The sequence below is a fragment of the Corvus hawaiiensis genome, chromosome 1 (genome assembly GCF_020740725.1).
Source record: "Corvus hawaiiensis isolate bCorHaw1 chromosome 1, bCorHaw1.pri.cur, whole genome shotgun sequence".
Taxonomy (NCBI): domain Eukaryota; kingdom Metazoa; phylum Chordata; class Aves; order Passeriformes; family Corvidae; genus Corvus; species Corvus hawaiiensis.
In genome coordinates, this window is record NC_063213.1 from 35,791,239 (window position 1) to 35,852,186 (window position 60,948).

The 60,948-nt window shown below is 40.7% G+C and overlaps 3 protein-coding genes across 6 annotated transcripts; 2 read left to right on the forward strand and 1 right to left on the reverse strand.

Annotated features, from left to right (window-relative positions):
* The first annotated feature begins 8,913 nt into the window (after window positions 1-8,913).
* On the forward strand, window positions 8,914-16,517 carry LOC125324438 (C-C chemokine receptor type 5-like). The gene is made up of 2 exons (XM_048300286.1): window positions 8,914-9,232; window positions 12,907-16,517. Exon 2 carries the CDS (start codon window positions 12,918-12,920, stop codon window positions 13,986-13,988), a length of 1,071 nt encoding a protein of 356 aa, XP_048156243.1. The 5' UTR covers window positions 8,914-9,232; window positions 12,907-12,917; the 3' UTR covers window positions 13,989-16,517.
* Window positions 16,518-18,142: 1,625 nt separating this feature from the next.
* On the forward strand, window positions 18,143-41,939 carry TOPBP1 (DNA topoisomerase II binding protein 1). 2 transcript variants are annotated; one of them, XM_048300300.1, is made up of 28 exons: window positions 18,143-18,175; window positions 18,466-18,553; window positions 19,127-19,261; window positions 19,812-19,955; window positions 20,474-20,655; window positions 20,772-20,965; window positions 21,785-21,964; window positions 22,867-23,036; window positions 23,555-23,718; window positions 24,694-24,941; window positions 25,230-25,549; window positions 26,319-26,491; window positions 27,526-27,737; window positions 28,305-28,585; window positions 29,864-30,037; window positions 30,990-31,099; window positions 32,150-32,273; window positions 32,653-32,805; window positions 33,293-33,401; window positions 34,012-34,204; window positions 35,017-35,243; window positions 36,322-36,485; window positions 37,426-37,540; window positions 38,101-38,264; window positions 39,160-39,300; window positions 40,244-40,333; window positions 40,786-40,947; window positions 41,302-41,939. In XM_048300300.1, exons 2-28 carry the CDS (start codon window positions 18,473-18,475, stop codon window positions 41,443-41,445), a joined length of 4,554 nt encoding a protein of 1,517 aa, XP_048156257.1. In that variant the 5' UTR covers window positions 18,143-18,175; window positions 18,466-18,472; the 3' UTR covers window positions 41,446-41,939. The 2 variants fall into 2 exon arrangements, with proteins under 2 accessions (XP_048156257.1, XP_048156268.1); XM_048300311.1 differs by lacking the exon at window positions 18,143-18,175 and having other exon boundaries at window positions 18,200-18,553; window positions 35,017-35,237.
* A 1,602-nt stretch (window positions 41,940-43,541) lies between these two features.
* Window positions 43,542-60,529, reverse strand: CDV3 (CDV3 homolog). 3 transcript variants are annotated; one of them, XM_048300334.1, is made up of 5 exons: window positions 60,161-60,529; window positions 57,661-57,740; window positions 55,329-55,477; window positions 54,101-54,263; window positions 43,542-46,255 (listed from the first exon to the last, which is right to left on the reverse strand). In XM_048300334.1, the coding sequence occupies exons 1-5, from the start codon at window positions 60,395-60,397 to the stop codon at window positions 46,231-46,233; spliced, it is 654 nt and encodes a 217-aa protein (XP_048156291.1). In that variant the 5' UTR covers window positions 60,398-60,529; the 3' UTR covers window positions 43,542-46,230. The 3 variants fall into 3 exon arrangements, with proteins under 3 accessions (XP_048156291.1, XP_048156280.1, XP_048156301.1); XM_048300323.1 differs by lacking the exon at window positions 43,542-46,255 and adding an exon at window positions 47,382-53,069; XM_048300344.1 differs by lacking the exon at window positions 43,542-46,255 and adding an exon at window positions 47,382-52,637 and having other exon boundaries at window positions 60,161-60,522.
* Between the last annotated feature and the right edge of the window lie 419 nt (window positions 60,530-60,948).

A 60,948-nucleotide genomic window follows, 5' to 3' on the forward strand; every position in this document is an offset into this window, starting at 1 on the left:
GCAAACAGAGAACTGTGTGTCCAGTCCAGAAGCTACTGCAGCTGGCACAGCTTTTATCCACCATCAAGCTTGAGAAGAGTGACCTACAATAGCTTTGGAAAAATCTGTGGCCACAGATTTTAAATGAGCGAGATTTGGAGAAACAGGGTTGCGTGTGTTATAAATAGGGAAAGAGAGGGAATAAAAGAGGGCAATAAAAGATATCACTGTATTAATATTGGGATAAAAACAGGATCCTCCATAGACTTTCTGCAGCAAATTTCAGATCTCCTTGCACCATACAGAGTGGTGCAAGCCAAGCAGTGTGCCTGGTGTCCCAAGTTTTATGTGTAAGCCCTCAAAGTTAATATGGAAATGTGCTTCTGCTTCACCATGTCATTCTCCCTGCTCCATTGTGCCCATTCCTTTTTTCAGCCTATGATCCACAGCTCCTTCTCTCCCCTGCACACTCTTCTCGTCTGTCCACCATGGGATAGGCTAAATTCTATAACCACTCTCTTTTGTTTCTGATTTTGATTTTCTATGTTATGCTGCAGGAACACAAATAAACTAAACTTAAACATTATCCTATTGTTATGTGCCCAAGCAGGATAATCAAGATAATCCTTAGTTCTTCATTGCAGCTTTGCACTGAGACATGCAGGGCTCTAGACAGTTTTGTGGCAGTTTTTGAGTCTTTATCAGTCTGTTGTGGCTGCACCATGGTATAGCTACAGGCCAGCTAGCCTCAAATCAGGCTAGCAGGATTTCAGGCAGTCTGGTCACAGTGGGATGGAGATACTCTTGGGGAAGATTTAACAAGATGCACAGTCGCCATGAAAAGAGAACACAAGTCGCCTCAGCAGAGAAGTGGTAGAAATTTTACATACAGGAGACAAATATTCTGTAACTCAAGGTCTGCAGGGGAAAAACATTGAGCTGAAGATGCAGTGTGTATGTAAGAGTTAGAGACACAGGCAGATGCACCCAAACTGTGTGATGAGCTAGAGGTATGTGAAGAAAATGGCAAGGATTTACCAATATGCCAGGATTGCAATTACAGCAGAAAAAAAACTAACAAAAGGAAAAACCACTGCAGTGTTTGGGAGGCATCTGAGCTGCTCTGGTGAGGAATTGAGGAGACAAAAGCAAGCATTTAAGACAGCATACAAGTCTCACCAGAATATCAAACAGATTCAAGACAAGACCTTTCTGGACACCACAAATAAGTTGTTGCTTTACAACAAATGTTGAACAGCTAAGTGAAAATTTTTGCAAGTTCAAAACTTCTGGCATGGAACTCCTGAGGAGATAGTGTGATGCCTGGGCTTTCAGCATGCTTATGAAAAGAATGGTCACGTGCCATGGACAAGTATCTGCACACAGCTCCAAAACCAATTACACAGTCTAGTTTATGCGCCAAACAGGACAGAGTCCAGCTTTCCTGTTAGGAGATGCTACTGCCACGTGTTCAGAAATATGTAGGGAAGAATGTCCCACATAGCAGAAGAGAACTCTGCCAGCTGTCAGACAGAATAAGGGGCAAGAGGAAATGTAGCAAAAGTGCACATATGGTACTGCTGAGTGCTGAACAGCACTCACAAGCAACCACCAGATTTATAGTTACTGCCATTGGTTTGTCTGTATGTGTATGACTGACAAACAGAAACAGTGAACTTTAGGTAACCAGTATATAGGCATGTTCCTGTCACAAGACTTTCTTGTTTGTTAACCCAACTTTATGTGCACAACCTTATGTGCACATATTTTATATAAGAAAATGAAAATGGAGTATAAAGGGAGTAGATGGAAATGGATAAATAGAAAAAAGTGGTCACAAACATGAGAGAATGACTTTATTAGCCCTAGCAGACACTAAAAAAATAATAGCCAAACTAACGGGAAGGCCAGAGGTAAATAATTTAAGCAGAACCTTAAAAGGTTTAGATAAGAGATACTTCCAGTTATGAAGCTCCAAATAAACATCTCTCCTTCCAGTGAAAATTAGAGAAGGAATAAATACAAAGAACATGAGGACAAATTTACATGGTATCTTGTGGAAGGTAATCTTTTCAGCTTTATACCGGCTAGCGCTTGTATTTCAATGCCTTAGAAAGCCTCGAGCAGCCTTGAGAGGTAGCACGGGCGATCTAGCACTTTAGTAGCTCTAAAATCGGTACCTGAATCAGCTGCAGAGCAAATACCATCAGCAGAAGCAAAGAGGGAGAAATATAGCTCCCTGCTCGCTCAATTCCCTGCAGTTAGAAGCCTTCAAATGAGACAGACGACCAGAGGCGTTTACAGGAAGGTAGCTGAGCTGAGAGAGAGCCTTTGCCTCCCCTCGACCATCTTTTTATTCGGAGAAGGGGAAAGGGGATGACTGGGGGCGGACCCGGGGTGAGCGGCCAATCAGACACTGCTGAAGAGTCTGAGTTACATTTGGCTTTGCCCGCGCTTGGAACAAAGGAACTCGGAGCACATGTCTTTGGGAGGGGGGATGGGAAGCTCAAAACAGGCAGCAACAGTATCTTGTTGCAGTTAATGAGAAACAAAGAAAGTGCCGCGAGTATAACATGATGCTGACCAGGTAAATGGCACAACAGGCAGCTACTGCTCATTTTGAAATTTAATTTTGCTGCTGTTTTCAACTGCTGATGCCTACTGGCCTTCACTAGGAAGTGTTTAGTGTGGTTACTGTGGCTTCAGAATCATTACTCAATATAGAAATAAAAAAAATTTAGTGAACAGAAGAAAAAAACCAGACTGGAAAATTCTGGTGCGTGTAGAATCTCAATAGCAACCAGACCAGAACAAAGGGGTGCAGGCATTGCTTTGTACTCATGTTCTGTTGGCACTTGCCTACTAGGAGCTGTACGCCACTCAAAAAATTGAATGGGAGGATATAGAAAAGGTTGTCTAGGTTTGTATAACTGTGAAGATATTTTGTATGTCTGGTGACAGCGAGAGCAATCTCAGTTTGAATGTTTGAAGTCTGGAATGACTGATCTTGAGAAGGTGGGACCCCAACACTAAGATGGAGGAGGGCAAAATTTTTAGAAACATAGGCCAATATGCAAAAATGCACAAACCTCCAAGTGAGGCTCAACTCTGCAGAACTGTCTACAGGGTTGTGCCAGTAGGATGCATGCAACATGAACAACACAGCCTATCCTGATACCAGACTTCTTGAATGGAATGGAAACCAAATGGGTGGAAGTAAAAGAGCCATCTGGACATAACTTGTAGGGACACTAATATAAGGCATGAACTATTACAGACTCTATCTAACCTTTGGCTCCTGAAACCTTCTGGCTTCTAGGTGCTGGTGTCCCAAACATGGGTTCTTTTACCTGGTGTGCAAGAAGCTGGTTCACACACACAGAGTTATTTGTTTCTTTTATATCTACGCAGAGACGGGTGCTAGGTCATGAATCCACAAAGCTGGCACACCTCCAAAATGCCAGGTGCTCATTTTTATATGCTTTGAACAATAAAAATTAGACATTTCTCACATATGTACCAACCTAAAGCTGAAGTCCTTGAGTTTGCATTCTCTGATCTCTGTTTAAGGGTGGAGTGCACACTTCCTTTACCCTGCATGATCTGTGAAGAAGGGGGTTTTGTGGGTAAGAGGCAATCATAGTCTATAAGCAGGTATTTAACTCTGTTAATGACTAAGCAAACTTCTTTGGCTTTATCAACAGTTTCATTTTCTTTGTAGTTAGATTTATAGTGTCAACCTGTTCTTACTTCTCAGGTCAATAGATTTTGGTTCCTGCATGTCTGGTTCTTCCTTCATTTTTCCTAAGTTCTTTTATTTATCCTGTACTATACTTCGGTGAATTTTTAACTCTCTCAAGGTACTTTATTGCATTACTGGCATATACTTTGTCATATAACAGACTCTGTTCACCCTTTGTGTGACCTAGTTTTCACTGGGAAAAAATATGGTGTGTGATTTTCCCAGCCTCCCTGATAAAAGGTCCAGGAGTTACATGTACACTGAGGAGCATATCCAATGCACAGATGAGATAGCCCCAAAACACAAATTCTAGACCTAGAATTTATGTACTATAAATGTACCTTAAAAAAAACAAAGTGTGTGAATTAAAGGCCTATGTAAAAATTAGATTCTGAGAGACGAAATTTTGTGAAATGCATAACTGTGGCCCAAAAGGAAAATCTATCTTACTGTGACAACCCTTTGTCTATAAATCAGGAGAGAGTGCATCAGAAACCTGGATAAAAATAGTAGAAGGAAGCAATGTTCTCTTCCTCACTGCATAAGGAAACATAGTTCAGTAAGAGCAGCTTAGAGAAAGCCAAAACAAAAATAATACCATGACAATAGAGATATGTGCTGCAATTTGTAGTGATGTATGTGCCAGATTTACAAGGAAGAAACAAACAGACAGCCTAAGAATAATAAGTGAAAAGGTCCAAAACCTTTGATGTTATTGACAATAAACAATAACGTGAAGAAGTGTTCATCCGCTTTAGAAATGCTTGCATCTTCCAGAGTTTGTTTCTGTAACCCATCTTATTTTACACCTATGTGTGAAGTGTTTTGTTTTTTTTCACTAGTGTCCATGATAGAAATCTTAGGGTGTGGTACATCATGCTTTTCCCTTGTTCTCCCCAAAAGAATACACCTCACAGATGTCAAGATTGGGTGTGATTGTGATGGTGGCTCAAATGATGAGTCACCAGAACTTGAGAGCCTGAAAGAGAACGCCGATAAGAAAAAATAGCCTAAGCAACAAAGTATTTTTAGCTAGATGTCTTTATTCAACTTCTTCAAGACAAAGACACTTGTTACTGATGAAATAAAATACATGACAATACTAACTTAATTTGGACACAGATGTTATGAACCTAACAGGTAACAAGATTCATCTACTTTGTGTTCACTTGTCTTCATTTGACCTCTTCTCCAGATGAAAAGGATTAATTTTAGCTATAGTGATAGACTTTTAACAAGAGTGTTGTGCTCTATCACACTGTGTATACCTAAGAAAGGCATCCATCATTTTGTCCCAGGACTCTTTTTTTCCCCCCAGCCTTTCTTTTTCAGGTGGTGAAGGTTGGAATAGCTTGAATGGAAACTGCTAGTCAAATTTTCAAGTTTCTGTACCCATAATTGATGACATTTGTGTATCACAATGGTACATGAGTTTTTGGTATGTGTCCTAGTAGCCACTTCAGTTCTGGTGTAAACCTCATATAAATAACAGCATCTCCTTGTGGGAGTGCCACGCCACTCAGATACCAGACACTTCAGTGAGATGGGCTGATTACTGTAAAGATGAATCATATTATCAGTCATTGGATAGGAGATATTGACAAACGCAGCTTGACTTGACAGAGTACATGGCTGCACAATTGCTGAGTACATCAACTTGAGCCCCACAGATGAGGAACAAAGCTCACTTCCATTCCAGGAATACCTGTATGGCGGGAAGGAGCATCACACCACTAAACATAACTCCTACTCATCTCTGAATGAAAACCATGATAGGTAAAATTCAAAGCTATATCAACCCACTGAATCATTACTTTTATTATTGAAGAATTGCTTTAATTTCTTGGTAAAATGATGAGGTTCAGCTTAGGTAAAGATTCTTAAAATCCACTGGAGTTCATGACAAGCACCAGTACACTTATTCAAAGCAATGCTTGGCAAGGGATTGCGAAAAACTGAGAAGAATCTGGTTTGCAACCATGGATGTGCTGCTTGGATTGTCCATACCTGTGTCCATACACGCTGGATGAAGGCAGCAAGAAAGAGGAGGTGAGACAGCATTAAGATGGCCAGTCCCAGATTAGCGTGATAAAACTTCAGGCTGGATGGGAGACCAACTCCTGCAAGAAAGATCTTGTCCTAACAGCGTTGATGAATAGCACATCACTCAGTTCCCCACAAACATCACAAGGGGATTTAGCTTGCCTACAGCCACAAGCAAGACCTGATCAAATCTGGCCTCCCAGCAGCTCTGCTTATGTGCAGCTGGGGTAGAGCTAATTGTAGATATCCTGCAGGTGCTGATAATAAAGTCACACAATCCAGTACTTCGGCTGCCAAGTGCCACAGCAATTCACGCTCTCTCTGGGGAGTGTCTCATCCAGCTGTGAGACACAGCTAGTGAGCAGACCAAGTGAATTCCCCCTATTCAGCTGCTATAACCGTGAGTGGCAGAGGCCCTCTGTTGGTAAGCAATACTCTTCATCAGTAAATAACATGTCCTATTGTGCTCGCTGACCAGACTGAGCCATAGGAACCAAAAGCTATAATCAACAAAATCAAACACATTTATAAAGCCAATGAATCAGTGAGAACTAGGGACTGTTTCTTAAGACCAGCTTACCACAGATCTTAGTTTGAAGTAGTAGTGGTAACTGTTGTTGTCATCATTAATTGAAATGTTGTGGGCAAGTTCTGCAGGAGCATATTTCAGAATTAAAAAGCTTGATGAAAACCAGGCAAGTCCAGCAACAGGTTTGAGACTTTCCCCTGTTCCTATAGTGTGAAGTTATGAAAGGGTTTAGAGTCTCCAGTGGGCTAAGTAACATGTAACATACAGTAAACAATGCAGGCTTCATGAAGAAATACTTAAAATGTCTGTTAATTTTAGTATGTAGACTGTTTAGTAATTATATATTGAATAAGTAATTTGACATAATACCTTGTTTCAGAATTATAAGAATTCAGTATAAAAGCAGAATATTTTAGTCAGAAAAGTTATGCAATAATTGTGAATTTGTTTTAGATGTAGTGGAAACAGTATTAGAAGCAGCTATTGCCACTGACTGTGTAGGGGGCCTAACATTGTCAGCCCATCAAGCATGGTGGGGTTAACATACCTTTAGAGTATCCTGCAGGGGATTTTAATTCTGACCCTGGGACTCCAGACTTTAAAGAGCTCATTGGAACAGCAGATTAGGAAAGGAAGAGAAAAATCCATTTGTCCTATTGAATAAAGATTAGTCCCTCATGCAAAGAAGGGTTGACAAGGAAAACAGAGAGAGCTTTTCACTTTTTACTGTCTCCCCCCAGATCTGAGAGGTAACTCAGAAGTTGTGATTCCCTTGACTTCCATTAAGGAACAGCAGCATCCAAACAAAGATACTCCCGTTATGCTTTTAGTGTTTTAAAATCTTTTAAGAATACCAAGGAGTGAGTGCAGAAAAGACATCCGTTTAGTGCCTTCACTGATAGCATGATGTATTGGTTTGGTACAGCCTGGTTTTAGGTAGCTGGGGGGCCACTGAGATGGCTCCTGTGAGGCAGCTGCTGGAAGCTTCCCACCATGTCCAGCAGAGCCAATGGCTGATGGCTCTGAAGACGGACATGCTGCTGGCCAAAACTGGGCCAGTGAGAGAGGCTGGTAACACCTCTGTTATGACATATTTAAGAGGAAAATCAAAACAAAGTCACAAGATTTTGGGATTCTAGTCAGAGAAGAGGAGGAGGTGAGAACATGTGAGGGAAACAACATGGAGACACCAAGGTCAGTGAAGAAGGAGGCGCAGGAGGTGCTCCAGGTGCCAGAGCCGAGGTTCCTCTGCAGGCCGTGGTGCAGCCCATGGTGAAGCAGCTGTGCCCCTGCAGCCCATGGGGATCCACGGGGGATGCAGTGATCCACCCACAGGCCGTGGGGAGGTGTCCATGCCAGAGCAAGTGGATGCCTGGAGGAAGCTGTGATCCAGTGGGAGACCCAGTGGAGAGAGAGGGCCCTGCTTCCAGGCTGGAGCAGCCTGTCCTTGGAGGGCTGCACCCCGTGAAAAGAGAGAGCCCTGGCACAGCAGTTTTGGGAGGGCTGTGTGCCCGTGGGAGGGGCTCAGGCTGCAGCAGGGGCGGTGGGGCTGCTGCTCCTGAGAGTGGACCCACACCAGGGAAGTTCAGGAGAACTGTCCCCCGTGGGAGGGACCCACAGCCTCACAGGGGAAGGACTCCTGTCCTTGAGCAGCGGGAGAAAATCTCGGTGATGGACTGACCAAACCCCCATGCCCTGTCTCCTGTGCTGTCAGTGGGAAGCAGGGAGGGGCTGGGGGGGAGAAGGTGTTCTAAGGGCTTATTTTACTTCTCATTATCCTCCTCTGATTCTGTTAGTAAAAAATTCACTTTGCAACCTAAAGTTGAGCCTGTTTCGGCCTTGAAGTGTTTCTCCTAGTCCTAATCTCACTCATGAAGCCTTTGTTAACTTTTTTTTTTACCTTTTCCCTCCTCTGCCCATCTGTGGCAGGGGAGGGTGAGTGAGCAGCTCTCGTGGGTGCCTGGCATTGGGCCAGGGTCAAACCACTACACACGAGATCCTCCAGAACCCTACCAAGAGATGTCAAGTGGGTTGTACTTTATCAGGTATCTTCTCAGGGGTTCTCTGGCATCTGGTAAGGCACCATCCCTTTCTTGCTTTCAGTATTTTTCCTACCTCCTGTGTCATTTCTTTGATGTCCAAGAAGGATATAGAAATCTGCTCACAATGCAGCTTCAGTTTAACTCTAAAAAGGCATCAACTACAAGGAAGGAAATTGATAAGAAATCAGATTTTATCAGGCTTTTCTAAAGTTTAATACCAAAACGTAACTATCAGTCCTGTTTTAAAAGGTCAGACTCACTACACAGACTAAGTCATAGTCTTATGAGAGTGATTAAAATAAAAAAACACAGTCCAGAAGACCAGGTTAAAGAAAAATAGGATCGATCAACTCTCCTGAAATATAAGGACTGCAACTCAGAGCAAGACAACAGAAAGTCCAGGTAGTTCTGAATAGAAGCATAAACTTTATTCACTGGCTCCACTTTTAGTTAAAGGACAGAAAAACATAAAAGAAATTTAATGACTGAAAAATATAAAGGGATAAACCACGTGTAAACTGTTCTTGATTCAAACAGGCTAGCTAAAAAAAAAGATAAAATAATTATATAAACCCTTTTTCTGAAACTACAGCTGTGGGTTGTGAAACTTCAACTCCTAGGAGGATCCTCTAGAATTTCAACATATCTGCACGTCTCAAGAGTTAGAAAAGCAACATCTGATGACCCATTTTTAGAAAAAAGAGAACCAGAGAACAGGTCCTTCATTTTTTTTTTTAAGTGAAAACAGATTTTTTTTTTGCCAGAAGTTTTCAAACTGATACATCCTTCTTCACACAGGAAGAGATGTTTTTGACCTTCATCTTGTGACGGACAAGTCATTTTAGCATTACTCATGTTGTAATAATACAAGACATCACCTGCACCATAAGATACATGGTAAGTCATCTTTGGCTCTTTTTTTTTTTTTAACATTTAGTAGCTGCTTAGGTAGTATGATGCCTGAAGTGAAAAATAGTTGTGGAATCCTGCCAGTGTCTTTAAAAATAACCCTGGCAAAATGCATAATACATGTTAAATGGAATACACTAATTTTAAAGGAAAAAATCACTAGAAGACTTAAGCAGAGAATCCAGGTAAGCAAAGAAATAAATCTCTAGAGACTGATCTGAGTAAGAAACATAATGGAGTATGCCTCCCTGATTTTGTCTCTGAAAATGATGTGCAATGACAGAAATATGGATTTTACTTCAAAACAAAGCAATTGTTTGAGTGTTATTTGAGTGAAGAGTACTTATTCTTCTCACAGGATGACCACAGAAAACCTAGTGTTGTATTTTAGACACTGATCTCATTGGATACATGCAGCATACCTTAGCACTTTACCTCTGTTTGCTACAGCTTTATAATTATTACCATTTTATGGGACTATGCATATGAACTGAAGCTCATTTTAATAAAATCTTTGCCTCTTAAAACACAGAAAACTGTGACTTGAAACTCAGAATAAAACAGTGACATGAGTTTACTCATCTTTTCTATGGTGAGCCTTTCTTTTAAAAACTGCATGACTGCTAGTCTCAAGCAGAGCTACAGAATTTGTACAGCAGATTGCAGGTTTCTAGAAATATGTCGTTTATTTAAACGGTATTCAGAATAATATAGAACTTTTTTTGAAATACCCTTTCTTCAGAGATCTTCATTGACTATCTTTCGGGGTTTTTTTAATGATCAGGAAACATAAACCCAGTCAGATCCCTCTAGTTAGGTGAACAACCTACTCTAGTTAGGTGAACTGATTAACCCAGTGAAATATTCTAGCCAGTAGCTAACAGTGTTTCCTAAAACTGCGAGATTATAGGATAGAGCACAAACCTGCTTTCAGTTCCTTTTTCTGGTTTCCAAATTATTTTTCCAAGTATTTTTAGTCTCCACTGTCAGCATGTGCTGGATACTATACACCATTCAGAGTAGTAAATACTTTTGTGGAGAGACTTCTGAAACAAAAGCTGGGCTAGAGGAATGGGGCTCAGTTAGCAGAGGCAACTGCTCAGAGGGGAGGCCGTAATCTAAGCATGCAAAAAGGGTTGAAAGGAAGAAGACAAGATGCAGGGAAGATGTGATTGTCATTCTAGGCAGGCAGAGGGAAAAGAGAGAATGCATTGAGATAGCAGTTAACAGGAAGAAGGGTCTGTCACAAAAAGAATTATCACAGTAATATCAAGGCAGCATTTTGCAATGATATTTGCATGAATCCTATCAATTGCCTACTCATAAAATCCCACTCTGGGTTTATGACTTAGTTGTTTTTCATACTCATATTTATGCATGACCATCCCCCAGGTGCAAAATGAGCAAGGCCGGAAGTGCTGGGTCACTCATCCCCTAATCCCAGTATACAGCATGGTTGACTGACACATTGCAAATGAGGATATTTAGCTACATGCAGTACCAGGAGTGTACTGTCAGGGTATGCAACATGGATCTAGCAGGTCTAGCTGAAAGAAATCTTAAATATTTACTTGGGTAATGCCCAAGTCTCATCATGTTTTGAAGTAAAGAAGTTAATGTTTTAGACCAAAGAGTGTTTTATAAACTTGCTTTTTTTTTTTTTTTAATGTTACTGAAAGTACTTAAGAAATATAAACCCTTAAGTGCTTTAAAATCAAGTTATTTACTGACGGAGCCACTTCCTTTAGCAATAAAACCATTACTGCTGCATTGTAACAACTATGTAATTAGTATGACTAGGGAAAAAAACTGTTTCACAGAGATTTCCAAAGTTTCCTGACAGACAGCCTTTGAAGACAGCACTTATTTCCAAAGTTTCCTGACAGACAGCCTTTGAAGACAGCACTTATTTCTCATCAAGAAATTGTATCTAGGCAAAATTGAGACCCAAACTGTTACAATTTGCTAATATTCTCTTACTCCTCATTCTCCCAAAGAAAACTTTACGCCATACTCAACTTACCGAAGTAACGTCTGAACATGATGTTGTTGTTCTTATTATTCTTAGGCACAGAGCTGGTAGCCAGACTCAAAAACTTGGGGAAACAGCAGTAAAAAAATTTGCAAAAGCAGCATTTCTTTTTGTACAAGGTGCAGATTTTGCTCCAACAAAGCTTTCTCTTTTGGGGCAGATGCATATCTGCACTGTGCAGCATAAGAATCACCATCAGGAGCTGGCAGAGGAACCTCATTTTTAAGGTCACAGACCTGGCAGTTAGCTAAACCTCAGCTGAGGTCTTGGGGAAGGGGCTAAGTCAACCACTTTGACACAGATTAAGGACACTGGCATTTTAAGCAATCTGTTTTTACAGCAGAAAATAGTCCTTTCTCCTGAGAGGTTTTGTCTACAGGCACAAAGATGCTTTGGGGATTTCACATGCTCTAAGTCGGAATGGACCATTATGAGCTTGTACCAAAAAGTAGAGCAGGGGCCTGTCTCTGAGTCACTCCAGACATGGGCTGAGTTTCTTCAGTAACATTTAGACTTGAAGACCTCAAGTGCAGAGAGAATGAAAAGATGGTTTTGAGAGCCTGGTCTCTGCAAAAGATGCCTGTGATCCCACAGGGCAGACCACACCATTGAAAAAAGTGCATTCAGAAAAGGAGCACAACCACGAGCACTCAGAGATCACACAGCAAGCTGGGGCACATGCACTGCCTGAACGCTTCTGCATTGGGAGCACTGTCTCAGCCTTGTCTAAGAACAGGCATGACATTTCCAGGAAGAGGCTAATTTCAAAACCAACACCCTGCCGTGGGCAGCCACCAGTCTGCCATGAAGTGTCTGATAAAAGCAGTCATGGCGGCACAGGAAGACAGAGCAGCCCTTTAACCAGACAGCAAGTAGCTCTCTTTGACTGGCTATCAAAGGCATTGGTTGCACTTCCCCACTGAGTGACCAGGGAGCACTTTTTGTCCCTGTGACACCCATCTTCACAAAATCCTCTGCCCAGCTTCTCATGGGACACAGAGGAGTTCTACCATGTTCTCTGGGGGTCTGTGAGAAGACAGTTGTCCTGAGCTTTTCAGAGACCAAGTTACACAAAGCTGTGCTTCTGCATCTGGCTCACAGTCCTACCAGGGACTTGGGAAAAGGGGAGGCTTTGAAGACTGGAGGGGCTGACGTCACAGTCACAAGCCTTTCTCTGCTACCACTGTAGCAGAACTTGCCTGAGGACTTTCACAGCTCTGCTGCACACTCACCTCCCAGGCCCTGACTCCTTCTTGCAAGGGAAGGCCAGTCCCTCACACAGTCCCTAAATCAAGAATAGCCATGCCTCAGATTCAATCCGCCATTTCTCTGTTTCTGGTTAGGCCAGGCAGCTGACAGGCTCTGCTGAGGAGGAAAAATGCATGTGATAATTTACACGTGGGAAATGACACACAGCACACTTCCAACATGCACCAGTGTGACTCCACAGCTGTGTGGGTGGGTTTCCCAGGAGCTCTGCAATTTCATTCTCTTTCACACCTTGACATAGTAGTGCTTCTGTGCTCATCAGCAAAATGCATTTCAGAAGGGAACATCAGCATGTTTCATTCTCTTCACTGCAAAGCTTGGAGATTCCTCTAGTTTAATGTCTTCTTTTTCTCCTTTCCAGACCAATACACCATGGCAAATGAAACCACAGACTTCACCGACTGGGCAGTGACAACAGAATTTGACTATGGCGATTCGACACCATGCATGGGAATTGAGGAAAAGCACTTTGCAGCAAAATTTTTGCCACCTCTTTATTCTTTAGTGGTGATATTTGGCCTGACAGGCAACATGCTTGTTGTCCTTATCCTGGTAAAATACAAGAGGCTGAAGAGTATGACTGACATCTACCTGCTCAACTTGGCAATTTCTGATCTGCTGTTTGTGTTTTCTCTCCCTTTTTGGGCTTATTACGCAGTTCATGACTGGATTTTTGGGGAGGCACTGTGTCGAATTCTGTCAGGTGTCTACCTTCTTGGCTTCTACAGTGGCATCTTTTTCATAATCCTCTTGACCCTGGACAGGTACCTGGCCATAGTGCACGCGGTGTTTGCTTTGAAAGCCAGGACAGTCACCTATGGCATCCTCGCCAGTGTCGTCACTTGGGCTGTTGCTGTTCTTATTTCTGTTCCTGGGGTAGTATTTCACAAAACTCAGAAGGAAAGTTCAGGCTACACTTGCACTGCTCATTATCCATCAGAGCAGAGAAATACATGGAAGCAATTCCTCACCTTAAAAATGAACATCCTGGGACTTCTTATTCCAATGTTAATTATGATCTGCAGCTACACACAAATTATAAAGACGTTATTGCAATGTAGGAATGAGAAGAAACATAAAGCAGTCAGGCTTATTTTTATCATCATGATTATCTATTTTTTTTTCTGGGCGCCATACAACATTTGCATTCTCTTGCGTGATTTTCAAGGTGCATTTTCCATCTCTACTTGTGAAGGAAATGGTCAACTGCACAAAGCAATCCAAGTGACAGAAACAATCTCAATGATCCATTGTTGTATCAACCCTGTAATTTATGCTTTTGCTGGAGAAAAATTTAGGAAATATCTTCACAGCTTTTTCCGAAAGCAGATTGGGGTCCACTTGTCTAAATACTGTCCTGTTTTCTATGTTGACACAGCTGAACGAGCTAGCTCCACCTACACACAATCTACCGGAGAACAAGAAGTTTCTGCTGCATTGTAAGTTGTGTCTAGTGAAAAAATGGAATTGACTCTTGTGAGATCAACTCTGTGATGAAAGCCTACTGAATCTCTCCTGGATATTCTTTCTAAGGCAGCTGAAAAAAAAAAAAATCACAGAATACATATTTATCAAAGTTTGCTTTTGCTCATAGACTTGGGTATTTGTAAATAAATGAAAAGCATGTAGCAAGTTACCTGATTTGGGGCCTGAGCTAGCAGGCTAACAGATTTTTTGAAGTGAACTAGAGGCTATAAATTTACACTGGTTCTTTGGAAACATCTCTTGACTGTACATTACACAAGATATCTCACTCATTTAAACTCAGTCTCAGTCACATTTTTTACTAGGCTGGTTGTGTATCTCTGTAAATAATGCTAAATTACTGAGGTCTGTGATACTGCATGGAATGGAAAATTTTATACACTTAGAATAGACTCTGATATTTTCCTTTCTGTACGGTTGAACCATACATAAACCACTTAGATCTTTCTCATAATAGTTCTAACTACTAGGGGCTAATACCTGAGTGATTTTAGAGTTTGATATTTCTGAAGGCTCTCTTTTACTCATCTGCTATTATTATATGCTATTCACACTAAAAAGCTAATATAATTGCAGAAAATCAGTGTGGTAACAGTATTTTAAAAATAAAGTATTGCAAATGGAGCTTTAACTAGGTTGGATCAAACATGAACGATGAGCCAACAGTGTTTTAGCTTTTTAGTGCAGTGATTTTGCTTGCCATTTTTGTAGCCTACATAAAACTTAAAAAAAAGAATGTGGGCATAATGGCTGCCAAACCACAGCAGCGTTAGAGGTGTGAAAATGATTTCTGAACAGGATTAACACAGATGTTTTTAAGATAAGTGTATGTTAGAAACATTTAAGTTAACAAAACATCTGAATAAGTAAAAATATTCTCTGTTCTACAGAGTCAAGGGCATAGAGCATCTCTCTTGTTTTAGAAGCTGGTATCATTTGGGGGGCTATGACAATGGGAGTCTTTTGCCATTTAGGAGTTTCACAGAGAGCAAAAGCTTCCGTAATTAGTGAGACTGATGGTTAAATGTGACTGATTCTCTGTGAAGCTCAGAACCTCTAAAGCATGGGAACACATAGAAAACATGGAATAAATATGGGGCTACTCACGTGCTTAAGAACATAACAAAATCACACTATTAATTAATTTGGGCCAAGTTCTCCTTCTAACAGTTCTTATATTTCCCCTAAGACTTATTGTATTGGACAACTTTGGAGACAGGAAATTAAAAATGAATATTTTGTTTGCTGTTCCTATCCAGAAGGGCAATTTCTGTTTCCCAACTTCTCTAGACAGCCTTTTAAATAATATTTTCAAATAAGCAAATGTTTCAAGAAGTCTCAAAGAAATTTTACAGTGGAAAGTTCTTGTGAAAGCAGGAAGTGGAATAGGGAAATCTTTGCTTCTCAAACCACTTGTTTTGAATTATTCATTTTTGTCATATTAAACACCACTTTGGAACTACGTCCACTTGGGAAGTGTAACAGAAGTATACCATACCTTCTCATTTACCAGATTTTCAGCTTCATACTCTTCTTAAGGGCCCTGTACATCAATTATTTTCTGGACTTTGTATATGCTTTTAAAATGGGTGCCTATATCAGCATAATGAGAAATACATGCAGGAACTTCTAGTCAGGCTGCATTTTTATATATATATATATATATATATATATGTGTTGGGTTTGGTTTTTTTTTTACTTATAGAATACATTTATGAAAACAATTTTGTATTTTATTCTGCTCTTGACAATAACTTTCACTTGGCCTTGAAAACACCTTGCCTTTAGAAAACTACTTTCTCTGGAGCGCTTTGATGCCAGACACAGTAATGAATCTTTATCAGCTCTTCAGGAGTAAAGAACAACAACCAAACTTGCATGGACACGCTGACAAACTTTCTGAGAGGCATGTCAAAAAGCTGCCCTGATCCTTCTGCAGCATGGACCTCCAATCATGGCTCTTTCTAAGCAACAAGCAGCTTCTGGAGAAAAGAGGTAGAACTGAGACTGGTGGCCCAGTGGATCAGCAGCTTATCAAGAGTTTCCATCACTTCACTGGAAAGGGATCACACTTCACATGAAAACAAATCGTATTTCAGCTACTGCAGTGAACTGTGATCCACATTCAAGGAGACAATTGAAAACACAGTATTTGGTAGCACTGCTTGTACATTCAATTAAGGACTCTGCCAATAACTATAATAGCATTTTGCATTATACCATCCATTAAAGTTGGTTAACATTTTTGTTAGACCTCTTGATCTTTTCCCACCTCCATCCCCAATTTTTTAGAATAGGCCAGAAGAATGGAAAAGGAGGATAAATTCTTCATAACTCTGAAAGAACAGGCAGGACAAACTCAGGGTTTTACAATTGGACTAAGAACCAGCAAAATCAAATAAAACAGGACCATCAAGATAACTCCAGTGCTCTTAACTGCTTGTCACTAATAATCTAATAATAAATATGCTATTTTGGTTGTCATTACATTTGTTTTTGTTTACATTTACCAGTGGGAAAAACAGTATCTCAGACAATTCATACTGATCCTAGATGGTTGATATTGGTGGTTTTTAAAATAAATAAGCGTACAAAAGAATTCCAGTGACCTAAGTAATTAGGTCACCTAGCAAACAGCTAACAATTACGATGGACTTGTGCACACACTTCAGTTCTAAAGATTACAGTGCCATCATGTGGTCTCACTGTAAAGTTTGATGCCAACAAATATGCACTACTCCAGCAAGGTTTTTGGTGCTTTCCTTCTTCAGAACATTTTTTGGAGGAATTTCTTCACAGAAAGGGTGATTAGGTATTGGAATGGGCATCCCAGGGAGGTATTGGAGTCACTGTCTCTGGAGGTGCTTAAGGACAGACAGGATGTGGCGCTCAGTGCCATGGTGTGGTTGACAGGGTGGTGTTTGGTCACGGAATGGACTCAATGATCTCAGAGGTCTTTTCCAAGCTAACTGATGCTGTGATCTCTTTTCCTAAGGGAATCTTCTAATGGAATGACTCCCCTCACTACAGCCATTATCTCTATTATGGAAAGAGCAGCAAGCCACTGTGGTGACTAAGAACGGAATGGAGGTCCATTGGAAGCATAGGCAGGATCACCCTGTAATGCTGCCGGCAGATGCCAATAGTGCGGTTCAAGATTCCATACCCTGCTCTGGAAGGAGAGCATCTGATGTTCTTTCTCACAGCTTGGAAGCTACAAGCTACAAGAATGAAAGTGAAGTGCAAGTCCTACACCAGGGTCATGGGAACCAGACACATATCCAGGTTGGGTATAGAAGTGACTGAGAGCAGCCCTATGGAGAAAGACTTGGGGGTGATGGTTCATGAAAAACTTGACTCACTTCACTCTTTTCTGGCTGCAATTACCACTGGGCAACAACGTTTTGGTTTTTTCTTCGTGACGATGTTATCACAGAGGTGTTACCACCATTTCTAATTGGCCCAGCCTTGGCCAGTGGCAGGTCCATCTTTGGAGACATCAGGGATTGGCTCTGCTGGACATGGAGCAAGCTTCTGGCAGCTGCTTAAAGAAGCGACCTCTACAACCCTCTGGTTACCAAAAACCTGGCCGTGCAAACCCAATACACAGTATCTGAAGGGGGCCTAGAGGGAAGCCAGAGAGGGACTCATCATCAGGAACTGCAGTGATAGGACGAAGAGTAATGGGCACAAATTAAAAGAGGGTAAATTTATGTTAGATATTAGGAAAACATTTTTTACTATGACGGTGGTGAGGAGCAGGTTGCCCAAGGAGGTTGTGGATGCCTCATCCCTGGCAGAGTTCAAGGCCAGGTTGGATGCGGTATAGAGTAACCTGGTCTAGTGGGACGTATCTGCCATAGCAGGGGAGGCTGGGACCGGATGCTCTTTGAGGTCTCTTCCAGCCCTTTATCCCCCTGTGATTCCGTAAGTATTTTCCCCTCCCGCCTCTCCCGGCGCCCCGCGCTCCCTCAGCAGAGCCTCTGCCGCCCGCCCTGGCACGCGCCTCCCAGCGCCCCCTGCGGGCGGAGCGCGAGCGCGCAGCCCCGCCGAGCCCCTCGGCCCGCCCCGCCCCGGCCCCGCCCCCACCGTGCAGACCCCGCCCCGCGCCTGCGCAGTGCCAGCGCCGGCGCTTTCCCGCGCGGGTGAGCGGCCGGGCGGGTGCGGCTGCGGTGGGGCCGGGTCTGTGGGGACCGGGAGTGCCGGGCGCCCGCTGCCCAGCGGCCACCCTTCCGTGCGGGCCTTGGGCCCCGTGGGGAAGGGGCCTCCTGGTGGGGCCGGCCTGTCCCCGCCCCTCCGTCCCCGTTTGAAGTCGGCGCCACCGAGGCCGGGTGGGGTGCGTCGGGCCCGTGGCTCGGCGGGAAGAGGGACAGGGCGAGAGGATTTCCGGGCTGCGGCGGGAATGTCAGGGCGCTCACTGGGTTTTGCTTCTTAGTTAAAGGATGAGAAGTAGTAAGGAGCCGTTTTTTGTGAAGTTCATAAAGTCTTCCGGGAGCTCGGAGTATTTTTCTAAAGCCCTTGAGGTAAGTGGGTTTGGTCACCTATGTGAGCTTGGTGAATTGCCATGTGATTTCTGTGGCTGAGTTAGCTGCATGTGCCATACAATAGGCTAGCTTACATGTGTACACCTGGAAATAAAGCTGTTTCTATAGCTGGGGTGTTTAGTGTGTAAGAGCAATTTTGCTGAAGAACTTACTTAACGAAATAGCTTCAATTTCAAAACCTGGTGACGTGTAGGGAAGGGACATGTAGCCTGGAAGGCCTATGTGGTGGTCACTCATCTAAACACAAACTTTAGAAGGACACTGTGCATCGTTTTACATCTTGGGAGGTTAGTGTGAGCCAAAGGCACCATGTGGCAGGATCAGGTCCTGAAGGCTTCTGTGCTGAATATTTAAGTCAGAATATTGTGAAGACTCAAGGGAATGAGGGGGACACCCATGAGATGTTTTAGCTCTTTCTTCTGCCAGTATCTGTTTGCATGGTAGCTTTGTTGTGACCTGTTTCAAGGATATGCACTTGTGGAGTTTGCACAGGACTGCCTCTATTAATTACTTGCTAATTAGATAAATGTTGTATGCATCATTTACCTGCAGTCTATAAAAGAATTCCAGTCAGAAGAACATCTTCAGATCCTTGAAGAAGAAACAGTACTCAATATAAAAGAAAATGATAAATCACTTTACATTTGTGATCCTTTCCAAGGCGTGGGTTTCAGTCACCTCAAAAAGGTATGTCACCCAGCAACTTACTTTGAGCTCTATTGTTTTCATTTTTAGAAGCACTTGTGTCCACACTTGCATCCTGTATGTTCTCTCCTGCACTGAGTGTAGCAGTAGGAACTTCACTGCATCCTGTATTTAAGGAAGAAGGTGACCAGCAAACCATAATGATTATTTTCAAACATTTGGAAAAATAAATGGTATGGTTGGTGCTGGTTCTGCTGGAGTCCCTAAGATGGTTCTTACACCTTTTATCTCCTGATAAATGTGATTTGGTTTGACTGCCAGGAGTTGTCTAGTGGACAGCGATAGGCTAGCTGGAATTCTTTGACCATAGCCATAGCATTGGCTGATTTACTGAGGCCAGAAAATCTACAGTGATTGTACAGAAAATCCACAGCTGAAAGTGAAAACTGTCAGCTACCTGGAGATGCTAGAGGAGAGGGAGGACAGACCAAGGACCCTGTCTTCCTCAGAACTCAGGGACAAGGAAAGCCTTCCTAATGCCAGTGTACCCACTGCATATTTTCTTTGTGCTTTTCCTGTTATTTTATTGCAGCTTGGCTGTAGGATTGTTGGACCACAGGTAGTCCTGTACTGCATGCAGTCGCAGCGGTGTGTCCCGAGAGCTGAGTATCCCGTGTACAACATGACCATGGCCGACGTCACGGTGTCCTGTACCAGCCTGGAGAAGGATGTGAGGGTAAGGCCTTCCCAGGGATGGATTGTTCAGCTGGTTGTCGTTGACATTTGCTTTGCATGGCTCATTACTAAGGCAGCAGTCAGAGCATAGAAGTCTCCTTGTGCCTGTGTCTAGATCCATCAAGTCTTCTGTAGCTTGTAGACTATGTGTGGTTTGCTCACATATTAATACACCTCAAATATGATTATATGTGTTTACTTTATATTTATTCCGATATCCTTTTCTCATACTACCTAAAATGTCAACCATCTGCAAAATTTTACTCATACAGCATAGTAGTGATGTTTTTATTTGGAGTATATTATGTTCTGCTTATAGTAAGTGCAAATAAAATGGAAACTACAGTTAGGCTTTTATGGCTTCCATATAGATGTGTTTAGTATTTTTGAACAGTTTTTAGGGGAAATCAGGGACAATTGAAATCCACATTTTGGGGGGGTTTTTTAAGGTGAACATGACTGTCATGTAGGTTCTTTTTTTCCCCTGATAATTTTCTATATTTTTTTTTCCCCATCCAGGAAGAAGTTCACAAGTATGTGCAAATGATGGGTGGATGTATATACAGAGACCTCAACATGTCAGTGACTCATCTGATAGCTGGAGAAGTTGGCAGCAAGAAATACTTGGTAGCTGCTTCCCTGAAGAAACCTGTTTTGCTTCCCTCTTGGGTTAAGACATTGTGGGATAAGTCTCAGCAACGGTATGAAAAAAACAAAACTGATTTTGTTTTGGGGACTGGTAAATCTTATGTACCGACTAATTTCTTTTCCTAGTTGAGTTTACTTGGAAAATAACTACTTTATCTCACTCCTGTAGCATAATGAGGTACACTGATGTTAACATGGAGGACTACGCTTGTCCTGTGTTCCTCGGCTGCACGATTTGTGTAACTGGCTTAAGCAGCTCTGACAGGAAAGAAGTCCAGCGCCTCACTGCTGAGCATGGTGGGCAGTACACGGGGCAGCTCAAGATGAATGAATGCACTCACCTCATAGTTCAAGAGCCAAAAGGTAAAACTAACAGAGTAAATGCTGTTTGCACTTCTGGAGTTGAAGTAGTGTGAATGTGCGTAAGCACAAGAGCTGGAACTGCCTCTGTGTTTGCTTTGGTGTTGTTCTTACTGCTTCTGTTTAGGGAATCACTGTTGATGGCAAGAGTAACACAGGGTGCCTTTGCTTTGCTCTAAAGACATGAGAAAGAGAGCAAAAGAGGAAAAAAAGCTAGAGGCATAGATGGTATTTAAAGAAGGGAAAAGAGAAAATCCTAGAAGGGGCTAAAGGAAAAAAAATCTTCTTTTGGGAGAGCTGGATAGGACTTAATTTGTACTGTGATTGAAACTGGATTGTGGCCTGATGTTTTTTACCTGATTATTCTTTGTGTCTTCCAAACTCCCTACTAAAATAAAATGAAAGCTCCTTTTCCTTCCTCTTGGGAAGATGAAAGGATTTTACTTTTATTGTGAGAAGAAAGGAAGGGTTTTCTTTTTTTTCCCCAATTTCTCTCTCTTTGCCTACAGTGAAATATCCTTGGACTTTTTGATTTTTTTTTTGTGTGTGCTTGAATGCTTTAAAGCCTTTTTCCCTTTTTTGTTTCTTTAATGCCTCGTCATACCATGAGTTAGCCATCCATGAGATTTTTTTTTTACTCTAACTTTATTTAGAGTATAAACAGCATATCAACAGTCCAGTAAAACATAATCTGTCCATTAAAATCAGTTATTTGAATTTATAAATTTCTTAATGTCCAGCCATCTTCCAGTAATCACTGTTTAATGCTTTAGTCTTTTAATGATTGTGATTTTTTTTTTAAATTTTGTTTACATCTGGAAGGTCAAAAGTATGAATGTGCCAGAAAGTGGAATGTGCACTGTGTGTCTGTGCAGTGGTTTTCTGACAGCATCAAGAAAGGCTTCTGTCAGGATGAGACAATGTATAGAATAGAGGCTGGATCAAAACTGCATAATGCACCCAGTACATCAACACCTACAAATGACACCAGCAAGCCTCATAGTAAGTAAGATATTTTAAAATGTGTTCAAATAAGATAGGAAATACTTGTATTAAGGAGGAAGAACTGTTTTGAGATGAGTAAGGTACTTGCTTTTACAACAGTGGTTTGACAGCTTGGGTTCTAGATTCAGCTTAAGCATAAAACACAACAGATTGCTTTTATGCACATTGAGTATTCCAACATGTGTAGACTTGAAACATGTGGGTGATTGTTACAAAAGTAAACTTGAATCAGGTGTATGATTTTCTGCTTGAGAGCCAGTGGTGTATATCTAGAAAAGCACAATAGTTTATACGTTTGTAGTTTAAAACAAGTGTCTGTAATGAATTTAAGCTTATAGCAGTCTTGGGGGGTGGGGGGAAAAATACTGGTTTTGAAGTTTTTAATAATATTTTTCTATTTTTTTCATTATACACTTGGTTTTACTTATTCCATGATAGTAACAGAAAAGTATTTTGTAAGCCCGCATGGTGGCATGAAAGATAAACAGCTTTAGTGTGTGCACTTGGTACTGATTCCTACTTCTTTTAAGTTACAGAGTTTTGCATTGATTTCTCTACTATAGAGAATCTTTTTTAATTTTAAAAGTGTTTTTAATAGGTGGCCACAAAACTAGAATAAAAGCTGTGAAAGCAAGTCTCATTGGCTGCTATGTCATTGGTGTCATCCTTTAGGGAATAAGCAGGAGGGGTATAAGCACTTTTTCGAGTAAGACCACGCTCAATCTGTGTGTGAAGAAAACAAAGGTTTTACTTACCTAGTATTTTTCATACTTCAGACTTTACATTTTTTTACAGCACCACAAAATCATAAGTGGTAGGTTTGTATTTTCTTTAATGAAGCAGCAGAGAGAGCTGAGCCAAGTCTAATGCCTCTTTTTTATTTTTAACTTTATTTAAAGATCATACCCTTTCGGACGTCAGCCACATTTCCAATATCAATTTAAGCGGTGTTAATGAAACTGCATGTAGTTCAGCTATGAGCAGCAGACTGGATCCTCTTCCTGATGAGCTGGAAAACTTGGACATAAGTTCTTTTCAAGCCCCTGAAGATTTGTTAGATGGGTGTCGAGTATGTTTAACAATGTATACTTTGAAATGTTCCATTTTAACAAGTGAAAGCAACTATGTTGAAACACTGGCACTTTCTGCTTGAGTAAATTGTTTCCGTGGTCAGCAACGAATATTAGATATCTCCACATGCTGTAGCTTGTGTGTGTCTATGTGTGTGTGTATAACTGTATTAAATATGTAGTAGAAATATAAAATTTTATATTCATAGGCATCTGTATTCAAACACTAGAGTGAATGGGTTCTAGAATTAGTGTGTGGGTTTATTTGGGGGGTTTTTTTGTTTATGCGATTTTGGAGGTTCACTCCATTAGTAAACATTGAAGCTATGCTAGATTAATTTGCAAAGATAAATTAATCCATTTATAAATGCTTAACTTTTTTGCTTCTTCTCAGAAGCTGCAGCACTACTCTCTGTGTTCTGCAGCAGTTGAAACAAATTATATGAAAACATTCTATTTTTTTTAATTTTTTTTTTACATTTTTGCGGCTCTGTGTGTTACTCTGTTCTCTTTGTAGATCTATCTCTGTGGCTTCAGTGGCAGGAAGTTGGACAAGATGAGAAGGCTTATTAATTGTGGTGGTGGTGTTCGATTTAATCAACTTAATGAAGATGTTACTCATGTCATTCTGGGGGAAAATAATGATGAGCTGAAACACTTTTTGGACAAAACGGCTCACAGGTTGTGATAACTATATTGCTTAAGGTCTAGTTACACCTTGTTTTCTTTCTGCCACCACCTTTGGGGTCCCCAGCACAGAAAATATATCAACCTGTTGGAGTGAGTTCAGGGGAGGGCCACCAAGATGGTCAAAGGGATGGAGCACCTCTCCTACGAGGAAAGGCTGAGAGGATTAGGTTGAGAAGGCTTTGGGGTGACCAAATTGTGGCCATCCAGTACCTGAAGGGAGCCTACAAGAGAAGTGGATAAGGACTTTTGGCAAGGACATATAGAGGCAGGGCAAGGAGGAATAGCCTTAAACTGAAAGAGAGGAGGTCTAGATTGGATATTAGAAAGAAATTCTTTGCTGTGAGGGTGGTGAGGCTTCTCTGGTTGCCCAGAGAAGCTGTCGTGCCCCGTCCTTGTAAGAGTTCAAGGCCGGGTTGGATGGAGCTTAGAGCAACCTGGTCTAGTGGAAGGTGTCCCCTGTTCATGGCAGACGGGTTGGAACTAGATCATCTTTAAGTTTCCTTCCAAACCACTGTATGATTCTTTGGAATCACATATTGATATTGATTCCAGTTCTTGAGTTAAATGAGAAGACTTAAAGCTAGTGGTCATATGTATATCCTCGTGTGCTTTCCAGTACTGTCTTTGGGTAGCTATGAGTGACCTCAGTGAGTAGAAAAGCAAGTGTTCTTATTGGTGAAAAGAGGTGTTAACATGTATTTGTTAGTACATTGAGGAGGAAGAACTTGGCAATGCAGCAGTGGCAGATGTAATTTATGTTATAGAAAATAATTATGAAATACTCTGTTCTCAGACTGAAAGAATTAAAAAGTCTCTTAAGGGTTGTAAATTGCCCAAAGCTTGCTCAGTATTAGTGTTACAGACTTTGTGCATGTGTGTGTATATACTGGTATTTTTGGAGGAGGAAAGAAGATTCACAGGTCTGAAACCTGCTGTAACTTGTTTCTATAACATTTTATTTTATAGGCCTCATATAGTGACAGCAAAATGGTTGCTGGAGTCATTTGGTAAAGGTTGTCTCTGTCCAGTGGAGCACTATATCCCTCTAAACTACCAGCTGTTAGAGAATCCAATTTTGGAACAACCTGGAATGAAGTCAATTTTTCCCAAAAAAACCAGTCTCTTGAAGAAAGATGCTGTGAACATGGTAAAGCACCAGAAAGCTGCTGAAGATGACTTCCTCTCTCAATATGTAAATAACTATCCTACACTAGGTATGTTCTAGGCTCAGCATACTGTAGAAAGTTTAACTGCTCATAATTAGCATTTGAGCTTGCAGAATTTGCTTATTAAAAATTTACCTGTATCTAGTATGTTAACTTCTACTTTGTGTTTTAGAATTCAAATTTAAATAGGCCTATATAGAACCGTTTTTAACTAAAACCTGGCTGAAAACAGCACAATACTGTGATTTCTTCATGAAACTGTTTTGAGTTGTCGTTGATGTTCTTGTCAAACAATTATTACGCTTGGTTCTTTTTTATTTTTCTTTACCGTTTCAGATGAAGTTGAAAAACTAACATCCAGAACCTTCAGTGATGTTACTAACTTGACTGCTCAAGGAGAGAATCAGCCTTCTGTCTGTAATGGGTCTTTGGCAGAGTCTTCTGCACTGGCTGAAGGAGGCTTATTTTTCAGAAAGAGATTTCTTCTTCTGGGTTTTGATGAAGAGGACGAGTCCTGCATTGCAGATATTATAAAGGACAATGCCGGGGAAGTTCTGCCACTGCAAAGCAGAACCATTGCAGACTATGCTGTGGTACCTTTATTAGGGTGCACAGTGAAGGCAACTGTTGGTGACGTTGTCACAAATACATGGCTGGTAAGGGAGTTACACTTTTTCAATTCCCAAATAAACAAGTATCTGTATTAGAAATTTGTCTTGTCAGAATGCAGTTATTGATGGCTTAAATATAAGGAAGATACTGAGATATTAGCCTCATTTCATTTGAGATGTACTGAACGAAAGCCTGCATTAAAAGCCTCTGCAACTTTAGGATGTCCTATCTGTTTCACTTCATTTTCTACAGGATTTTTGAATAGGACTTCATTGTCATGACCCAGGCTTATATGAGGTCTGACAGCATTGTTTCTAAATGATGAACTCTAGAAGGAGCTAGTTGACTAATAATGATTTAATTTGATATTTTCGTTTCTTTCATGCTTTTTATAGCTTTTTTTAAATTTGTGGCAGAAGAGCAAGTCACCTTTATAGCTTAAAAGTCAAAGAATACCAAGGATATTTGTCAAGAGCAGGCACATGATACAGACTACCAGCTGTTAGTAACTTTCAGTATTCAGTAACTCCCTGTGAAGTAAATCTATACAGATCCTCAGATCATGCACTGAACTGGAAACCTCCAGTTTTATGGGAATCTCTGGGGTTGGAACTTTAGTAACAGAAAAGTTCTGAATAATGCCTCATTATGTCAAACTTGACAAAACTGACGTGGTCTAAAAAAGAATTTGTCTGATCCAATGGGGAACAATTTGTCTCAGGTGTAATGATGGAAGCAGGATTGCTCATTGTTGAGTCCATAAATGCTGTTGTAGCCTTGATTTACATTTTTCTCGCTTTCATCTTCTTGAAGATAACATGCGTGGAACAGCAAGTCCTTTTAGACATCCGATCCAATCCTCTCTTCACACCAGTCCTGGTAATGGAAGGAGCTACCCCTCTGGAAGATTGTGTTCTTTCTTTTAGCCAGTTCATCGGTGCCGAGAGAGACTCCCTTGTTTATCTGGCAGGAGTGCTGGGAGCCAGGTATATCTCTTGTTACTGTTTCTTCCTGTTCTGAAAGAGCCAATGTGCTGCTATTATGCATTTCATTTCTTCTGTACAATATTGGAGTTAAAGCTCTTTTGAATTCCATTCATTTACAAAACCTGGTGCTGAAATGAGACATCATTATATAGTTCTTCTATTTTCCTCTCCTTTAAGGAAATATGATCAGTACTCACACAGTCTGATTTCTACCAGAATATGCTCAGTCTCTTATTTTCCAGTAACTGAGTCTCAGCAACTTTTTATTCTGCTCTTGAATCAATCAATGAAAGTCAGGTTTTCTGGTGTGGCCTCCAAGATGCTCTTTGATTATCTAGGGAAGGACCACTGTTCTTCTTCAGTACCATCTGGCTCAGCCTCGTAACCATGGTGAACCCCATTCACCATCCCAGCTCCTTAGAAATGGTGCCCTATTTACTTAGAGTTCATCAAGATCTTTGAAAAACTTTAAGAAAAATGCATTTAGTCACGACATGGCAAAATTGTCTAGCTTGGAGTATCATTTGATCTGGTTTGTAGCCTATCTGGACTAAATTCTTGGTGAGTTCTCAGTCCTGCCATCTTTTTGCAAGACTGTGTCCTTGATAATAAGAGAAAAACCGTAATATAAAAAAACCTGTTGTTCATTTGGAAATGATGCTTGACTCCGGAAGGGAAGCAAGTCTGTTCCATTCATCTTGCTGAAGAATGTTAGGCCCAGTGTATGATTTGAAAATGAGATATGTAAAGATTGCTGGAGTATAAGAAATATTGTTTTCAGTGCTGGTAGAAGCAAAGCATTACTGTGTAACTTGTTTTTGTTGTTGTTTTGGGGTTTTTTTGGGGGAGGTGGGGTTTCTTTGGTTTTTTTTTTCTTTTCTGTAGGTTAGGCTGTAAAGTGCTAAATGAGTGGCCTTAGGTATCAATTCTATTGCTTCTTTTTCTGTTGCAAGAATACATTTTATAATTGTATAAATGTACCCTAGAATAATGTTGTTTATGACTAAACGAGTGTTTTATCAATCTAATTGCAGAGTCCAAGAATTCTTTGTGCGGAAAGCCAGCGCGAAGAAAGGAATGTTTGCCAGCACCCATCTTGTGGTGAGAGAACCGAACGGCTCCAAGTATGAAGCTGCAAAGAAGTGGACTTTGCCAGCAGTCACTGTAGCTTGGCTTTTGCAGTCTGCAAGGACAGGAAAGAGAGCAGATGAAAGCAAGTTCTTGGTTGAAAATGCAGAGCCTGAAGGTTGGTTCTTAGCAAGTTTAGGAATATGATTGTGTCATTGTAGTGTTTGTTCATGATAAAGAAGGCAGGTATGATGAAGTTTTTTTCCTAACACCTTCAAAGTATTAGAGCTAAAGGATATTTTTCCAAATATTAACATAGAATTGTAGATTGGTTTAATTTGAAGGGACCTTAAAGATCCTTGCCCATGGACCAAGACACCTTCCATTAGACCAGGTTGCATGTGCAACCGTATTTTTTCCTGGTGTTGAGTTGTGATTACAGAAGTGATACCATGTGTTTGCTGTAAATCTGGTGAAGCCAGTGGGGTCTTGTGGTTATCAGTCAGTTGGATTCAAGCTCAGTGTCTCAGCTTTGTCCTTTTTGGCACATATGCTGCTCTGTAGCTTGCATGGGAATTAATGACAGATCCACATTAGGACTTCAGACTTGTTAGTCTGCAATGATTTGATGCCCCTCTGTTCAGTTCTTCATGGTTGTTGTTTAAATAAGAGTATGTGGGGTCTGTGTTCAAAAGAACAAACAGTGTGCTTCCTTACGTTTTCTTTGTTTCTTTTAAAAATACAGGGAGTTTCATTACCCAGCTTAGCAAAACACCAGCAACTGTTAAATCTCCCGATTCAGAACCTACTCATCTCCTTGAAGCTGGAAAAAAAGGAGCTGTGACCCCCCTTGATATCAACAGGTTCCAGAGTAAAGCTTTCCAAGCTGTAATCTCTCATCATACTGGGAAGACAACCCCTGTTGCACAAGGGGGACCGCTCCAGAAAGAGCCATCTTTACATCTTGATACACCATCAAAGTTTCTTTCCAAAGACAAGTTGTTCAAGCCTTCTTTTGATGTAAAGGTGATTACTGCAAACCTTTTAGTCTGTGTGGCCACTACTGTTTAAGATGTGCATAAACTTAAAAGCAGCACAGAAACCTGTGTTTTTACCCATTTTTATGCTGTTCATATACAGACTTTCCCTTTTGAATAAAGCCAGGAAAACTGGCTCCTTTATTTATATAGTTTACTTAATGACCTGTGGACTAAATTTATTGACTATAAAGTGCTGTAATGTCCTTAACAAAGCTTCTTTGTGCTTATTGTATCATATGCTTGTGTGTCCTACACCTCAGACAGCATCCAGTCGGTGTTCTTTGCACCTAAAGACTGATAATAACAAGACACCTTAAAATTGCTCCAGGTATTTGGAAACAAGTGTTTGCATTTTCTGATGAAATGCTGCTTTGATGACATGTTCTGATGTAATAGCTTTAGAGCAGTTACAAAGCTATTGTTGCAAGCTGAAAAATGTGTTGGGGTTTTGGGTTCAGTGTCTTATTCTGAAGGCCACAAAAGGCTGGAGAAACCAGCAAAAAACCCCCCCTGACACTTAAAGAGTATCTGTACTGGAAGAGCTCTTGAATGTCTCAGGTGTGCTTTGGTAGGCTTTGGGTTAGTTTTTAATTTTCAAGGCCTTAACTGAAAGGTCAATGCATTGAATTCCTGCAGTGTTAGGTGTTTTGGGGCGTTGCTTGTGGGTTGTCTGTTCTGTTGTGGGGGGTTTTCTGTTTTATTTATTAATCCCTTTGCCCACAATAGGACAAAACATGTTGCAAATGTAGAAGAAGCCAATGTTCTCTTTAGATAGTTCTGATTCATGAGGAAAAAGCTCTGATGATTTTCAAAAGTAATATATTCTAGACCAAAATTTCTCTTTTTGTATAAAAAAGGACAGCGTGAAATGGTATTTTAAAGGTGCAGATAGAATCACATACTCGTGCATCTCCTGTGGGGCAAGGTGTAAGTACATGAAAGTAATTGGTTGGGGTTAGGAATACCTGTGTTTGGTCACTGGCTTTTCCACTGAGGGCAATTCTCAGTGATGGCAGTGAACAGAGAGAATCTCGTCAGAGAATCTCTTGTCTTCTTTTTTTGCTTAAACAGACTCCAAGATTAGGTTTGTCTTGTACAGCTTTTGTGCAGTGGTATTACAGTTGCACTTGGTAGCTGCTCCTGTAGTTTGCTGTCCTGGTTTAGGAGTATGAACTCTTACTGTATTTGTAAAACTAAGCACTTGAGTGAGAATTTTGTGAGGTGTTCATGAAAGCCAGTCAGTTTCTTCTTTCTTTTTTGGTAGGATGCTCTGGAAGCTTTGGAAACTCCTAGAGGTCCTGAACAAAAAACCAGGAAACTGAGTACGCCTCTCTCTGAAGTCATTGGCAGAAACTTGAAACTGGCACTGGCAAGCAGCACAACGCAGGCAGCAGCTCTTTCTGCCAGCCCTCAATTGGCTGCTGCACAGCCAGAAGTGGTAGGAAATTTGGGGGTTTAGTTGCTGGAGCATAGGTTTGATTAGGAAAAAGCTTTATCTTTTGTGATGTAAGTTACAAAGGAATTTGTGAATTGTTATTTGTGATCTGTTTGGAATACAAATTTATGTGATTATGTGTTCTTCAATGACAGTTAAAGGAAGGTAATATAGAAGAATTTCCTCATGGAAGGCAAAGAATTTTAAAACCTTTTTCTACTGTCTGTACTACAGTCTTGAAGAATAAGCAGTTGCTAAGTAACATGGCATATAAACGTGTACCAATTTAGATTTTGTAGTGTTGGGGTGAGATATCACACTTAAGAAATTCTCAGGTTCCAGCTGAACAGAGTTAGATATTTTGTCTTGGACTACAGTTTGGAGTTCTTTATTAATGCATGTGTCTTCTTTTCATGCCTTCCTCTCGAAGGTGCTGCTCTGGTGCTTAATAGGAGAAAAAAAATGAGAGAAAACAAAAGGGTGTAGGAGGAAAGGGAGCATTTATGCATTGCTTGCTATGTTAGTGCACTGTTTACTTTTGAGGAGGGTCAAGAAAGCTAATGAGCTCTGGAAAGGGAAGGCTACTACTTCTTATTTTGTAGCTCCTTAGTCTTACTTGTCTCACTCCTCTACAGTGAAATACTTCAGTAGTGTCAGGTTTGATAATTCCCTAATTTCAGTGTTCAGCCTGTAATGAAAGGAGCAGACTCTGTTCTAGGGAGACTGGTTGAGAATGAATCTTTTGTCTTGACATTCCTAGTGCATGGTATGTTAATAATGCTGGGTTTTGAGCATGAGTAGGGGAGCATCAGAAATAGAGGGAGTGTGTTTATCTTACCTTTCTTGTCACTGTGTATTTTACTACATGCTTCACTAAATATTAAAATATTTTTGTTATTGATACAGAAGCCTTCCAGTCATGACTCTCCTGTTTTTATCCCTGCTGCTTGACCAGGAAGAAGAGCCCAAGCCTCTAGCTGATGCTGTTATATATGTTAGTAAAAAACTTAGTAAGAGGCAAAGGGAGCTGAATGCAGTAGCAGCTTCTCTTGGAGCAGACTACAGGTACCAGCCAATACAAATGGCTTCAAATAACTACAAGTCTTTGCATCCTAATACGCCTTTTGCTATCGCTAAACATTAGATTGCACCATCTTAAACAGCAGTCATGCACTCGTGATGTGGAACGAGGCCATCTTTCCCTGCCACGTCCCCAGTCCCTGTATTCTTCATAATGTTTGTCCAGAAGTCTTCTTGAACTGCAGTTTGTTTTTTGGGTTTTTTTTTCCTTTGTTTTGAAGAAGTTTAGATTTTGGATGGTTTAACATTTGCTTTATATTTTACATTTTGAATCTGATGTGAATTTGTGTGTGTTTCTCTCTGGCTCAAAACAAATTATTTTCTAGATTTGAAGCATCTCAAGTCAGTGAGATGTCAGTGTTCTTAGAAAAGCTTAGGAAAAATAGGTTGTCATGAAGGGAAACTACCAACTAACATTTGTGATTTAATCAGATTTCTGCTTCCACTAAATCTGATTTATGTGTTTTGTTACTGACTTATATAAGTATTATTATTCATGGTGTGAAGGAAGTTGCCCTTATGTTTGACAGTAGCTTAGAAATGCTGAAGATACTTGGATTAGATAGCAAGTACTTGTTTTTATCAGTTTAAAAACTAACAGTCCTCATTTTGTTTATTTTGAGCTTCAAGGATCAGTATTTCACTTGCAGCTCAATATGACAACAAAAGAAAAAGCTCTTATCTGGGATCACACATTCTTTTCAGAAACTGATTTAAAATTCCACTCACTTAAATAAAAACAAAACAAATCCTGAGGCAAAACCCCTCCTTTCCATATGTTTCCATATGTTTATCCTATTTAGTTTATTTTCCTCAGGAATGCTTTCAAAGCAGTTTGAAATTGTTCTATCATGAAACTGAATGCTGTCTTTTCTGGCAAAGAACCCACTTTCTTTTCTCATTGTTTATTGAGGCATAACAAAATAGGCAAAACTACTTTAACTTGAATAAGAGACAGGACAATTTTTGAGCTGGATTTATGATACTTTTTGATAGAAATTTCATCTTCAAGTTGTATTTTGTTCTCTTTTCCAGATGGTGCTTTGATGAAACAGTAACACACTTCATCTATAAGGGAGGACAGAATGATAACAATAAAGAGTACAAATCTGTTAAAGAACGGGGTATACATATTGTTTCAGAGCACTGGCTTTTAGAGGTATGAAGCTTGTTTTGTTCTCTATTTAAAAGTAAAGGGAAATAGAGGCTTAAAACCACTTCTATGACAGTGGATTATCTGTATGCATTTATACTAAACATATATAAGGAATAATGTTTTGCATCCCACTTTGAATTAATAAATTGAGTGATCTCTTTTCACTGATATACATTTACCTTTTTTTCCAGGAGGAGAAATGAATTTTCTTCCACTGAACACTTCTGCTACTTTTTTCCCAGAATGGCAACCACCTTTTTCCCCTTGTGCGAAGTACTTTTTTTGACAGTGTTTCTGTTGTACTTTTCCTATATTTAGGTGTGAAACTTCTTTTATCTCAATCACTCCCTCATCTTCCTCTTATTAACTGATGTTCCTACAGAGTGCCCGAGAATATAAACGGCTTCCTGAATCTCTCTTTCCTCACACTTACAATCCCAAAATGAGCTTGGACATCAGTGCAGTACAAGACATCAGGTTCTCCTCCTGCTCCAGTAAACCTCTTTCAACTGGAAAACCAGCAGAGGAAAATGAGGTATGATGTGTGATAGGAATGTGTGTTCCATAAGGTGATTTGGATTCAGCTAGTAGTTATATTGACGTATTAATAAAAACATTAATACTTATTCAGTAATGAATAAGTACTGAATCAGGCTTAGCTAGTGATTAATAGCAGCTATTGCAGATGTTCCTTAAGGTTTTTCTGCATTTGTAATATTCATCTTCTAGGGCGATGGAGGAAAACACAGGCATTTCAGGATTTGCTTTCCAAATTTGAAAAGATAGATGTCTTTTCTTTTAGGTAATGAGAGCCAAGGTGTGAACTTGCTTTAATAGACATTAAGCCTGCAGACTAGGAGTTGTCACCCATGTTACTGTTCTACTGTCATTGCAGTAGCAGAAAGGTTAGATTTACTCTAAGGCAAGAATAATAATCTTCAGAATTTATACAAGTGTCAGACATGGTTAAAAAGAATAAAAGAATGTTTTTTGAGGAATCTACTTGTCTTCATTGGTTTTAGATTATTCCAGTGGATGAAGATGATGCTGATGATGATGTAACTACTGACCAGATAAAGGAAATGGTTGCTATAGGGGAAGAACAAGCTGTAGCAAGTGAATCCAAAGGAGGTAAATGTAAATCACTGTTTTCATATTATTTATGGAATATCAAACTATCAATATGAGTCTTTGCAGTTCCAGGTGCTGAATGTTAAGATCGGGAAACTTTAGGTAGCATATTTATATACTGGTCAAGTACAGCTAGCTTTTATTGCTGCTGGATGCCAGGAAAGGGTTTTCCTCTCTATTTTAAAGATCTTGACAGCCCACAAGAAAATCATGATCATTCACTGGAGGATACTTAATTGCCATTTCTTTGTTTTTAAAACACTGAAGTTTGTCCTTAATGTGACAGATTGTTGTTTTGGAGTATAAGTTATGTAAATAAATGTGTTATGGAAGAGTTGTGGATCTAAGTTAGATTGTGTGAGGAAATTCAGAAGTGAGCCAAATGGAGATTTCTCCTTGTGTCTAAAAATAGGAGACTTGGGGCATATGTAGTTTTCCTAGACCCTCTTACCCAAGTACTTTTTCTCTTTTTAATGTATAGTCTTTGTCCTGGTGGAGGAGGGAGGTTGACTGGAATTTCAGTTTTCACTGAAACAGTGAGCAGTTGTTCACTTTTCACTTGTTACAGTATGAGAGTTGTGATATTATAAGTTTTGTTTCTTCTCTTAAGTTTTAACCCAAGCACTAGAAATGAGGGAGGATTTCCAAAGGCAGCTGCAGGAGCTCATGTCTGCCACATCACTAGTGAAACCACAAGGGCAAAGAGGATCCCTTTCCAGGAGCAGCTTTGATGGTTCTCCAGCCACTCCTGATAGCGCACGCTCTGTGCGAAATGGCCGCAGCAGGGTCTTGGAAGCTCTAAGGTATCAATTTGTATTTAAATGTATCTTGTTTTGTCCTTGCGTGCATTTAGACACTCATTGAAACATGAATAGGTCTCCAGGGTTTTCAGATGTGTTGTCTGTTTCTACTGATGTGCTTAAGTTGCTTCTTTTGCAATTCAGAATCTTTAACTGGATGTGCTATGTAAAGTCAGAGTGTTGTCTTAGTCCATAGTGGGTATCTTTTGTTTTTTTTAAAAAAAACAAATTAGTATGATTGGTTTTAATGTTTGGTTTTTGAATTGGCTTATTTTCTGTCTCTTCAGATTCCTTCATGTTCTTACAGATTTTGAAGAAAGTATTTATGAATGCTTACATAGGTCATAAAGAAGTAGTAGGTATTACTGCAAAGCACCTCTGTGAATGTTTCTTCTCTTTTATTTTTCTTTTCTCTTCAAATGGAGAATAGGATTTGATCTCCATCAACACTGATGTGCAGTAAGAAAGTAATGGAACCCTTGCAAAAATTATTCATTTAGCTTGGTGCTTATTTGCAAATAAATAGGCTTAATAAAGAGTAAGGTACTCTGATTTTGTAATAACTTATTAATATGCATATAATAAAAATATCTGGTATTTTGAGTGCCTTTTTTCAGATATGCTGACACTTAGATTCATAAAGCCAGGATGCTAGAATAGCTTTTATACTGAAGTTTTCCCCTTTCCCAGACATAGTTTCTAATAATGAGGTCACTTGGGTGCTGCAGTTGATGTGATAATTAACACATTGCCTTCTGGAATGGAAGTCTTCTGTGAAATGAGTATGTAAGGTATCTGTGGTTTTTTCCCCTTAGGCAATCCCGCCAGGCACTGGCAGATATAAACACAGAGCCATCCCAGAGTGAGCAGATCATTTGGGATGATCCTACTGCGAGGGAAGAGAGAGCAAGACTTGTCAGCAACCTTCAGTGGCCTAATAGTCCTTCTCAGTACCTTGAGCAAGGTCAGAGTAACACCAATAAGAACATGGATGAGTCTGTCCTCAAAGGATCTGTACCTTATGCAGAGATGACAGGTATAGGTAAAATTAGAAATGCAATATCCTTGTTCCATTTGGTCTTTGGGGTTTTTAAAATAGAGTAGCATTTGAGTTTTACTAACAAAAAAAGTGAGCATTGTTGGCATTTCTCAAACGCCAAAAATACAATTTCACGTCTTTGAGCTCCATTATGTGTTGCTGTTTTTTAAAGAGAAGCTTTCCCATCCATTTGTGGTCAAACACCAAGGCGGTTCTGGTCTCAAAATAGACTGCTGTGGTTCCAAAAAAACCGCAACAACTTGACAGACTTCATAAAATTTTCCAAGTTGTTTTGATTTTTTTGGTGTTTTGAACCACAGCTGGTTTCCAGGTAACACCTCAGGTAAGTATAGTGGAATTCAAATGGGAATACAAAAGCAGCTGCAGGAGTTCATGTCTGCCACATCTTTTCCACTGTAGTGGAAATATTTATAGGTGAAGAATTGGGGTACAAGATTAAGTCATGGACCCAAAAAACCAAGATGTGTCAAGTTGCTGATGGACATGCTGGGGTTAGGATTCAGTGAAGGTATTTTATTTATGTTCCCTGTTTTTCTTGAAGTCTAAAGTCTATTGCTACAGCTAAGGAAGCAACATACCTTTTCTGCCAAAACCAGATGTTTTTTCATCTGTTTTTGTTTTCTTTCTGTTCTGAGATAGCTGAATCCTTTATTTCTTTATTTCTGCTGCCACCAACTCTTTCCTCAATTTACTTGTAGAGTTTCTGTGGCAGCAGTCTTCCTGAAAACTGACCTTGTCCTGGAGGAGGTTGAAGAAAATTAGATAAATTATTTCAATTAATTTTTGGTTCAACCAAATCAGTGCAGTTTAGCCAAAGAAATCAGGTCATGTGAGGTTTTGTTTTTTTTTAAGCAAGGCATTCAGGGACATGATTGCAGTATTGCTGTTGGTGGTTTGTGGTATAAGGAAGAGCATCTTTATGAAAGGCAGGTGAAATATAACTGTACATGTTGTAGCAGCATGTGGGGGTTTTTTTTATTTATTTTTATTTTATCTTTTACCTCATACACAATTATATTCTGCCAAAGACAAGTCATGCAACAACACTTTACTTTCACAGCTGTTCCTGAGGCTGGGGATGGAGATGTGATTGAAGGTCTAAAGAATCCCATATGTAGATCTCCTGAAACACCAATTAAAGATAACTTGATCCCCACTCCACAGGCCCCCAGCATTGCTTTCCCCCTGGCTAACCCTCCTGTGGCACCAGAGCCCAAAGAAAAGGTTTGTCAAATGAAATAGTATTTATGATGATTTGTGTTCTGAGAGATGAAGTAATACTTCAAGAAATCTTGAATTTGATGGTTAATATAAAATATGAAGATCTGCATTTAAAATTTTGAGGTGGATTACTTTTGTGGAGTTCTAGTCTCTTTTTTCTATTATTTTCAATATTCCCCCTTCCTTTGAGATTTTGAACAAATAGTATTTGCTAAAAAAATAAAGCTTGTTTATTTAGACAAATAAAGCTTTTTGTCCTGTTAGTGCTGGAATGCTAAGGCAGGCTTTGGAGTGATGAGTTACTATGTGTATTACTTGGAACTCCTCCAGCCATGTTAGGATGTTGGAAAAAAAGTTAGGCCTTTGTTTCTTTGGTGGTATCTGGAATTTTATGTTTAGGTACAAATGGGAAATTATTCTTCTGCCAAAACCTGCTTTAAAATTCAGTTTTATTGTGAACTTGGAAAGGGAAAGGAAAATGAGCTTATAGTCTTGCCTGCAGTGTGTCACTTGATGCTCAGACTTTTAGCAGTTCTGTGTCTTCAGAGGCATAATGTGTCATGTAAGTGGAAAGGCCCTCAAATAGTACAGAATTCTGACTTGATAGAAAGTGAGTGAATGAGGCAGTGTGATAGATCAATGCTGATTTCTTCATGTGTTCAACCTGGCATTCTGTGGATGTGAATGAAGGATTAGTTGTTATGACAGATTAGTTCAGCTGTGCCCCGAAGAAAAGGGGAACCAAGAGGATGTTCAAGCAGGAGCCTAAGGATAATTTGATAAGATTCAAGCTTTTTGTCACGTGACTGACAGGTTTGGTTCTGCTTTTCCCAGCTAAAAGAAAACTTAATGTTTAAATAACCCAGAATATTTGGCAGAGAAATAGTCAGCTGTCAACCTAATTGTTCTGTCATATTTTCAAAATCTGTTACTGTATTTCTAGGTTGTTACAGAAGATAAGAAGGCTGATGAAGAAACAGAAAAACTCCGTAAATTTCAGCTGTCTTCTCTTAATCCTCAAGAAAGATTTGATTACTGCCACCTGATTGAGGAATTAGGTACCAGATATTTGTGAAATACAAAGAATTGTTTATGTCTGTGTGTGTCTGCTCAGCTGTGGCTTGTTGGGGAAAAGAAAGTGCTTCTGTTAGTGACTCCTCAGATTTGAGGTCTCAAATGTATGGCTTTCTGTGCTTGTGAGCAATTCTTTGGATGTATTATTATTATTATGTGAGTGATCAGCTTTGCCATAAAACAGCCATGGTTTTGTCTTCTGATAGTTTTCTTTCATCTGTCTTCACAACAGCCTCATTCTTCACTGTTGGGAGTGCCCAGGATGGGCTGTCTTCTGGTGTCTCTTGTTCCTGTCTGTGTTGCAGTGGTACTTTACAAAGCCACTCTTTCCTGGCTGCTTCTCCCTCCCTAGCAGCTTCTGTCCATGTCATTTCAATGATAATACTCTCAATGTAAATTTGAGTTTTCATCTCGTCTTTTCAATGAGTTTTCATTTCACTTATTCATCATTAAGTGATTCAAATAATTCTCACTTTGAGTTGATCCTTTCTGTGTACAGCATGATACTGAGATAATTGGAATCAAATTCATTCCTCAATTCAAGGTGGAATAGTACTTGAGAAACAGTACTTTGATCCGGGTTGCACACACATTGTTGTGGGACATCCCCTTCGGAATGAAAAATTCTTGGCTTCGATGGCAGCTGGAAAGTGGGTGCTTCATCGTTCCTACCTGGAGGCATGTAGAGGAGCTGGCTGCTTTGTTCAGGCATGTGACCCTATCACTAGGACATTAGTAGGTTTTACAGTTTGGCATTTATTTTTGTTTTGCACTACTAGGAAAAGACAACTTCTCAAAACCAATTGCTAGTTTAGGGTGCCCAACCCATGGGAGTTTCAGAATCCAAAATCTGAGACGTTTTTGGCCAGCTTTGTCTGAAAACTAGTCCTAGACCAAACTCCTGATGTAAGATAAATGAAAATACCTACGCTTTTTATAATAGCTTCTTAAAATTGAGTCTTTGAATACCTTTTGGTAAATTCTCACCGGTATCAGCAAATTTACATGGCTCTTGTTAAACCAGGAATAAAATCTTGATCCTTTCAATAAATAAACATATATTATTTTTAAATAACTTGATTCTATAACCATGTACATAAGTATTTTTGAACTCTGCCTCTTCTGATGCCTTCCTAACTGATAATTTTGCAGTTCTCCTGGGTCAGGCAGTTCTTTTACATTGACCAGGCTAACTTTAAAATAATGCCTGTAGACTGCTTCATATCCTTTTGTATTAAAACCAACTTTCATTGTTTTGGAAGACACTGCAGAAATATAATCAGTGGTGTCCAGTGTAGTGAGTTTCTTTGTCCTGCTGTTGACTTCTATGGTACATGTAACTGCAAGAGGAATCAAGTTGTGTACATGACTTGATGTCACAGAAAACATGAGTTAATTTAGATATGCATGTGCAATTAAGAGCCATATCTCAAATTTTACCTACAGCTGTTTTGGCTAGATAAAATCCATATATATAGCTAGGGTGAGATGGGGTTTTTTTCAGGGTTTTATGTTTTCTATGTGGTGTGGGTTTTTAAAATCTGTTTTCCTGCTGGTAAAGTTGGCAGGACTGCTTTGTAATTCAAGTTTATGGCTGTTTCAGGAAGAAGACTATGAGTGGGGAAGTAACTCTGTACTTAATGTTTTGTCTGGAATCAATGTAAACCAGAAGAAACTAGCACTGGCAGCCATGAGGTGGAGGAAAAGAATTCAAAAAGGGAGTCAAGAAACTGGTATTGTTGAGGTATATAGATACTCCTGTAATGTAAGCTGTACAATGTGGGTGAACAGGACAGAGACTGTCACCAAGAAACTAAAAACTTAACTGTCAATGGAAGGTAACCTGTCTTGTTATCAAGAACAAAATGTCTTGGCTTGATATATTCTAGTTAAGTAATTTTGTTTTTTTAAAAACTTTCTGTGCTGGTACATTAAAGTCTTAGTCTCTTCTGAACCAGTGTTCATGTTTTGCAAAGCTAGAATTTGGCTACTTATGTATGTAAATGTCCCTCAGCCAGGAAGATGATGTTTATGTTTCAGAGCTCTGACTGGAGAGCCAACCTAACTCAGCTCCGCTAGGAAACCAAAACTGGTTACTGGTTTCATAGTCTTTCAGTGAGATTTTTGGAAGCGAGACTTGAACTCTCCAAAGCCTTTCAACTCCTCTCTCAAATCAGGCACTGCAGCTGAGGATTCATTGAAAGGTGTTATTTCAATTATGTCCGGGAAAATGTGTGTTTTACAGTAACCTTTTTAAAAGGAATGCCTGTAACAAATCCTCCCCGCCCTTTGCCTACTTGGAAACCACACTTGAGTGTTTGTAGGAGGCAACCAGTTGGCCCTCGGTGCTGTTACTGTAACTAAGTGCAGGGTGGGGAAACAGAGGAAAATGTTTCCAAGTAACTGGGGTTCTTTTAATATATGATTCCTCTCAGCGTCTGGTGTTCTGGAAAGCATACTCTCTGCTAAGGGTCTTTCCTTAGAAGGGGCTGGGTGGCAAGCTGCTGACTGTGGCCCAATAGTATGTTCTGTGGAAATTTTTTCTGGCATGTACACTTAAAGGCAAACCTAGGTAATTGCAAGTCTTCATCTGATAGATATTCTCAAAAGGGGTAAATTATAGATCCATTAAGTGTTTGTACTTTTTCAGTACCAGTGTACTTTTGACTAAATTGTCTTTTATCTAGGGAGCTTTCAGTGGTTGGAAAGTAATCCTGAACGTTGATCAAACCAAGGAAGCGGGATTCAGGCGCCTTCTTCAGTCAGGAGGAGCAAAAGTATGTAGTTGTTTGAAAAAAATAATTAAATACATAGTTGTTGGTTTAATTTTCTTTTTCTCTCTGTCTAACTCTGTGCTGGGCATTTTTCATGTGAGTAAAAGGTCTTAATGAACAGAATTGCTTACACAGGGTAGCTGAGAAATGGTCAAAGGGTGGGAGGAAAAAGCTTTGTCGTCTTCACTTTGCAAGTGGTCAGGCAGAGCAGCTTGTCTGAGGTTACCCAAGTCAGTAGTGCTGGTGGGAACTGAGGATAGAATTTCTGTGCCCTGCTGTGATGAGAAGGATCACCCCTCTGGACAGCTATGTGATGGTACAGAATGTAGCTGTAAATGGTATTTGGTTTCCCACTGGTTTCTGTTAATTTGTTGAGTGAAATTAAAGGTCATGAACTTCATTTGTCTTGGGGAAGAAACACAACTAAACTTTCGTGGGTCATGTTTTGTCTGCAGGTGTTTTCTGGCCATTCTGTGTCTCTCTTTAAAGAAGCGACTCACCTCTTTGCTGACTTCAGTAAGCTGAAGCCAGACGACTCCAGGGTTAACGTGGCAGAGGCGGCAGCCCAGGGAGTGAACTGCCTCAAACCGGAGTACATCGCTGACTACCTCATCCAGGTGGGCATGCCCGAGGGATCCCCGCCTGCCACACAGCCCCAGCCCCCTGCAGGGGACTGCTGCTCTACCAGTCACAGGCCTGCTTTGCCAGGAATTGTGGCCACAAGGTGCCTATGCTGAGGGCTTGGATCTGTGGCCTCAAATTTATGCTCTAACAAGACTTGTTCTGCTGCTGGCAGTGGGATCTGTTGCAGGGTAGGGAGCTGCTTGCAAAACACATTCAAAATGTAGGTGTGTAATGTTTGTTTTGTTATTTTCAGTTTTAGACAACTAATGAGCTGTTTCTGTTCTCTCAGAAGCTGCTCTTCTTGCTAAGCTTGTGCTTCTGCTTCTTTTTTTCTTTCCCTACTGAAGGATCCACCTCCCCCTATGGAGTCTTACCGCCTGCCAGAAGCCGAGTCTTACCTTCAGAATAACTCAGATCTTGGAACTGGATTATCCCAGAAAAGAAAAGCACTGGGAGAAATGAGCAGAGTCAAGCGATCCAGAATACACTAAGCATATTCTCTGTTCTTAATTTGTACATTTTTAAATTCATATTTATATTTTTTCATTCTTGCCTAAAAAAATTAAAAGCTTTGAGTTTCACCTCTAACTTGTCCTGAGATTAAAATAAATTTGCAGTAATACTTACAGGAAAGATTGCTTTGGTTACCAGTAGCATCTAAAAATATGGCAAGAATTCATCCAAAAAATACTGTAATGTGTCCAAACTATCCCACTAGTGATTTTGTCTGTGGACACAGTTGTATAATAATAGTTAAAAAATAATTTGTAAAACACTTATCACATCTTTTATCTGTGTTTTGGGGAAAATACCAGTTGATGAGAATTTCATTGCATCTCCCATGTAGTAATGGGCTTAGATTTTTACATTAATTTTTCATCTTTTGGTATTTTCTATTGGAAGGGAAGAGGGAAACCAGACAAAAAGAACTGGCTTGTAAATTTTTGTACTACTAGAGAGTGTAATAAATTTTCTATAGATCACAGGTGCTGTTGCTGCCATCCTGAGTGCTAATGAATTTGCTCTGCAACTGTAGAAGCAATTCTGTTACTCAAGAGGTGAAGTTTGTCTTGACCATGTTCCCTGTTTGACTCTGTTACAGGAACCAGAGCCAGACAAAGACTTCAGTTTCTGGCAGCTGGAAATGTTCTTAGTCAGACAACCACAGTATTTGACAAAGTGTTTGACCTTTTCAGTAACAGTGGGGTCTGGGTCTGTGTTTACTGAACTTTGTGTATGTGAGTGCACTGTCATAGTCTGGGCAAAAGTGTGCTCGTGGAACTTGAAGAGCTGTATTTAAGCAGCTGGAATTACTACAGCCTGTTTGAACAGAAAAGCACAGCATTCAGTTGCACAGGACCAGTGGAGTTGTCTGGAAAAATTCATGTAACATTGAAGTCTATTTAATTTACCTCTTTTTTTGTTTTGAAGGCAAGGGTGTATTCTACATTTATTTTCTAGCTGCTGAATACTGTTGTCTAGAAGGAGTTTGCATCAGTATTTGTTGCAGATCCAAGACTGAGCCACAAGCGTCTAAGCCCTGTGCAACCTGGAGAATCACTCTGGGCTGGGCAGAACTAACCCTTTGCTGCTTGGGGAAGAGACAAGGCAGCTGAGCTGTGGGTCTCCAGGTGAGAGAGAACAGGAAAGCACCTTGTCTTTATGTGCAAGGCTGTACTTTGTGCTTCTGCTTCCTACTTTACTGCAGTGGATCTTTTGTCGGAGAGCTCTGCAACCTGCTGTCAGAATGACCTGAAGGAATTGTCAGGAAGGATTGCAAATGAATGTGAGGGATTTGATTCTTTTAAAGAAGTGAAATATGTCCCCCTATCACTGGGGGCTGGGCTGTGACAAGACTGCTATGTTGAGTTGCAGTGACTACAGTCTTATCACCTGCTTTGGTTTTTTTGTTCATGACCGCTTGATGCTTTTTGGTATTTGTGGACATCAAACACCTCCAACTTGTTCCAAATCCTCATACTGAAAATAATGCTGCTGTTAATGCTTTACATCACATTTTGAATTAACTTTAACCTTGAATTAACTGTTGGTTTCACTGTTCTACCTCTGAAGTGCTGTTTTGCATTGCAGGCATTTGAAATAGGTGTGAACATTACCAGGCAAGACCTAAGGTTCCTGTGACTTTTTCTTCCCCGTCCCCAGAAGGGTGGAAGGGTGTTGTTGCTATTCTCACTTTAGATAAAAACCCACTCCCTGATCCACTTAACATAAGCTTTAAAAGAAGTCTTGGAGCCACACAGTTCCTGCAGCTGCTGTGAATCCTGAGGCAGGGCAGAATGGGGAGCAGCTAAAATCAGGCACATACCAACATGCAGGGAAACCAGTAACCTGGGATCTGAGTACTACATATTCTCCAGTGTGCACTGCCCTGGTGGACACTGGTTTAAAGGCAGAGGGGAGGCAGGACAGTGAGGGGGTGCTGGGGAAACAGGAGCAGAAAGCAGCCAGAGCCAGCTCCTCTTCTGTGCTGGGCCTCAAACACTGCCCTGCCATCCAGCACACTGCTGTCCATATGCCACACATGGGGGGAACACAACACAAGCAAGACAAACTTGGGAAATGTAAATTCAGTTGGTGCTGTTAAGATAAATTTATTTTCTTCAGCTTTCTTCACAGGAAACATCACGAAAGTGCTTTACAGAGTTTGAATACCATTACTCTACCGTGGGACAAAAGGACAACAGATGTGTGCAGTCCACAGTTAGAAGTTGTCATATGCGGCAGCCATGATAGGTAAACCAGGGTAAAAAAAAACCCCTATTGACAGAAATATATATAGTTCAGGTTTTGAACTTAAGCTATGATATAAACATAATTGTATAAATATACAGGCACCATTAGGTTCCTGTGTTAACTGTGGGGGCCACACAGGGATTCTCAGAAACAGATCAGATTGAACTCTACTTTGTTGAAACAGCTTCTGCTGTGCTCCATAGGCTCCCAGCCAAACCATTTTCCCGGACAGACAGTATCATTCTTTCTTTTGCACTACACTGAGCACACAATTATCTTCATTTCTTCACATTAAGTCTGAAGCTGAGACATTCTGGTACATTGTTGAAAACAAATTCAGGTTGGTGTTTTTTTTCTTTCCTTTTCACTTACAGAGAGATCCTCTTACAATTCTTCCCTCAGTAATCTCTTCATTAAAAAAAAAAAAAAAGCTTTAGGCTAGATCCTGCTGTCCAGGTAAGACAGTTTTGTTTAAGCTAGAACGTTACCAGTCATGCAACCCTACTCCTTCCCATAGCTGAGCTGTGTTGTACTGTGAACAGTGCTACTGCCTCCCTTTTGCTGTATTTAGTGGGAATTAGGCTCCCATGTAGCCTCTGAGGCTCTAGGTTTCAGTTCTTCAAGAAGACTGCACTTACTTGCTAGGCAATTTTGCAGTGTTTGTGATACTACAGCCCTGACAAAAAACAGTGCAGCATCATCAAGACTCAGGAGTTCTTGACTGCTGCTTTCTAAGTGGTGAATAATTCAGGCACCTGACTAAGAAATCCTTGGCCTGGTAATAATGTAGATGAACAGAAGGAAGAATACTCTAGGGCAAAGAGAGGTCAAAGCAAGAGAATTTTGCTGAGCTTTGAGTTCCAGGGGAAAAAATGAGCAGAGCTCATTACCCCACTGTCATGCCAGTTTCCAAAGTCACTTTGCCTTTTACCCAATTCCGAGTGGAGACACAGTGCACGGTCACAGAACGTGGCAGCGCTGAAGGTTACTGGGCAGTTAGTAAGTAACAATACAGAGCTACAGTGGCAAGACAGGGCTTTGGTGAGTGTAGCAGCAGAGATGAGTCTTCCAGTGGCGGGGGAGAGGGTATGAAGTATTACATTCTAACAACTCTCAGAATCATTGGCTTTGTTTTCCCCCCCACGTCCTCAAAAAGTAAAAAATTCCAACTCCCCTTGGCCAACTTAATCAATTCCCAGCAGCCACAACTGATTTTTGACAGAATACCACTGTAATAGAACACCTATCAGATACAGTTATTGGATGCAAAAGCCAAGGTACATTCTGCTCAACCAAGTGTCATCATTAGTACTGGAAGCAGCTGCTCTCTAGGATGCAGTACTCTGATAATTGAGGTAATGCAGCTCTCAAGGGCCAGGCTGTGCATCCTACCAGGCTTGAGTCTGCCCTTATGACACATCCTTTGTATCTGTAAACATAACATGACTGGGAAATGCAGTCAGCACTTAAAGACAACATCATTTACAGCTGCTCTTTAAAGCACAAGCTGATGAGAATGAAGAGATGACACAAACCACAAAGACTAAGCCTGCCCTGCAGTGTTGCTTCATCTCAAATATTGTAATCCAGTTTCAATATCCAGTTACATACTACTACAGGTATATTAGACCAAGCATGGCTGAATCCATGCTGGTCAGAGACTAAGTAATAGTAATGCATCTGCTTCATCTCTGGCACAAAGACAATCTGGAAATTTAAAACAAGTTTCTATGAGACTTGTTCACTGGCACTTGATTCTGGCTGTTACACCTAGACTTCAAGTGACATGATCTCAAATAACATTTTAATGAAACTGACCTTGTGTGGCAGAAAAAAACTCCATTGAAACCAGTGAAGTTAAGCTCTGGGAGCCCAGACATATATTTTGCCTTTTTCTCAATAAATTTGTTCTCTTGTATCAGCCAGTTTTTATGGTTTGAATCATTTTGCTATGGTTGTACGTACTCTGAAAGAGATACAGAATAAGTGGTTTGTTCTAATTTAAAAAAGGAAGCTTATGACAATATTTTAACTAACAGTTTTCTGTAGGCAAGTAACTTGCAATAAAGCAGACAGATGTAATGACTTCATTGCTGTTACTGAGCTAGAATGGAAATTCAGTACAGAAGATAAGAGACATGAAAAGGAACAGAAAACATCAGACTGAGTAAAATTTAGTAAGCGCTTGCCATGCTACTCACTGACCAGAAGAGTGAATTATATACATGAAACTGAAGACTTCAGTACATCAAATGGCAAAAGCCAATCCCCATGGAAGTTATTAGGTTGATGGTGATTGCCAGGATACTCTAATTGACTCTGTAAACTTGGCAAATCAGGGGCAGGTGAGTTGTCAACAGAAAAAACCAAGGCAATAAATACTGGAAAGGTTTTAAACCATTCATACATGCTCTGGTAGTAGTTGTGACATGAGTCTGAATTAGTTGTGATCTTTCAAGGGGACGATCTAGGCATCACCATGGGCAGCTTGATGAAGACATCTGCTCACTGTGTAGTTGCAGTCAAGAAAGCGAGTAAGATGTTAGGCTGTATTAAAGACACAACAATATGGAAAAATATTACAGCATCTATTTCTCTTAGAGGTCCTCAATGAATATTTGCTGTTTCTTCAGCACCTTAAAAAAAGTGACACATTAGAGAAATACAGGCAGGAAAATAATAAGAGAATGGTAGAAGCAGCTCCTTGGAGCTGGAAAGACAGTAAGACTAAGGTAGTTTATTTGTTAAGAGGGGCATAGATGATAACCATCTTAAAAGTAATTCTCCTTCCCACCATATAACAAGATACATACTTTAAAGTCATTTTAAGCCACCTACAATATATGGACTTTAATATCACTCATTACCATCATCATCATAAGTATTCCAAAAAGCCCCATGTTATTCTTCAGTGCTTATGTGCTTATTCAGCTAGTTAAACATTTCATCTGAAGCAACTGCTACAGTTTGCTGAAGCTTAACACTAATCATTTCTGACAGAGAACTGTCACTGCTGATGCACAGTAACAACTGTCTTAGAGGTGCTGCAATGATAAAAATGTCAGTAAGAGAAGATAACTGTTGGGCCTCATCTCTGTCCAGGACCCATCAGAACTCATTTGTCTGCATGCAGGCCACCATCGTGTTCTCTGTTTTTTTTGAAGTCCCATTGTAAAAGCTGAGCAATGAACCTTGAAAGCGCCAGCAAAAGCAGACAAAGGTATATTCGTAAGTTAGTGCTTCATGTTACTCCAGCTGCAGTTAACAGATAAATCAGGAGGTAATAATAAATAGGGTAATCACCTCTGCTGTATCTGTATTCCTTCCTCTTACCTATCCCTTCTGCTTATCCCACTCAGCACAAGTTCTTGATAATTTCTTCCCTTTGTTATTTCATAAAAACCCCTCCATGGCCAACTATTTCCCTTTTGTTCATTCCCTTCCTCTACGGTTTGCCTTAATACCAGATTTTACAAGTTTTGAAGATTATTCTCTCTTCCCATTTGCCTTGTCGCTGCATGCCACTTCAGCTTAAATAAGGGAAAGAATAAAAAGCAGGAAGAAGGTGTTTACACACGGAGAGAAGAAGAATAATACATTCCTACAACAAATACCAGGAGTGAACATTTCTGGTTCACATGATTTGAACAAACTTTAAAACAGCCACATTATAGAGATGGCTATCAACTGTGAGCAGGATTTTATTTCAGTCACAGGGTTTACAAAATATAGCAATATTGATTTTAATATGTTCCACATAAAAACAAAGAGCCTCATATTAATATGCCATTTAGGTTGCACAGATAATTGGAGAGAGGAAATACCAGTTAAGAGTGCTCAGCCTGAACTTTTTCCTTACCCATACATACTAAAATAAGTCTAATTACATAATACTTAAATAGGACGTATATTACATTCCATAGAAATAAGCCTTTGCCAAAATAGTATTAAAATACTACAATAAAAGCTAATATAAAGATCTTTTAATAAAGATTTTTAGTCCTCTGTAGAACCTTCCATCAGCCCCAGCCCTTGACAAAGAACAGCTTTGGCCTCACAACACCCCTGTGAGGTAGGTTGTTGGTTTTTTGGTACAGCTGGGGAAACTGAGGCAAAGTGAAACTAAATTACTTGAACATAGCAGTTCAGCAGAAAACCAAGGCCAAATCCCACTCTCTTGGTCCCATGCTTCCCCTGCTCTTGCTATGAAACAGGCTTGGCTTCTTTTCAGTGCACACAGTTGTTTTAGATGATATTTTCCAATCCAATATTCCAGACACACTACTTTTCCTGGTGACTCATTAATACTGTGATATGTCTTTAGTATTTGTATTCTGGCTAAGCGGAACTTCACTGAACACTGAACTTCATTAACCTTGCTGCATCAACACATACTCTTAAGCAACTGAAAATAAACTCATGATGTATGTACCATTTAGAAGATACTTCACCAAAAAAAAGTCTTCACAGCTATTTGAAACAATGTCTCGGCCTTTTATCATGCAGAAGTGAAAAATAATTTTCTTAAATACACAAGTTACTTCCGAAGAGGATTGTTGAGCCATCTTGAAATTTGTCCTCAGTTCTCTCTTTAGGCAACAGGTCAGACAGCTTCATACCAATGCAAAATTCTACCTTCTCTCTGAACAGATTCTCCCAATTTGTTGAAAGGAAGAAATAAAATGGGCTGCCTTCCCCAAGTACTGAACTTTAAACAGTTTTGCTGATTTAAAGTCAGATGACTCTGTCACTTGTGCAAGCAGTACCTATACAGGCAGCACTTGTACTATCCAACATCTTACGCTCCACTCCCTGCCTCAGGCTACGCACTTAATGTTATCATTTAGAAAACAGCCCTTGTAATCCCTCTCTTCTTATAGCACCTATGTTTTATTTGCATAATTTCCACTCTCCCTGATTTATTTATTTATTAATCTTCCTTCCTGCTCTATTTCACTTCAAACAGAACATGGTAGAACTACAGGTGATGCTTGAGGAGCCAAACTTTAGATACACAATATTTATGACTTAAGACTCCTCAGTTCTGTTTTCTGCTGTCATTTCTTCCTTCATCTGCTAGAGCTTGCAGGCTCTCATATTAACCTCAATACAGACAAGCTATCTTTTTAACTTTTTCCGGAGAGTTTATCTGCAAATATGTCAGACTTCCTCCTCTCTGTACATACCTAATTTGTATATCCGAAGTTTAAGTACACTTATTATTTTCTTATACTGCCAAACAAAAGCCCCTATTTATCATTAAAAACAAGTTTTAACATTAAAAGCTGAAAACAGGGAGAGAGAATTTGGGAACTAAGTTACAGTCAGGCAACAAAACCTGGATTGTGGGTGTTCATAAAGATTTTATGGTACTCAAGGTGGTTTTGGTATAATTTAGTTACTTGGGCCACTGAGGTATAAATTTCTGACCACATCAATCTTGGAAAGAATAACATTACTACCTTGTAAGTAAGCAACCTTATTTAAGCACATGAAGCTGTATTAATCCCTGCTCCATTTTAGTTAGGGTATTTGACAGAAAACCACAAGCGACTTTAAAACTGCTCAACCAGGCAGAAATTAGAAAGGCAAAAACTACAACTATTGCAGAAGCTCAGATAAGCAAACTCCAAGATGTGCAGCCCAATCAAATTTATATTGTGTTTACTTGACCTGAACAGCACAGAGGTCTCAGCCATGGTGTGTTAAAAGTTTCCAAGAGCTGACGGATGCAGTCAAATACCAAAAGCCCTATTCCCTGTGGTGTCAGGCCTCTAGCACAATTTGTACCATTAAAATTCATGTAAGTTACTGTGGACATGACTGCTAAAGCTAGCTACAAATACAAAACTGAAGTAGCAGGACACAGTCACTTTTAGTTGTCCATTCCTCTTCATTTGTGAATAAGATTAAACATGACACAGCTAAACTGGGAGAGACGGGGAGGGGCAAAACTAATCCTCTCCTACATTTATCATCAGCTCAATACAGATTCCAGATACCTACAGTAGACATTTGCGAAGTCCAACTTTATTGAAGTTACCTAGTTTTTAGAATTTTAACATCCTTAAATACAGACTGTATCATTGAGAAACAAATCCAAACTGTTCTTTTCCCAGTAAGCACTGGACATTTCAACGTTCTACCAGTAAGTTGGTACCTTCATGGCTCTGTTTTATTGTAAGCCAAAGAAATAAAAACCTTTAAACTGGGAATTAACAAGCAACCCACCATAAAAGCGTGTCACAGGCCAGGGAGTCCCTGAAGCAGCACACAACTGCATTAAACTGACTGGCATCAAGGACAACTGAAAACCCTTCATTTATGGAATACGCCTTCAAACAAGCATTTTGAAGGAATGAAAAGGACATTCTTAGCATGCCTCGAATGAATGCAACAACAAACCAGATAAAGTTGGACTTCAGAGTCTCCAAAGCATACCAAGCTTCCACAGAGGACTGACTTTCAAAATTTCAGGCATGCAAAACAATTACTTGGTACAAGGAAGATACTGACAATTGGCATTTTGATAGTTGCTGGCAGCTATATTTAACACAAGAAACACTTCTTTTAAAACAGTTTTAACATTCTGTACTACAGAAATCTGCAGCGCTTCCGATTTTTTTTCCTTATGCCTCCAGAAAGAAACTGGAATGATATGCTTGAGAGAAGCCCCCAAAGGAACACCTTTAGTTATCAGTACCTGATGGGCTCCAGTGATAGCAGCCATCTAGAGGCTGGGTTTTTCTTCCCCATTCTTTAATTTAGCAGAGGTACTTTCAAGTGAAAAGCAAATCAAAGCTACATTCATACTCAACTCACCATCTCAAACCAGTCCTATATGGTGGGAGTAAGAAGACACTGTGCCAGACAGCACACTAAACTTCTATGTATAAATAAAAGTTTTATTAATATGCTCTGCTATAAGCTCTGAAATAGAGCCCACCTGGCCATAAGGACAACTGCCCACTCCATGGCCTATCCCTTAAGAAATCCAAATGCTCTGTATCCTCTGCTACTGTACAGTCATGAGCTCAAACTAAAATGTAAAGACTCACTAGACTCCAGAATCCATGTATATTTCCATTTTATTTGATTTGAAACTTTTACAGGGTTTTCTTGAACTGCCAGAATTCATGCCCAAAAACCTCAGATTAAAGGTGGTACAATGGACAGTCTCATCTACCCTTCATACAGGAGACTAAAACTATTCATGTGCATTAGTGATCTCAATCTCTTTAGAGCATCAGGAAAAGCATTTTAAGACTTCACATCTCTACCCCATCAAGTGACATGTCCATTTACCATGAATTCCACAAGAAATTGTGACAACAACATTTTTGCTGGCAACAATGGATTTTCAAGGAAGATACATGGCTCAGAGTCCAAGGTATTGGTATCAGTCTTTCAGCGGGGTTTTGTTTCCAAATGAAGTCTCCAACTTTAGGAACTTGAGCCCTCTCTTTAATAGCAGCTTCTAGCAGAATTTTTATAGACAGTTAACTCTGCAAGGGCAAGGCCAGTTTTAGTCTGTGCATGAAAGAACCAGGTGAAACCCCAGCCCCACTGAAGTCAACAGCAAAATCTGCATTGGCCTCAGAGAAGTAAATTTAAAGCAAGTCAGCAGTTAGTCAAAAGGAACCCAACTGGGTGACTCCTGAACTATCCTTATCTTCTGCACATACACAGTACTCCCACACACATAAGCAAGCTTTGTTTTGCTCCCTTGTTTTTCTTGCCATTGGCAACTCTTATGGATGTTGGGTCTATTTTTTGGCATTTACTCTGAGAAACCTCAACACTGGAGCACACCATTATTGTACTTCATTTTGCTTCTGGTGTAAAAATTCAGAGAAGAGAAAAACAGTTACAGCAGAACACTTCTGGTACTTGACAGGTTTGGTTCACTGAAACAGTTACAGGCAATGTCCTATATTCCTAGTGTACCAGTGCCATTTTGCCTACTTCCACTAAATTAAGTAACTTAACAAGTCACTGCTTTCCGTCATTACTAAACTTCTTGACTGTGAATAAACACCATTTATGAATTATACTTGGAGGATTGCTGCCTCAGAGAGCTGCATGCTTCACAGAAGTAGCCAAACAAATCAGGCTTACCAGCTTTAGTTATCTCTCTGCATATTAAGTTATTCTGCTTATCAAGTAAGCATCACTCCTCAACAAACAAATAATTGTTTTTGATAGAAGATAGTTTTTATCTAGTACCCCTACTGCCACATGTCTCATTTTTAAAGGACAAATTCTGAAGACTGTAGTTGGGAGCCTGGATACCTCTGTGTCAAATCAAAACTCTAAGTCTTAGTGCTTTAGGGTGAGAAAGACAAACTTCATGACAAAAACCAAAATAAACCCTATTTCACTACAACATCTTATCATTGTTTAAATATACTGCAAATGGATATCAGAAACAAGGCAGGCATTTTTTTTATGGGTAATAGAAAAAAAAAAAACTTAAACAGACAACTTTGAAAATGGCTAATGCAAACAAACTATTCAAACCCATCATTCCTGAAATCTGATACTTGAATGAGTTTTAATTTGTTTTGCAGTTACTTCCGTACAGCACTCTAGAAAGGTAAACAAACTACAGCTCTGTTGTACTTGGATAGTGTGAGTGGTATGGGACGCTCCAGAAGTCTCTAGTAGGCTATGGCTACACACGACAGGATTCCTCAGAAGGGGAACGAACAGGTTTGTCATTAAGGTCACTTAAATCTTTGTTATAGCAAATTGGAACCAAATGGCTGACTTCTGCAGGATTTCTGACAGGAATCCAGTAGAGCTGGTTTCAAGTTTCAGATGGCCACTAAAACAGCTGTAACCTTCTCTTCCAGAAGTTGTGATCCACATGGTGTCCACAATGAGTGCATCAAGTCTGAGGTAGTCAACCTTTACGAAGGCTCAGTATCTGAACATAAAAAGATTTTGAAATGACCACTGGCTGTAGGTATCTTTCTGAGCAATTAAAGAACACTGATGACTCTTGTTCAATCATTTACATTAATTTGCCCCATATCCAATGGAGAAGTTGCAACATATTACGCTTCCATAGTGCAGGAGAACCAATCACTTACGTCAAAGTAGTCTGCACTTGCTGCAGTAGATCCAGCAGAAATAAGGTGGCATGTTCATCATAGCTGTTAGCTGTAGTTTAGTTACCTTAGTAGAAGGGTTACCAAAAAAGCATTCCTTAATTGTACTGTGTGTGCGGCTCTACTGATCCCCAAGCACAGCATACTGGTTGTCTAGCTGAAGTTTAAGTGCCTGGTTTTTTGAGACCTCATCCCTACCTCTAGTTTTGTATTTTACTACTTCAAAGCTCTTCTCCATTTCTTTATCCCTATGGGAAAATAAATGTAATCAGTAAATATCTTATCACTAACTTGTGAATTGTGAATTTCTAGTCCATTTCCACCCCATCCCAACAAAAACATTATGAACACAGAACAAACACTAAGATTCAGAGTTTAACAAAATACCTAAACATTCCCAAGCAAATCTTTTAAAACCTTATCTCCAAAATAAGCTCATCACCCAGTACAGTTTAGATTAACAAAGTAAATTTAAGTGCATTTATGAAAAATAGGTTCTAGAGAGCAGAAGTCACTTTCTAGAATGTTCATTCAGAATTTCCTCTTGGTTCAATTTACACCATTCAAATCACAAAAGCATCAATGACAGCCTGTTGCCTTTTCCACACCAAAAAATACCCGGAGGAAACAAAGCTTCTCCTAAGCTGTATTAAGCAGTAGCATAGCAGGCAGGAGAGAAAAATACCCCAATAAACAAAAAACACCCAAAATCCCCCAAGTGAATTATGTATTGGCCTAGTCATCTCTTCTACTGGGAATAAGGTTATAGAAAGATCAGTATTCAAAAATAGGGTGAGACTGAAGTCTTCAGCACCACATAATACGTAACACTTCAGCAAAATTGGGGGAGCTTGTCACTAAATCACAGCTCAGCCAGCCAGTGTATTGATTTGTATTTGCATTAAACCCCATTCCTCCGGTTAAAGCACCTTCACATCTCTAACAAGAAGCCACATGCTCAGGGCTTCCTACATCTGTCTGCTGAAGGAAGGAACACAGCCTCACTATGGCTAGTGTCTGAGGGAACCAGATGCTGTCAATAGCAGAAATATTCAGGGAAATCCTTCAGCCATCAAAGATAACATAACCGGCAGTCTTGTTTGGCTATCTCACTGGGCTACATCCTATCAAAGTTATTTCACAGGAACAGAATTGGAAAATACATTTACTGCCTCTTAGTTATTTCTTTCCTCTATGGACTAGGAAGCACTAGGACAAAGCAAGGACATAGAGAAGGCAGCTGGAAATGTCTCTCTGGGAATCAGTGGAATGCACTTACTTTCGACTGTCTACGAGCTTGGCGGTGGACTGCAGTGATGGGAACTGAGTGTCACTGTAGATCTCTGGTGGTCCTTGCTGTGCTCTCCGTGGCCGCCCGCCCTCCCTGGCGCCGGGTGGCCGGTACACGCCACCAGTCTGCACTGGCTCTGGAGTTTCTGTAACTAGGTAAAAGAACAAGATTCACACGTGAGAACAAGTTTGCATTCATAGCTGAAAAAAACCCAAAACAACCAACACACAAACAAAACTCCACAAAGAAGAAAAATGAAAAGAATCTTACAAGTATGTTTTTCCACCTTTTAAGCTTTGGAAGCAAGTATTTTAGACAAGGCAGGAAATCAGGTGTCACCTAACTTAACCTACACCCAGTCAAATTTAAACGTGGCTCCACTGTATTGCCTCACGAAGTTTAGGGAATCCAAACTACTAGTGAGGACTTCATGTTTCTCATTTGCAATTTATTAGCAACAATTTAAAACACATTTAAAACAGATTTAAGCACATAATTACATAGTTGCCAAATCTTATTTAAAACACCTCTCCAGATGCAGAGGGGACTGTCCAAATAGTTTGCATTTAAGGTAAAAATCTAACATGAAGTAACACTAATTAGCTTTACCTCCTTTACAAACAAGAAAGAGCACAGCAGGCTATTTTTCAATTAATTTCTCAGTGGAAAAGAATATTCTGAACTCAGAGGATGACTAAGTAAGTAGTTTATCTCCACTGATATTAATAAACTGTATTTAATAAAAAAAAGTCCTATGCTAGTTAAAGAATCAATCTTGCAATGCCATGTTCTCAGTATTCTAGAACTGATTTGAAAACCGTGCCATTAATTGCCACAATAGATCAGATACTGGCTGAACATCCACTGAAGTGTTAAAGCAGCATTTTCAGATCAACAGAAATGCTTCCAACAGGTATTTTACAGACTGCAAAACAGAGGGATCTCCTGCAAAGACAGAATGCTTCCTCCCGTCCCTTTGAAGTTGGAAATAAAAAAACCCTTCCACTTGTGTCTTAAAGTATCTGACAGATACTTTAATTTCAATTCAGTTCCTCAGATCCTTTGACAGGGAGATTTCCTTGATGGCTAGCATGCCAAACAAGCCATTAGGTTCATTAGAGGGTGCCTGAACAGGAACTGTTCCTTGAGCTCTACTCACTGAGCAGCTTAATTCAACCTGATGTAGCTGGAAAAAAACAAGTCTGAGTAAATTTACCAATTGGTTCAACAACAGGGGCTGGTGGAGGAGCTGACTTGTTCCAAGGACCAGACGATCTGTCTACACCACCACCACCACCACCACCAGTCTCTTCCCAACTGTCACCAGGTTCTTCTCTTTTTTCACTTTCATCATCTTCTTTTTCACTGTAAGAGACAAATGATCAGCAGCACCTTACAAACAGAGGTTTAAGATTTGCCAGAGGTTACACAGTCCTCATAAGAAAAGACATCATGGCTGCTGTACTAAAGATACTAAATTAAACCAGACCACATTAGTTCTGTAATCACTGTACTAGCAATTCCAGCTGAACAATTTCTGGCATGCTGCTACATAACTTGGCAACTGAGAAGGAAAAAACTCTTAAAAGAATTTTTAAAAAAATTCAACTTGAACTAAGAGATCAAAGAAATTGGTATCTTATTTTGAATGTAAAGGCTTTTCTCTTAGTAAGAGAGTCATGCATTTGGAAGCGATTAGAAGATAAAGCCGGAAAGGTCTACAAGTCCACCTTCCATAAAATACTTTAGTCAAGAGGAAGAAACAGAGGAGGAGTGTTGAAAGCAAGCAAGTCCTGAGCTCACTTTTCCTATAACCACAATCCCCTAAGAAGCACTATTATATGTATGGGTAATATACAATCCACAAACAAACTCAGATCTCTTTTTTTAAAGCAGGCAATCAAAAAAAAAGCACAAGAGACAAAAATTTAATTTTTTCAAAGACAGACCAAATGCAAAAGCTTGGCTGTATTTTATTTAGACTATTTCATTTTGCATAGATGTAGTCAGACACCCAAAATAATTTGCTGGTAAAAGCTACTACAGAAAGCTGTGTGGTAGAATGGGACAGATGTGGACGGTGACGCTGTTGAAAAGAATCAAGACACTGATCTCAACAGCAGCAAAGTGTGAATTCAGAAGTTCATAATACACCAAATCCTACTAATCATGACCTTTGTAAGCTTTCTCTGTAAGTAATGATCAGTGAACAGAAAAAAATGCCTTTAAATGCCCTTTCACTGTTCATCCAAACACAGTAACAATCATAGTAAGGTGGTCCAAGGGCCTAAACACATCACTACCTTATTTTAAATGACAGTCAGAAGCCATGTCTACAGACTTAACTACAATAGAGCAAGCACAGGGAGCATCCCATCCCCTCCAGACACTCTGTATCTTTGTTTCAGCAAAGAGATCTCCAGAGATGGATAATTTATAACCTCTAGTAGGCTTTTCTTCCATTTACTTCTCCACTCTTCCCTTGAATCCACTAATTGAATCGTTACAAAATCCTGTGGCAGAAACTTCCACATGCCTGAAAATCTGCCACAGCATGAAAAGTATCTGGAATGCTGGCCTTTGTCTGGAAAACCAAATTAGAGGCTTTTCAGTCAAACAGTACCTGCAGCCAGTGAAGCTGCAGCCCACTGGTTGTCTAATCAGACATGTGATTATCCACTGTGACACTTCAATGCCATGGACAGCTTGTGGGACAAATTCATGCAAATAGCCTAAAAGGACTAGTTAACTAAAAGGAGTGGGGGGAATGCTGTGATCCAAAAAAGTAAATAATTCCAAAAATGTCAGACCTGCTCAAACAGTGAAGAAAGCATCTATTGCACTGGTTACAGGTAGGTTGATTTTAAGATTACATTACTTTAAACATCAATATCTGGACAATGAGGATTATCTGACATTCTCAGTCTACAAATGAGGTCACAAAAACCATTTTCTGACCCGACAAAACATTTTTCTTAACCAGGACAGACAACAGTAGACTTACTTTGCACCAGACCACAGGAAAAGTCTAATGAAAAAATGAACAAGGAATCATGAATTGGATTCATAAACACAATCCTGTGGGATCTTATCATGGGAGACTACTTTTACCAACTGTATTTTTGGTTTTTTGAAATACAAATGCAATGGTTCAGGAATTTGCTCCCCAACTGAAGATACTGAGTAGATTGAGTCAGATACCCTTACAGCAGTCAAATGATTCAGTGGGAATTACTGTCTGCACTCCTCTGAGAAATTCCTACTTGACTATCTTTATGGATGGGAATGTTAAGCATTTGTAATAAAAAGTCCTGAGTCCCAAGCAAAAAAAATAGATCTAGAGTAGGAATAGAGATTAAGAAAATAAAGACAACATTGGCAGAGACCAGTCAAACTTAAGTTACCCAGTAGCAAACTTGTGTACTACCAGAAACATATCAAACCTCTCTTTAACTGGACTCCACGGGAACAGCTCTGAAGAAAAAAACCATCCTTTTTAGATATCAGTAATGATTATACTAAAGAAAAAAAAGAAGAAAAGGTAGTACCTTATTTGCATGGACTGAACTCTAAGACCACTATAATCAATTTCTTCCTTTTGCTCAAACTCCTTCCAATCATCCTCTTCCTGTAAGAAGAGAGAAATATAAGGTGTCACCTTCTCTGCAACCAAAGTAGAAAAGAAGAACGTAACTAAGATAATACAAAAAAACCTGAGAGTGAAGGTACAGTTCCAGAAGAAACCAAACTGTGCTCCCCGCTGCCAAGAAGGGAAAGGATTGCATGCCCTCATCCCCTAACTTACTGTGTGTCACCTGGGATGCACCTGAGAGCTGACTTTAACTCACTAAAACAGCTAAGAAATGCCCCAGCAAAACGTCACTCAAGTGAAAGAAAGCCACATAATCTCAGCAAAAACACATCAGGAAGTCAAGGAACAACATAATGTATGGAACAGGACCGTGCAGTCATGACCAGGGCAATACAAGGGCAAGACCTCTCCCTGTCACTAACAGTAGGCTTTCATGACAGCTTGAATGCACACAAAACTTCAAATTTACTTTTCCATCACCTATTTCATGAGCCAAACAAAAAGAACATTTGGAATAGCTTACAGTGGATTTATGACAAAGATTAATAATGGTACATTTGACTTTTTCACATTCACAACCAAGTTTATAGTCTTGTTTCCTGAGCAGTGTTTTTATAACAGTAAAAAGGTCAGCTTCAAAACCACAGCAATCTTAGTACACAAAATATGTGTATCTTTCAAGAGAACTACTTTAGGGTTTTAAAATGGGAGATTGTTTGGGGAAAGAGGGACTCTCCTAAGTGAAGGCAATTTTGTCCTACGGTGTCATCAGGAGATTCTGGGATTATTAAGGTAGACCAAAAATGGACTAGAACAGATACACAGTCCTCCCATGTTCCCAGTCCCAGCTTTAAGACACACACAGCCTAATTAGTAGTTTACCTAATTCCTACACCCTACGTGAAATGCAGTTATATTACTCCAAATAGGAAGACCTTGTGAGCAAGGTCTGTCAAAGGCACAGACCCCTTTCCACTGAACAGCTGAGAATAAAGCTGCTTTTAGAGCCCTGTGCTGGGATCTTCTACACAGTCAATCTCTAAAAGAAAAACTCTGACCTGCTTTAGAGTAACAGCAGAAGCAGGAAGCGACCTCATGTTAACTGCACTGCCTGCTGAAGATTCAGTCTTCTGGAAGAGCAGGAGTCTACAGCTCTAAAATATTTTAGATTTCTTACATTCCCATCTCCATGGAAACATTAGTTTCCAAGCTAATGTACCTTTCACATTTAGTGACTTTTGTTTCTAATCCAAGTACTAGCTTCAGTCAAAGCCAAATACTATTTTGCAAGCAAGCGAGCAGAAGAGCAGCTGAAAGATTACCACTGACCTTGATCTACTTAGAAAGCTACTGCATGTGTCAAACTCCCCAGGTTAAACAACAATAGGAAACAGCAGACTATTTCTTAAAATTCATTTTGAAATATACAGCATTAGAGCTCTTGTAACTGCTTCTGGTTTTAGTAATCCATCTAGCACAACGAGAAAATATCCTTAAATCACTGATCCTCTACATAAGCATGAAGGAAGTGAGGTATATAACTTCCAAAACCCCTTTCACAAGACATCTTTTTGTACTCTGAGAGTATAATATCATTGGGATAGATAAAGATTCGATTTGTACCAGAAAGACAGGGAACACATTCTCAGACTACTGTGTGCTGAAGCCTCCAAAGGAAAACAATACCAAGAGGCAAAAAAACCAAGCCAGAAATAAAGAGATAAAAGGCACAAGTAATTTTTTACGTCCTATCCGTCCTGTCTACAGCAGACAAATATATAACAAAGGTACTGCACGTGTCAAGCTCCACAATTTAAAAAACATCAGGAAACGGCAGAGTATTTCTTAAAACGCCTTTTAAAATTCACAGCATTAAAGCTCTTATAACTACTTCTGATTTAAATTTCATTACTTCGGTGCTGATGTTGTGGACAGGGAGAAAAAGGGCGGAGGAAGAAACGGAGAGCTACCAACTCAACTAAGGACATTTAAGCTTCTCCTGCATGCTCATCGTTTCACTTTTATATGCTATCAAAAACAACAACAAAAAAAATTACTGGCAGCAAAACCCTTCCTGGCAACAAGGCACAGAGCTCAGAGGACTCTGGGGGAATCATATCGCCAAGGTCCACAGGCCACGCTGCACAGCTCCAGGTGGCACCCGACGCAAACCTCCGGTTCCGGCCGCAACACCCAGAAACATGGGAGGGAGTGCCGGGCTGAACCGCAGCTGCAGAGCGGGAAGGGGCCCCGCTTTCCCGCCTCCCACAGGGCCGAGACGCCCGGCGAAGGCTCCCCCCACCCCGCTAGCAGCAGCAGAAGCAGCGGCAGCGCCCGCCCGGTAGCCCCGGGGCGGGGCCGGGAGCGCCGCCAGCCCCGCGCGGCCCCGGGCGCCGCATGGCCGGGCGGCGGCGGCGCCCCCTGCCGGCAGGAACCCGCGGCCTCCCCGCCCGCACCTTGCTCGCCGCCTTGGCCGAGGAGCCGCCGGCGGCGCCGGAGGCGGCGGCGGCCCCGGAGCCACCGCCCTCAGTCGGTCGCGGGGTCCCCGCGCCCGCGCCCGCCGCGTTGGAGCCAGCGTTGGAAGCGCTGGAGGCGGCAGCGGCGGCGGCACTTCGGCTGCTCTTCTCCTTCCGCTTCTTCTTGTCCCGCTTCGCGAAGAAGTCGTCCAGGCTCCGCTCCTCGGTCTCCGCCATGGCGGCGGCCGGGCGGGGGAAGGCGGGCGGCGGCGGCCCGGGCCAACAGGTGAGCGGCGGGGCCCTCCCGCTGCTCGGCGAGCGCGGCCGCCCGGCTGCGGCTGCTGCGGCGGCTGCGGCAGCTCCTGCCCGGGCCCGCCCGGCGGCCCGCGCGCCCCACGCCTGACGCGGCCCGCAGGGAGCGGACGGGCTGAGGGGAGACGGGGCGGGGCCGCGCCCCTCACCGCGCATGCGCCGCCACCTTGCGGCCAATGAGCGCCGCCGGCCGCTCGGGGGAGTCTCCAAAAAAGGGGCGAAAGGCGCTGACGTTGCGGCGCGTGAGGATGCGCGCGGCGGGCGCGGGGAGGGCGGTGGCGAAGCGGCCGCGGATTGGCCGAGTCGTGCGGGGCGGGGCGGGGCGGGGCGTGCGCGCGCGCCCAGGGCCGGGCTCGCGCCGGCCCCTCCCGTGCCGCCCTTCCGCGTGCCGGCCGGGCTGGAGAGCGCGTGGGTGTGACGGGCTGTGGGCGAGCCGGCCGCGTGCGCGCCCTCCGTGCTTGCCGGGGGGGCCCCGT

What these genes read in the sequence shown, in the direction of transcription:
- TOPBP1 (XM_048300300.1), top strand. Translation starts at nt 18,473, where the DNA reads ATGAGAAGTAGTAAGGAGCCGTTTTTTGTGAAGTTCATAAAGTCTTCC. An exon ending in GTTTCAGTCACCTCAAAAAG is followed by an intron (nt 19,262 to 19,811) that starts GTATGTCACCCA and finishes ATTTTATTGCAG; the next exon opens with CTTGGCTGTAGGATTGTTGG. An exon ending in TGACACCAGCAAGCCTCATA is followed by an intron (nt 21,965 to 22,866) that starts GTAAGTAAGATA and finishes CTTTATTTAAAG; the next exon opens with ATCATACCCTTTCGGACGTC.
- LOC125324438 (XM_048300286.1), top strand. Translation starts at nt 12,918, where the DNA reads ATGGCAAATGAAACCACAGACTTCACCGACTGGGCAGTGACAACAGAA.
- CDV3 (XM_048300323.1), bottom strand. Translation starts at nt 60,397, where the DNA reads ATGGCGGAGACCGAGGAGCGGAGCCTGGACGACTTCTTCGCGAAGCGG. An exon ending in CGGCCAAGGCGGCGAGCAAG is followed by an intron (nt 57,741 to 60,160) that starts GTGCGGGCGGGG and finishes CTCTTCTTACAG; the next exon opens with GAAGAGGATGATTGGAAGGA. An exon ending in AAGCTCGTAGACAGTCGAAA is followed by an intron (nt 53,070 to 54,100) that starts GTAAGTGCATTC and finishes ATTTTCCCATAG; the next exon opens with GGATAAAGAAATGGAGAAGA.